Consider the following 70239-nt stretch of genomic DNA (forward strand, 5'->3'; position numbering starts at 1 on the left):
CTGTCCTGTCTGGAACCTAGGGGGAGCATGCAATGATGGTATTCCTGGAAACTAGTATTCTCATACACTGCTAGCAGATGTATTCATTGGTAAAACTTTTTGAAAGACAACTTGACAATATTTATCAAAAGCTTTGACACACATACACTTTTGACTCCAAAATTCAAAATTTCTGAATTTACTTTAATGCAATAATCAGATGAGTGCACAAAGATATACATACACAAATGTTGATTACAGAATTATTTACAATTAGTTATCTAAATTTTCAACATTTTTGGTTATTTAAATTATAGCATATTCATCCAATGAAATTCTATATGGTCATTAAGAACAATTGATATACTTCTCCATTTCTTGACAAGAAAAGGTGTTCATAACATGTTTTGAAATGGAAAAGTAGATTATAGAATGATATGCATTCTATGATTCTTTTTAACTGAAATGTTTGTTCATATGCATTTATATACACAGAAAAAGATCTGGAAATACAAATATCAAAATATTAATGGTAGTGTCTTCTGGGTGGTGGGATTGCAGTAATAACTGGAAGTTGTTATCTTTATCTCCTTCACCTATTTCACTCATCCCCCTCCCCCCAGCCTCACCTCTGGCAACCACTAGCTTCCTCTCTGTATTCATGGGTCTGTTTCTGATTTGTTTGTTTTGTTTGTTTAGATTCCACAAGAGAAATCATATGGTATTTGTCTTTCTCTGCTTGACCTGTTTCACTTAGCAAAATACCCAACATCCATGTGGCTGCAAATGGCAAGATCTCATTCTTCTTTATGTCTGTATATACCACTTCTGTATCCATTCATCTATCAATGGACACTGGGGTTGCTTCCACATCTTGACTATTGTATATAAACATAGCAACAAACATAGCAATGCATACATCTTTTCAAATTAGTGCTTTTATTTTCTTTGGGTAATTACAGTAATGTAGTAGAATTACTGTATCATGTGGTATTTTTAGTTTTTTGAGGAAACTCCATTCTGTTTTCCATAGTGGTTGCACCAATTTACATTCCCACCAATTGTGCACGATGGTTCCCTTTCTCCACATCCTCACCAATACTTGTTATTTCTTGTTTTTATGATACCAGCCATTCTGACTGGTGTGAGGTGATATCTCATTATAGTTTGACTTAATTTCCCTGATGATGAGTGATGTTGAGCATCTTTTCATGTGTCTGTGGGCCATTTGTATATCTGCATAGAATTGCAGTAATTTTTATCCTTTTAATGAATAACATGCTTAATTTTCTTGCAGTCACTATGTATTATCTACATAACTTAGAAATAATGTTTTCAAAATCAAAAGACCCACCAAAATGATAATGGATATTTTAATTTCAGTATAATTAATATACAGTGTTTTGTTAGCTTCAGGTGTACAACACAGTGATTCAACAACTCTATATATTAGTCAGTACTCATCATGACAAGTGCACTCCTTAATCCCCATGGCCAACTTCACCCATCCCCCTACCCACCTCCTCTCTGGTAATTATCAGTTTGTTCTCTAGAGTTAAGAGTATGTTTCTTGGTTTGCCTCTCTCTGATAGGCAGAAATGTTTTTAAAAGATGGGTCTCAGGAAGAAGCAAAAGAAAAGAAGACAAGGTTCTCTTTGACTGCCATTAAGAATTTTTTCTTTGTCTTTCATTTTCACAAGTTCAATTATGATGTGTCAACATGAATTTCTTTGGACTTATCATATTTGGGGTTTGCTCATTTTCTTGAATGTGTAGGTTTATGCATTTTGCCAAATACAGTAGGTTTCATCAGTCCCTCTCTCTTTTCTCCAGCTGGAGTCCAGTGATATATGACACAAACGTTCAATTTTTTGTTATTGTTCCACAGGTCCCTGAGGCTTTGACTTTGATTTTGTGTTTGTGTTTTTGGTTTTGTTTTCAATCTATTATCTCTACATGACTCAGATTGGGTCAATTCTATTGTTCTGCCGTCAAGTTCACATTTTCCTGTTCTCTGTCACCTCCAGTCTACTATTGAGCCCATCCAATGGACTTTTTCAAACTTCCATTATTGTATTTTTCAGATATGACTTTTTTAACTTCTATTTGCTGAGATTTTCTATTTTTTTAATTTGTTTCGAGAGAATTTGTAATTACTTGTAGAAACATTTTTATCACAGCTACTTTTAAAACCCTTGTGAGATAATTCCAACATCTGATTCATCCCTGTGTTGGCATTAATTAATTTTCTTTTCATATTCAAGTTTCAATCTTCCTGGTTCTTGGTATAATGGGTGACTTTCTATCGTTCCTCGATTATAATGTTCGGACGCTGAGTGTATGGTTAAACGTTTATTTTTAGCAGTCAGTTGCTGGTTTAGGGTTAGCATGCAGGCCTACTTTTGTGCTCTGTTTCCAATGAGAATATAATTTTCAGAGCTTATGGCACTCTTTTGGTCCATTTGAGTTCATCTAGTGCTGCTGGGGCTCATGCTGGTCGCTGCTGGGGCTCCCGCTGGTCCCTGCTGGTGCTTAAGGGACAGATGAGATTGGCCCAGGTCCAGCCACCTGATGCCTCTAGGTAGTGGTGGGATTCTCCATCCCACAGGGGTTAAGGAACTCCCTAAACTAGGGCACTGGTGGTAGGGTTCCCTTGCTGCTGCCATTGTTTCTGGGTAGGAGAGGAGACTGTCAGGCCCAGCAGGGACAGAGAGCACTTCCCCCAGCCACTTCTTGTCCTTCTTGTCCGTCAGACCTGCTGACTGACCTTTCTTGCTCACCTGTTTTCAGCATTACCTCCAGGGTGAGGAATGAGCCCAGCAGGCCTCCTTCTGTTGCTAGCTTGGGGGCTGGGGAGCACCAGGCCTGGTCCCTGTCAGGAGGGCTTGTGAGCAGCTCTGCTCCAACAGGCTCGCCTTCCTCTTCCACCCTCCAGAGTCCTCCTTCGCTTGTCTCCTGTGTCATTTCCAAGGTTTGTAGCAATACTCAACAGCGAGGAGCATGGAGACACACATCTCTACCACCCTGTCCAGACCAGAAGCTAAGCCATTGCTTTGTATTTCTCCGTCTGCTCTGACCTGCTGGAGCACCATCGCAACAGACAAAACCTGGTCACTCCCTTCCAATCCAGTGATTGTTAAGCCTTTGTTTTATTTCTTAGTTTTTGGTTGTGAGAAGTTTAGATTCACCCGGTAGAGACGGTAGCATAATGAACATGCACCGGCTCTTCTCTAGCGTCTACAATTAGCAGCCCGTGCCCATCACGCCTCAAGGCGTGCACCCCCTCACCACAGGGCATTTTAAAGCAAGTTCCCTAAGTGCCTCCATTTGCATCTCTGACCAAGAGTGATCCTCAAACCCTCTCCTCGGACACCCTGGTCCCTCTTGCCTGGTTCAAGTAAACATTTGGTTTCAGAATTCAAAATTCTTCAAGAGACCCCTGAGCAAGAGGGCAGGCGAGATTCACAGGCTGCAAGCCAGCTGCCGGATGCTGCTGGGTGTGTTAGTCACTGCCTGGTATGGGAAGGCTGGCCAAGCCTACTGGGCAAGCACAGGCAGAGGCCTTGCTGCAGCCCCCGGTCCCGGCTATCACAGGACTAGCTTGTTCCCAGTGGTCCTCGGGGAGCCACCCTGCCCAGCCCAGATCTCAGTCAGATTCTACACCCCCCCACTTGAGGCATCAGGAGCCTCTAGGCCTCCTGAGCACGTAGCCCATCTTACTTTATCCTGTTGAGGTTTCCCCCTGTTGGCAGAGGCCGCCCTGCATAGCAGACCACACCCAGCGGCTCCAGAGGGAGAGGCCCTTACAGACACCTCTGTATTCAAGAACACACACTTCCATCCTGAAAACGTTAGAAGATGAAAGATTTAGAAAATCCTTGTCTCTCAACAAAGTCTGCCTTTCAAGCCCACTGTCCAAGTGCAAACTCAGAAAGCCTTACTGTGAAATTCTGAAACTGAATATTCACTCTTGCAAGCCCAAACCACCCGAGGCAAATGGATGCCTCCAGCAGAAGAGGGGAGAGTCAGGACCAGGAAATGCAAATGAGAGAGGTATATTAACATATTTCAAGAACTACTGTCCCAATAAAGAAGTAAAGAAGGCTGTGTGAGGGGAGCTAGGGTCTCAGGGGCACAAGCAGGAGGGTCCCAGGTAGGAACACAGAAGTTGCAAACCCTGCCAGGCCAAGGAGAGTCAGGCCAGCCCAGGGAGAACCTGAGAGAACCGGGGTCCTGGGTCCCCAAGGTCTGGACTGCCCAGAAATGAGACAGTGAAGAGAACCTTCAGCCAAGACTCTTGCCAGGCTTGAGACAGAGTACCCTTGGCCAAGCCTCTTATATTTTCTCAGCCTCAGCATCTGTGAAATGGGGGAATGATACCCCCAGGGCAGCTGAGAGAACTGAATAAATCAGTGCACAGAGACCAGCACGGGGCCTGTCCCACAGGGCCATCTGATCAGCTGTTATTTAATACACTGACACTAACACAGTGCTTACCACAGGTCAGCAGGATCTAGCCCTTTACATGAGGCTCACTTATCCTTACAACCCTATAAAATGGGTCCTATTATTATCCTCCTTTTATGGACAAGGAATTCGAGGCTCAGAGAGGTTAAGTAATTTGCCCTGGGTCACATAGCTAGGTAGACAGAGCTGGGATGTGAACACAGTATCCCTTGCTCCTTACACCCACTTGACTTTTTTTATACGGCTAAGGCCAAGTGTCCTCTTTGGGCCCCCAGCTCAGGTGAGCCTCAAGGGACCAGCCTGATGGGAAGAAGGTGTATCCCAATCCCCAGTGACCCAAAAGCCAAAGTCAGGAGCCAAACACCTATAAGGAGGCCATCGCCTAGCCCCAGGGTGGGCCTGGACATGGAAGGCAGGCTTCACAGGCCCTCTCTTCCCCAGCCCTCCTTACCTGCCTGGCAGGCCTCAGCACTGGGGCAGAGGCTTCTGTTCACCTCTTGCCTCCTCTCACAGCTGGTTCTGTGGCCTTGGAGAGTGACTTGGCCTCCCTGAGTCTTGGCGGCCTCATCTGTAAGGAGGGGGTGGCCACAGGACCCCCTCACAGCGCTGCTGTGCACACAAATTGATGAAAGGAGACCCGGCCCGGGAGGCTGTCCGTACAGCACTACCGGCATAGATGGGTCTTGTCACAGACACAGCGTGGGGCTCTGAGCTGACCCCCAGCAGTAGGCAGGTCTGAGCTGTGGTCGCCAGCCTTACTGCCCACAGGGAGTGAGCCCCGCCCCCCTTTTGCTTCTGCCAGAAGCATGCCTCCCGCACACCTGCTCTTTCCAGGACAGCCATGTCAAGGCCTTGTCACTAGCCCAGGCTTTCGGCCAGTGGACATCCTGGTGTACCCTGTGCCACAGCGTGCCCCCCACTCCTGGGGGCAGTGGGACTGAAGCAAAAGCTGTGGCCGTGGGCCAGACTCCCTGTACGCCCACCACCCTCCTGGTGGTGGCCCAGAGGGAGAGGCTCCCTCCTCTCGTTGGCTTCTCAGAGCACCACCAGGGCCTGGCTGGGCCAGTGTCTAATTCCCACAAAAAGCTCCTCTTTAAGGAGGGTGGTAAAAAGAGGGAAAGTGAGAGAAATGAACAGCAAGAACATTCCCATTTGGAGCAAAAAGAAAGGTGGTCACTACAGAGCTGGGAGAAAGTGCCATGGCTAGCCAGGTTCACAGCTGCTGGCACTGGGGGACACAGGGCAGTGCCTTCCAAGGCCTGGTTTCCAGAAGAGATAGCCCCCTTCTCACAGTGCCCTGGAGCAGGCAGGCCACACGAGCAAACTCTCTGAAACCCAGGTGCTCTCCATAAAGCTGCCTGTATCCCCTGCCTCTGTGCCTCTGTGCCTCTGTGCACATACTCAGGGCCCAGACCCCATCAAAGGCCATGTGGCTCTGCCCAGGAAAGCAGCTTCCGTCAGAAAAAGTCAACTGACTTGTCATGTGAACTTGAATCTATCAGGACAGCGAATCATTAATAACAGTCAAAATGAATCGAGTTAAAAAGAGTCAGGCCAGATAAAGGAGGGGGCAGGCTGCTATCTTGCAGCCCAACCGGGAAGAACCCACAGGGTGAGTGTGACAGAAGCAGGTGCTAGGGGCAGGCCTCCTCAGGGAGGGGGTGCCCAGCTGAGCGCAGGAGGCAGAGAAAGAGGCACAAGCTGGTCCCTCGAGTAACACAGAGATGAAGCTTCCTGGAAGGACCAGACGCCCACCCCCCCACGCCACCTCAGCCTTGCAAAGCATCAGGGCCTCTGCACAGATCCTCTCTCACCCCATGTCCCGCCCCATGTGGCTTCAGGGAGCCAGGGTTGGGGGCAGAGACAGCAGGTCCTGGTGGCTTATCTCAGCCTCCACCATTAAGCCCTCAGAAGGGCCCCTACCCCACCCCCCAGGGAATATTCCCAGCAGTGCATCTTTCCAAAGTGCCCCCACCACCCTCTCTGGCAGCCCATCCATCCCAGCTGGGTTGGGCAGCAAATACAATAGCATAAATCAGGGATGAGGTCCCACTGGGAGCTGGATTCTATGCAGACACACCTCTCACTTTTCACCCCACCCCTCCCTGTGACCCAGGCTTTGCCAGGCTGACTTTGCTCTGGAATTTCTAAAGGTGTGTCCCTTTGGGAGAAGTTCCAAGTGTAAGAATGAGGGTGATGGCCTCGGGATAACATTATGCCCATCCACCCGGCCAAGCTGGCAGAACCTGCCACTGCAGGGTTCAGGAACTGCCCTGTCAATAACCCCAATAGCAGGGACATGCTGAGGAGGAAGGGGGGCTTCAGTGCCCTCTCTGTGGTCCGAGTGGGGAGGGAGATGCAGAACAGGGCCCCACTGCTGGACAAGGAGTCCCCACCAGGCAGCAGGCAAGCAGGCCCCCTGCACGACCCACCCACCCCCTATCAGGCCTGGGAGCTAGAAAGGGCAGGGCTGAGTGTGAGTGATCAGACAGTCATCCAGGTCCAGCAGGGCAAGGGCTGTGGAAGGGCCATGCTAGGGCCACAACCGGGTCATAAAGCTCTGCTTTTGGGGGCAGGTAGAAGACCAGGGCTATGTCATTTCCATCTGAATTGCTCAGCTTCTCACTAACCTATTTATACTCTCACCCTCTTTCCAAAAGGGTTTAAGGAGGCCTTAAAATTCAGCAGGGGACAACACCAAGGGAGGAGGAGCTGGAAGGAAGGGACCTGCAGGGTCCTGCTGTCGCTGGCTGTTGTCTGCCCTCCAGCCACTGCCCACTAGCAAGGCAGGCCACCGGGCTCAGGACTGCCAAGAGATGGCTGCTCTAGGGCGCCCCTCCCCAATGCTAGGCTGCCCAGGCACTTCTGAAGGTCAGGCAAACTTGGGGGCAGCGGGCCTGTCCGTTGTCCTGGTGGCCTATTCAAGCCTGAGTCCTTCAACCCACAAGACAGCCACCCTGGAAGACACCGGGCAGACCTGTGTGCAGGGCTGGGGTGGAGGGAACCCGGTACCTCACAGAGCCCAGGGTGCTGGCACTCAGTGGTACTACAGAAGGACAGGCACCTGGTCACAGGGACAGGTCTGCTGTGGGAAGGGGTGGGCTTCCTGGAGGAGGAGGCCTGAAGTGGGTAGGATTCGCAAGGAGACCGGGGCAGAAGGTACAGAGTGGGGGCAAAGGCAGGAGGCACCAAGGGTCAAGTGTGGACACGCCAGGAGAGATGGGCCTCCATAGAGGAGGGTGCCAAGGTTCAACTAAAGTGGTCATGAGTCGCTCCGCTCAGGGCCCTGGCGCCTCCTCCCCAGGTACTCCTTGGCCAGCCACTGGGGTCAGCGCAGGCCGCTCGAGGCCGTGGGCCGGCCCCTCCAGCGGGTCTAACGGCAGGCGACGCTGATTCCGCTGCGATCCAAAGTCCCCTTTAAAAGTTTGTCCCGGAACAAAACCCCTCTCTCCGCTCCGCCGTGAGAATCGGGGCCATCCCCGAGGGAGGCTCTGAGGACAGGAGCGGCTGCCCTCCTCCACCCCTTCGGAAACCACAATGGGCGACCGGACGAAACAGAAGCAGGGAACCAAGCGTGGAAAATCCCCCAGTCTTGCAATGTCAACTGCTGGGCGGCCGGCCGGCCAGCGGCGGCCGTGCTGCCCCCGCGCGCCCTTCCATGGGACTGCACGCCCGGGAAGGAGGAGCGCCGTGGGTTGATCTCCTGGTTCTCAGACTCTGAGGACGCGTGGCGTGTAGGGAAGGAAAGCTTGCGTTTGGGTTCTGAGGCTATTTTAGATTCAAAAGAATTTCCATTTCATTACCGAAGCCCGAAATCGTATCGCGGCTTGCACTTTCCCGGAGCAGAAGTACAATGACTTGCTTTATTTGATCATCGCATCCCACCACTAGCCAGTGTTCTTTTCTTTTTCTTCAACAGTAAGTCAGAGATCATATATTAAAGAATTTATGAAGCGGATATTCAGAGAACAAAGATAGTCACAGAGCGGAAGAGCTGCAATTGCTTTTCCCTGAACTCTGAAAACACTAAGGGCTGGGCGCTGCCTCCAGCAAACAATTAGCCCTCCTTGTAGTCACTGGCAATCTTAGGACTGTGGGGAACGTTGGGTACCCGCAGGTCATCAGTGGGAGAACACAGACAGCAAGTGACAGGACCCACTAAGTGCGAAGGCACTTGGCTGTGCTGGGACTTCACCTGAAATCCACAACTGCCTTTTTTTTTTTTTTTTTTTTAAGTTTATTTCTTTATTTTGAGAGGGGGAGGGGCAGAGGGAGAGAGAGAGAATCCCAAGGAGGCCCCCACTGTTAGCGGGTCTTGATCATGACCTGAGCAGAAATCAAGAGTCGGACCTTAAGTGACTAAGCCACCCGGTGCCCCAACACACAACTGCCTTTCAATGTGTGTGTTTCTGCCAATTTGTCGGGATGAGACTGAGGGTCCAACACACGGAGTCGGTTGATGGAGCACCCAGCTCCCCAGGGTTAGGCAGAGTCGCGTCCACCCTGCTCCCAGATGTCCACTGATTCATTGAAGCAACTTGACTTTTAGGATCAGTGGCTCATCGGATTGACTTGGAGGTATGAGGAAAGCATCTACAGCCTTGGGGGTCTCACAGTGCAAGTGCAGCACTTAAGTCAGAGGGGAAAACTGAGTAAAATCCTGGAGGCAACTTGGATTCTCCTCCTAGGAGAATTCTAGGAATAAAAGGCTTCCTGGGTAAATAGGGGGTTTCCCTGTCAGCTATGCTGGCAAGTAGGAAGCTGAATTACACAGCTTCGGGGGGGGGGGGGGGGGGGGGGGGCTGTTATCCAGGGACCTGGCCGCTCTGGTTCCCATCACAGCTCACAGGAGGGGCACCCACCCACGGGGGACCCTGTGTCAGGCCTTTCTTCTCCTTCTTTCTCTCTAGGCCTCAGTTTCTCCATTCCATCAGGCACAAGATGGAAACCCAGGACAAGCACAGATGGGTTCAGTGGCCTTTCAGTAATGCTCCAGCTCTCTCTTGAACATTCTGCACCCAATTCCCTATCTGGCAACAGAGACTGTCGTTGGGAGCTGAGGAGTGGCCTTTCTAGACCCTCTCACTGCCCCCCCATTCAGCCTTGGCATCTGGCCTGGGGGATCTGAGGTGACTACAGGGATGAATACGGGCTGGACTCTGAGGCCAGACAGCCCAGGATCAGAACCTTGACTTTCTTAAGACTGAGAAAGGGTTGGCCCACCCTGTGGTCTCCATGCCTGGCCCAGATACTCAGGCCTCAAGGGATGAGGGGGCATATCCGGCAGTCTTTTGTTCAGGCTCTAACCATCCTGCTGCTGTGGGTCAGGAAGAGGTTGTACTGGAGAGAGGAGACCACCAGCCAGCCATGTGACCTTGCCCAGGGTCTTCACCCATCTAAACCTCATTTTCCTATTCTGTGAAATGGGTATTATAGTCTGGTCTACAGGCTTGCTAATTAGATTGGAAATGACATACCTATGATGCCTAGTACTCAGTAGTTCTGGATAATAAGCAGGCTTAATCATGATTTACCACTTGGTGGAGGATTGTCATCTGGGTGCCTAGGAGTTTGACCCAGGGAAGCTCTGCCCTCGGTATCTGGGCTGCTGCCTTCAGGCCCATGAAGGGAGACTCCCTAGGCCTCAGCCCAAAACAGCGACCAGTGAGTGCAGGCAGAGGCAGGCAGCTGCAGGCACAGCACAGAGCCAGCCCCCACTCCTGGCAAAAATGAATCATCACTGAGGAAGCCTGGCCCAAATGCCCCTGGCCCCAGGGGGAGGGTCGGTTTTAAAGCAGCTTCAGTTTGGGCAGGGACTTGGGCCCTGGACCCCCCACCCCCACCCTGCCCCCAGCTGCTCTAGCTCACTCTGCATCGTGTTCAGGGTGCTGCATCAGACCGTCTGGAGCTGATGCCCCTCCAGCCCCTTGTGAAAACCGCATGCTTCTCTGTTAGGTGGGTTTTGGAGCATTGGTGGTTGTTTTCCAGTTCTCTGGGTTTGCTTCCAAGAGGGCTTTCTGTTGTGATTTATTTTTTAACAGTTTACTGAGGTATAATCGACACAACCCTCCCATCCCCCCAAATCCACCATGCTTTCAGGAGCTCCAACAGAAGCAAAACAGGGTAGCCCTGGCAGGGGACGATGATGTGCGTGTCCCTACCCACCCCAGCTCTATTCTGACAGGTCATTTCACACCCCAGCTCACCTCCTGCTCCGTGGACGTCAAGGCCAGTGCCCTACCCTAAATGTGGTGGGCCAGGTGGGGGTCGGTCTGATGAGGAACTCCGCACGTGGTGTAAGCCAGGAGGCTTGAGCGGAGAGTGGACCACAGGGCAGGGAGGCCCGAGGCGTCCCTGAGGGCACCACCAAAAACAGGACAGGCCCAGGGCTGCCAGACAGACCGACCTCCCAAAGATGAAAGTTGAAATGTTTTGTGGACTTTCACAATTTTAAATATGGGCTCAACACTTAATAACTTTTTCGTTGGGGTTTTAATAAACATGGAGGGGGAAATGCACACTGTCTGAACCTCCTTTCAAAGAAGAAGGGACTGCATAAAACTGGGCCTTAGGCCTCTGCGGACACCTCAGTATCTCTCCAAGAGGGACCCCGGGTCATTGTCCCAAAACCACGAGGGAGAGGGGGTCCCGATCGCGAGCGCGCGCCCAGAACTCTGCGCCCCCAGCCCTCCCTTCTCTTCCTCTCGCTCTGGCCCCACCGCCCGCAGGTCGCACCAATGGCAGCTCGGCCTCGGCCCTCTCGCACTTGGAACTTTGAAGCGCCCAGCGTGCAAGGTCAGTGGCTTTCCTCCGTAGGAGCGCGGAAGGGTAGTCCACGCGCGGCCGGAAAGTGGAGGGAGGGGGGCCGAAGCGCCAGAGGTGCCGGCCGCTGCGCTCCCCGCTCCTGCCCAGAAGGGCCTCCCGCGCGCCTGCTCCCCGATTCCCCAGTCGCTCCCCCCGGCCTCCCTGACAGCAATCAGTTCCCCGTCTGGCCGCCGCCCGAGACCGGGTCCCGCGCCCAGCACCGGCCTGAGGCCCCGCGAGCACCGGGGGGCGGAGCCGAGAACCGGCGCGGGCGGCGACGGCAAGAGGCGCCGCGGGGGCGGGCCGGGGGCGGGCCGGGGCGGGGCGGCGGCGGACTGCGGAGACGCGGCGGCGCGCGGGGCGGCGCAGAGCGTTCTCGGCGCGGCGCGGCGCGGAGCAGAGCGGCCGGCGGCGGGCCGCAGGGGGCGCGGGCTGGGGCCGGGGCCGGAGCAGAGCCGGAGCCGAGCCCGGGGTCGGGCCCGGGGAGCCGGAGCCGGGGCCGGGCGGAGAGCAGCCATGGCGCCGCGTAGGGCCGGGGCCCGCGCCGCTGCGGGCGGCCTGGGCGCCGAGTAGCCGGGCCGGGCCGGAGCGCGGGCGGCGGCGGCGGAGGAGGCAGCTGCGCCCGCGCCCCCCCGCCCTCCCAGGCCCCGCGCCCCGCGCCCCGCGCCCGGGCCGCCGGCGATGGTGACACATGCGGCGGCGGCGCGCCGGCGGCAGGACCATGGTTGAGCGCGCCAGCAAGTTCGTGCTGGTGGTGGCGGGCTCAGCGTGCTTCATGCTCATCCTGTACCAGTACGCGGGCCCGGGTCTGAGCCTGGGCGCGCCCGGCGGCCGCGCGCCGCCCGACGACCTGGACCTCTTCCCCACGCCCGATCCGCACTACGAGAAGAAGTACTACTTCCCGGTGCGGGAGCTGGAGCGCTCGCTGCGCTTCGACATGAAGGGCGACGACGTGATCGTCTTCCTGCATATCCAGAAGACCGGTGGCACCACCTTCGGCCGCCACCTCGTGCAGAACGTGCGCCTTGAGGTGCCCTGCGACTGCCGGCCCGGCCAGAAGAAGTGCACCTGCTACCGGCCCAACCGCCGCGAGACCTGGCTCTTCTCTCGCTTCTCTACGGGCTGGAGCTGCGGGCTGCACGCCGACTGGACCGAGCTCACCAACTGTGTGCCCGGCGTGCTGGACCGTCGCGACCCCGCCGCGCTGCGCACGCCCAGGTGAGCGCCCCGAGCGGCCGGGTCCCAGCTTGCGGCTGCAGCCCCGGGCCATGCCCCCGCCGGGTTGTCCTGGGCCCGCACTGACCTCGCCGCCCCCCCTCCTGTCCTCCCCGCAGGCCGCTTGTGGACCCCCTCCCGACCTGCTGGGAGCCCAAGGCTCCCAATTGGTCCTCTGCGGCCGGGCCCGTAGTCACCCTGCCCTCTATTCTCACCTTCTCCGTGTCGCCTCTCTACTTTTTTCCTCCACCGCTCCCGCCCCGCCGGCTGCGCAGAGCCTCGGTTTCCCTCGGGTCACTGGCCACTGCCCTGGGGATATCACTTGCCTTGCACCGCGGGCCAGTGTATAATCTGGCTCTCCCCAGCAGCGGGTCCAGGCTGGCCTTGCGTGGGTCGGGTGGGAAAGTGGGTTCCTTGGTGTGTAGCTCACCTGCAGTGTTCGCTTACCATGGCCGCTTGCATACCCAAAGCAGAAGTGAGAGAAGTGAAGTGCCTTTCCACCTGCACCCGTGAGCCCCCCAGCTCCCCAACCTGCCTTGAGAGGGCTGGGGAGGAGCTGCCAGGGAAGGGGGTTGGCTCTGCCTGCCCGTGTGTGCAGGTAGAACAAAGGCCTGAGTGTGACCTGGGGCTGGGGGCGGGGAGGAGGCAGTGCTGCCTGTGCTCACAGTTGGGCCAGAACCAGTTGGCAGCTCCCTCCGAAAGAGGAGTGCAAGGGAACAGCTAGGTTAGGGGAGCTGAGTTGGTCAGGGGGACCTGTACAGCCACATACTTTGCTTGGGAGCCCCCCGTTTCTGTGGAGGTTAGAGGCACAGGGCTGACCTCTGGGGGACAGCTTTCCTGCTGAGTACACTGTAGCCACAACCCTGGAGGCCAGGCTGGGTTTCCAGCGCTTAAAATTTGACTTCTCTTCCTCCAGCTCATATTGGTGCCCTAGGGGCCTTTTCCCCAAGATGTCAGGGCTGGGGAAGGCCGGGAGTGAGGTCTTGTTGCCTGCCTTTTGTTTATCTTCCATATTTGCCTCAGGACTGCACTTACAGACAGGCTGGGGGTAGGATAGCTTCTGTGACCTCTGTAAATCATGTTTGTTGGCATACTTTTGGGTCAGGAGGGTGCAGGGTCCCTGGTGTGTTTGAAGGATAAAGGTTGGGTATCTCGCGAGTCCAGAGCTGAACGTGGTCCATGGCATTGCTCTCCTGTTCAGTTCTTCAGTCCTTTTCATGTGGTCTTTCCTGGACTGTGAGGAAATGAAGGCCCTAGAGCTGAGGGCACAGGTCATCTTACTTTGCCTTGGCTGCCCCACCCCCTGCTCCTAGCAGCTCAGAACCTGAGAGGTGATGTTCCAGGTCTCTTAAGGCCCCAGTGGTTACAAATCTACCATTCCAAAGCCCTTAAATCCTTGCTTCCTGTACAGCACTTGGTGTGCTTTCCTGGTGTGATCCAGCCACTCTGTACTAGACTGAGCCAGGTCTGGGGTTGACACACCAGGGCTGTAGGCTCTAAGAACTAGGCACTGACCAAGCCACATAGGCCTCCTCCTTTTCTGCAGGAGTGAGGATGGGGGTGGGCACTATCCTGTCTGCTAGAGGGAATTAGCTTGGGCGAACCCCAGAGGGGACGGTGTGCAGAACCTGTTCTGGGGGCTGCCTAGAGGCCTGAATCCAGTTTGTACAACCGGATGCCCTTCCTGCAGCCTGTCTCCTGAGGCTGTTTCCCTTCAGGTCACCAGGATGAAGGGCCCCTGACCTCCCTTCTCTGGAGTCTGTCCACCAGAGCAGGAGGCCCAGCCACCCTTCCAGACAAGAGTGGGGGGACCAAGTGGAGCAGATGGGACCCCCCAGGTGCTGCACGAGGGAGGCCCAGCACCGCCCCACTCAGGGTGGGTGTCTGAGCAAGAATAGAAAAAGCCGTGCCTAGTCAGCCGATGCCTCTTGCTGTGGTGGGCTGCCAGCCCCTCTGCCTAGAAGTTGCTGAGCTCAGCAGCATGCTGGCCCGGTGGAGGAGGGGTTTCCGGGGTTCGCAGGAGGCCTCCCTCTGCTGTCCGCTCTGGAGTGGGCTGTGGTGTGAGGCAGGTGACAGAGCATCGTCTTCTGTGCGCTCTCCCCTCCTTCATTTCTGTTCCAGGCGCTAGGTAGATTGCTTTTTTAATGAGCTTCCCTGAGAGGCCAGGGTAATCTTGGCTTTGTGCATTTACAAGCCCATCCAACTGAGGTTCACTTGCTGAGTGTTCCCCTCATCTGGAGCTGGACCAAGGTACTTCTAAGGTCAGCATGCAGTTCTCCCATCTATCCCCCGACCCCCGGCCCAGCACCTCTCTGGATGAATTCGTCAGTGCCCAGATTCTGTGGGATCTCTGGTTTCGGGAGCTCCAGATTTCACCCTCACCCTCCTTCCAGCAGGCTACAGCTTGCCTTCCCCATGGCCCTGAGGGTGCTGGAGTGACCACATGGCTGGTTACCTGGGCGGGGGGGGCCTCCAAGAGCTGCCCTGACAGGTCCCTGGGTGTCTGGGCCTAGGGTGAGGACCCTTCCTTCCTCCCTGGGTTCCAGGGCCAAGCATGTTGCAGGGCTTGGATGAATGCCTCCCTGCCATGAGGTGTGCTTCTAGAAACTCTGCCAAGCCTCTTGCAGCTCCTGGTGCTAGTGTCTGCAGTATTTGGGGGCCTAGAAGAGGCAGGCCTTGTGGCTCAGGGAAGTGGGGGTTTCTACGGCTCCAGAACTGCCCCATCACACGGCGTCAGCCTCGGGGGTTCTAAGCTGGGCAGGTGTTGAGGTGACAGACTTCAAGGTGAGGAAACACACCTTCCCGGAATACAGTTTTCAATTTCTAACAGTGGTTAGTGCTTCCTGAGTTAAAAGAGGAAAAGGCATATGAGCCAAGTGTCTGTAGGTCCCTCTTATGTCCTGTGTCCACTGAGGGGGCTGCCACACCTGACCTGCTAGCATCAGCCAATGTGCTTGAAAGCCCCCCCACCCCCCCGCCCCACTCCAGGAAGCACTAACCTTGGAGCAGCGCAACAGACAGGTATTCAACTGCTGCCAGGGGCCACTTGGATTAGAGTCTCAGCACCCCATGCTCCTGTGTTGCTTCAGAGACTCGCAGAAGTGCTCCTAAGAGCCAGAATGTCTCTCCTACCTCTCCCCATGTGCCTGAAGGGGACAGTCAGGGCCTTGCCTGGATTGCCCCAGAAATGTTCCTGAAATTGTGGAGGCTTCATTTGGAGCCCCCTTGGGCATTTGGGTCCCGAGTATGACTTCCAGGCCGCCTCCCTGGCTCAGCCAGGCCCTCTGTGCAGCAGTCCCCCACCCCCACCCCAGGAGCCCCTGGTGGGCTCCCTGCAATCTGTAATGTTGCCATGTAGAAGCAGCATTGGTAGCCTGTGTCCTCTTAGCCCTGGTCACCCACCCTCCACTCTCCTGAATTCCTGTCTGTGTTCCAGAAATCTGCTGTCAGCTCAGCCTTTGCTACCTTGTGCCCCAGCATGCTGTGCTCTCTGCCCACTGCTGCTGGGTCCTCCTCCCTTCAGTCTCAGCTCTGCTGTCCCTTCCTCCAGGAAGGCTTTGCTGCCAGCACCCTGCTGCCTTAGATGCCACTGGCTGTCCTTCATCTGCTATGCTGGCATGTCCACAGCACATTGGCACTGGCCAGATGACGAGTGGGTACTGCCCACGTGTTGGTACCAACTAGAATGTTCTCTTCCTGGTCCTGCACCCTCTCCAGGAGCTGTGCCCTTCCATGAGTCCTTTAGTGAATCAGGTTCAAGTCAGCCTTGAGTACAGTGCCAGTCCCACAGGGCTTCAGGGGCCCTCAGTGGGCCCAGCCAGCTTGGTCAGACTTAAGATTGGGCGTTTCTGTGACACTTCTTTCTGTGGCACTCCACACCCAACTTGCCTTCACAGTTACTTTCTTACGTGCGATCAAGGGACAAAACCCACATTTGCCTACAGCAGGACAGATGTTAACCAGAGCCCATGACTAGGACCCATTTATAGGGCCTAGCCCCCTAGGGGACCTGGATAGACTGTCATCATGGCCTGAATCACCTGTGGAGGCCTTGCCTGGAGACGAAGGGAATCTGAGGTCAAGTCGTTCAGAATTAGAGGGTGCCCAGGTGGTTCAGTCAGTCAAGTGTCAACTTTTGATTTACTCTTGATCTCAGCTAATGGTCATGATCTCACAGTTCGTGAGTTTGAGCCCCACATTAGACTCTGCCGACAGCATGGAGCCTGCTTAGGATTCTCTCCCTCCCTCCCTCCCTGCCCCTCTCCTGCACGGATGCGCCCCTGCGCTCGCCCTCTCTCCATCTTTCTCTCTCTCAAAATAAATTAATAAACATTAAAAAAGAAAAGATGTTCAGAATTAGATTTTCATTCATATTCAAAACAAAACTTTTTAGGCAAAAGCATGAGAAGGCAAATTTTTAAATAGCTTACTGACGATTATTTTAAATGGTTCTTCAGTTTGTAGAATTCTCTCTGTAACTCGTGTTTTCTTTAAAGCACCTGAGAGTTGCAAGACCAGGGCTTCCTGTCCTTTTAGGCACCTTACTTGTCAAACCTGGGGCTGTGTAGAGTGGGCTGGCCCACTGTACTGTGGCGGGGCCTGCTCTGCTGTGGGGACTGTCGCTCCTGGGTCAGAGAGCCCTGGGGACAGTGGCCCAGCTCCTGCCCCTGGGGCCTGTGAGGCTCCTTGTCTTTTTCTTTCTTTTTCCGTTGGAGGTCTGAGAGGTTTGCTGCTGATCTTGAGGAGTAGCAGGTGATCAGGTCAGGGGGGTTGAGGGGCTTGGTTTTGTCATCCTTAAAGGACCTGGAGTCTTTTTCTTTCACATCTCATGGTTTTGTTGTTGTTGTAATGACTGTGTGATAATTGAGAGGAAAACAATAAAAGAGAGAAGTAAACTCACTATATTCCTCATGCACATCTTTTTTTTACACTGTAATTGAAACCATAATATAAATTTTCTATAAATGTTGTTCTTTGTTATTAAAAATTTACTATTTTAGTAGCTGCAGGTGACATCCCCCCCCCCCCCCCCCCCCCGCCGGGTGTGTTGTTAGTCCTGCTCTGTCATTAAATGTGCAGATTTCCTGTCTCTGGCTCCTATAAGTAATGCTGTAGTGGGTGTCGTTGTGTGCAAATGTTTTGCGTAGCTCTGATTTCCTTTGTAAATTCCTAGGAGTGGAATTTCTGAGTTGAATGATCTGCAGGTTTAAATGCTCTCAGCATAAACATTAGGTTACTTTTCGGAAAGTCTGCCCTTACCATGTTGCCGCATGTGGTATTTGAGTGCCCGCTTGAGCAGCACCTTGGTTGGCATTGGATATCGTTGTGGGTGTGAAAAGAGTTTACTTTTTTAAACCAGCAAAATGTGTCTATCTGTGGTTTTTATCTAAAAGCCCTGCTTGGTGCATGCACTCTTGGGGGCTGGGGAGGGGTCATGTCCAGTCTCCCCAAACACCTGCTCATCTGGCCACAGCTGTTGGCTTCAGCCCCTGCTGGGAGAGCCAGGTGCAGCTCTGACATCTGGGGTCTGAAGGAAAGGCGTGGTGGGCTCTGGGGACCCAAATCCAAGGAAGCCAGAGTCCAGAGAGGGAAGGGTGCAGATAGGCTAGCTCTTGTCCCCCAAGCACTGGGTGGCTTCTTGGAATGGGTCATCTTATGCGGCCCACCACCCCAATAATGCAGGTGTCTGATGATTGTCCCAGTTTTCCACATAAGGAAGTCAAGGCCCAAGAAAGTTGGGGAACTTGCAGAGTCCCTCAGCCTGCAGAGCCAGGAGCTGATGCTGAGATGTCTGTTCCGAAGCCTGTGTGTCCCGCTCCACCCCACCCCCAGGCGGGTAGACTGTCTTTGGGTGAGAACAATAGCCAGCAGTTCAGTCAGACCAGCCAGGTTCAGCACATGCGGCTCCCGAGACCCGGAGCAGACACAGGCAATTTCACAGGCAGACCTGTGTCGTTAGTTTACTGGAAAACATCTGGTGGCCTTCACCAGAGTGGCAGCAAGACAAGAATCAGGCCGCATCCTCTTGGCTCCAGCAAGGGAGAGCCGATGCTGGCGCTGCTGGCAGCATTCGGGGGGGCACCCAGTGCAGCCCGGCCAGTGGGCCCGCCCCCACCCCCACCCAGTGCCCATTGCAGGTTGTTCCCAGGTGGTCGTGAGGGCCCACAGCCAGCAGCCCGCCACCTGGGCCTGCTGGAGAGGTGGTGTGATTCCGGCCAGGATTCAGTTCAGCTGGTCTTTGGAGAGGATGGGAAGCGGGAAGGACGCTCAGGCTCCCTCCCGAGAAGATGGTTTCTGAGTACTTCTCCTCAGCAATTACCAATAACCACGTGGACACTTCTCATTGGCAGCCCTGCTCTCCTCTTCCTTGAGGTCGGCACGTCGACCTCACTTGCCAGCACTCACAGCTGAGGAGATGTGTTTGCAGGAAAGTTATCTCTCCATACTCTCGTTCTTGCCTCTTCCGGAACTCCATTGGCTCCTTCTCTTCCTATTAAGCTTTTGCTCTCTGTTTGGGTTGCCAGGGGTGAGATGCTGTCCCAGCTACAGAAAGACAGACAGGGGCCCAGGCGTTAGGGTCCAGTCTGCCCCTGGATGTAGGCCTCACTTACTGCCTATGGGACTTGTGGTCTCATTTCTCTGTTCCTCCCTAGGTAAAATGCCCCCTCCCTGGTGTGGCTGTGTTCCAAGTCGCTAGCTGGCAGGGCTTGCTATTCTGGAAGTGTGGCATGCACATACCCATCCACCAGAGAGTTACTGTGCTAATCCCAGGCTGCGGGACCTGGGCAGACGTTAGAGGACGTCTGTGTCGGGCAGGCGGGCGGTGGGCATGGGCTGTCCAGCCGCTGATGACCACACACACACACACACGTCCTGCCCCAGCCTGGGCCTAGGGCCTGTTTGCTTTGATGAGGGAACAGAAGTCAGCCAGGCGGCCTTTCTGTCCCACGGCTACAGCTTTCTCTGGCCAGGCTCCGGCCAGCCAGCAGCCCTTCCCTGCAGTGTTGACTGCTTTCCACCACTCTTGAGGCTCCCTCCCGAGTGGCCAGACCGCTCAGAGGCCTCACCCCCACACAGGCTGTTGGTCCATTCATTCACTTAGCCAGCCACGCTGGGGCTGCAGCCTCAGTTCACCAGGGCCACCTGTGGGGACTGATACACCGAGTTCCACATGGCCACTGCAGGACCTTATGGGCCCTCTCTATGTAGATGGGTCTCTGAGGCCGCGGGGGAGGACGGGCACATGTGGGGACACGCTCTTGGATTCCTTTCATGCAGCCCAGGAAGCAGCCAGGGGCCTCCGGAGAGAACCGGAAGAGGAGAGAGGAGTCCCCTGGGCAGCCTCTCTCACCTTGGGTCTGAGCCAGTGGGTCTCGTGGGCACAGCGAAACATCTCTGTGAGATTGTTTCTGCATCTCAAAAACAGGGGTATGGAGTTTGTTGTTTGGTTCTGTAGAAGAACCAGGGACTTGTCATCCGTGACCTCCTGTGGCCACACTGTTCATCCAGCCCCAGATTGTGTTCGTGTCTTGTTGGAGCTGTGGTCACTCTAACCCCTTAGATTCTGTGATCCCAGGTGGGACACAGGCCTCATGGCCCAGGAGTGGGGCCCAGTTCCTCGTCTATAAAGTGGAGTGTCGGTGGCTTGCCACAGCACAGCATGAGGCTGGCTATGGTGGCAGGGCCGTGGTGGTGGGGCTCTGGGGAGAGGCAGCCCCCGACAGCCGTGCATCCAGCCTTTCTGTGAGGGCCACATGTGAGCAGCACAGCTGCCTCCACGTGTTTACACGGGCAACGTTAAAAGACCCACACGGGGGGAGGGGCAGGCATCGCAGCAAATCAATAATTGTCTGGAAAGATAGTAACTCGAGAGATTAAAACTCTGGGGCTAATTGTTTATAAAGCTGTGGAGTCAGAGGAGGTCAATGGCTAGGCAGGAGCTGGGGACCCAGGTGTCTCTGGAGACTGATGAGCCAGGGTGGACACTTGGACACCTGACCTCTCGAGTGACACCAGTCTGGAACCTGCATACACCCAGAACTCTCTGAGCCTCGTTTTCCTTGCCTGCCTGGGCATGGCAAGAGGCCGTGGACGAGCCAGACCCCAGCAGATAGCCAGCTCTGGAAGCTTCTCACCGCCCACCATGGCACATAAGGATGGAGGCTGTCCACAGGCAGCCCAGCAGCAAAGAAGCCAGCTGGGAGGAAACAGCTCAAAGCAGATGGGAGAGCAGTAACAGCAGGCTGCCAGGGTGGACAGCAGAACAAGGGTGGGGGCTCAGGCTTAGAGCCAGACCAGCTGGGTCAAATCCCAGTTCTGCCACTCACAGGCTGTGTGACCTCTGTGCCTCGGTTCCCTCTTCTGTAAAATGGGCATAGTGACAGTACCTGCCTCAGAGGTGGGTACTTGGAACTGTGCCTGGTGCTGGAGATTTTTTTTATAAGAGGCTACGGTGCATCCCCTCTCTCTGGGGTTAGGGAAGGGTCCTTCAGGACCAGCTAGGTTTTCGGCTCCTGTCTGGGTCAGCTTGAGGGCTGGCAGGGGGCTTCCTTACAGCATCTGTGGTCTAGGTAGCTAGGGTCCCAGTATCTGGGACAGCCACCAAGTATCACTGGCCTTCTGATGTGACAACCTGAGATGTGCTGTGCCTCAGCCATGAGGGTCCCCTGCTCACCCCGGGCTGTGGCATTGGGGACCACCCTGTTCCTTCCCATCAAGGGCTTTGCCGAGCTTGCTCCCTGGATGTCCAGAAAGCCCCCGCCCCCGTTCCACAGCCCGGACACAAGTGGCACTGTAATCATGGCCTGTGGGAACAGTGCAGGCTGGCCCTGCTGTCTGCGGCTTGTGTCAGCAGCAGCTCACCTGACTCTTCCTCTGAGAACCCTCGACACGCAGCCTGGAGCTGCTTGCTCAGTGACAAGGGCAGGAATGGGGGTGGGGGGGACTGTGGCCAAGCACAGAGAGGCCTACCTGCCTCCTGGAGAATCCAAGGGATGTGGTAGTTCTTCCCCCTCACTGGACCCCCATCTGTCCTGCACCTGGGCTGTGCTGCTGACCCACAGGCGTTGACGGGTATGATGTGGCAGGCTCATGTTTTGATTTGGTGGTGGCTGTGATCTGTGTCACCGGCACCCCTGTCCTCACTGCAGGCTAAGAGTTGAACACAGGGGCCCCAAGGGAGCCCTGCTGTGGCTCCTGGTTGCCACCCACCCCCATCACCACCGTCTGCATTTCATGCTTTTCAGCACGCTTGCTAATACTTTCACTGCAGATATGTATCCCTTGAACAGCACGTAGGGCTGTTGACGCACTTTCCAGAACCCGCATCAGACTGTACTTGACCTTCTGCAACTTGCTTTCTACTTGATTTCTGAAGAAATCTCATCCTTGTTGTTGAGATTTATCCATGTTGGTCCATGACATGCATATTGAATTCATCGACTGCTGGATTTAACATCAAGTTTGTCTAGACACATCTCTTTTTCTCCTGTGCTTTGTTGCAGACAGGAGTAGCGTCTCACAGGCCAGGTGGCAGTGGCCAGGCCTGGCCACCCTTCCTCACATGTCCCTAGGAGTGGGCTAGAGGGCAGGTGGTCCGCCCTCAGCCCTCTTAGAGATGACTGCTGCTCTCCAGCCTGGCTCCTCAGACCCCCAGCACCATGCCTGAGGTTCCCCACCATGGGGCCTGTAAGACACAGTCGTCTTTGCCAGGCCAGCAGCTGTGAGCTGGACCGCTGTGGTCCTAGTACATGTACCCGTGACTGGTGAGGCGGGTATTCTGTTATGTGGCAGGTTTCCTCCCTGCCATCTACCTATTTGTGTCCCCAGGCTGTTTTCTGCCCTGAGGGATGCTTTGTCTTCTTAGTGTATCCTAGTTTGAAGCCCTGTGCATGGTGTGTTGGCCAGACCTCTCCTTCTAACTGTCCTTCCACACTGCCTGTAGTCCTGGGCATTTGGTTTACTGATGCACAGGTGCGGGCCAGGTGGGCCTCTGTTCTGCAGCCAGTGGCACCAAGTGCACTTGCAGGGGAAGGAGGGAGTGTACCTTGTGACCTCTAAACCCCTCTGGGGCCGCTTGTGGTTGGAGCTCAGCCAGAAGCCCAGAAGACTGAGTAGATAGACAGATGGCCGGCTAACCAGCCATCCTTCCTGTAGCAGGAATACCCCCAGGGCCTTCCTTGGAAGCCCTCAGCAGCACCTCGCCAGTGGTGGTGGGAGCCCAGCCCAGAAGGCCAAACAAGTAGTCAGTCTTCCTGCCTGGCGTCTCACACCCATTGATCCTGGTTTGTTGGTTCCTGTGAGGTTGGATTGGAAAAAGGATCCTGCAGTCAAAAACAGAGCCTGGCGCCCCCTGCTCTGAAATCATGGGAGCCTCCTTCCCACGATGGAAATCTAGGCAGGGCTTTCCCGGGGTGAGGTCTACCTGTGTCACCCCGCAGCCTGGCCGAGGAGCCAGACATCACTGCCTCCAGCCTGATGCCTAGTCCCATCTGCTGTAGCCACACACCAGAGCTACCTCTACATGGTTCTCCTCTGTAGGTGAGCTTCCTGCACCGCCCCCCCTTGTCATCTCAGGGGCCTTGGAATGTTCCCCACGTGGCCCCAGCCCCTTATGTGCAGCATTTGCTTCTGGACCACGTCCCCAGTTGGCCCGGGAGGAGTGGCCCATAAATCATCGTCCATCTGAGAATTCACTCCTGCCACCGCAGGGCTCTTAGGGCCCCAAGAACAAACATGGGCAGAGGGTGAGCATCTCCCCTCTGAGTTATGAGCCTTAAAGCCTTAAGTGTAAATATTTACGTTTCTGGAGCGTCGGTGTTCTTGGGAAAGGAGGAGCAGCAAACTCAAGCTTCACATTTGCGTTACAGCAGCATGAGGCAGGATGGGGTATCATCTTGGAGCAGTAGGCGGGGGGCATTTTCTCTGGTTCACAGTCCCCGTGGGGGGAACTTGGCACCAGCAGCAGGAGGAAGTCCTCCAGCCAGATCGCAGCTAATGGAGCAGGGCTTGGGGAGGGGAAGTTGCTGTGCCGCGTGCAGCCTGCTTACAGGGCATACGCTGTGCTGGGGAGAGCGACGAGCAGGTGTCCTAGCCTGGAGGGCACAGCACAGAGTGACTGCAGCAACCTCCACACTCACTCGTGGCCAGGCCACCCTTGTTTATGCCTCGCTGTCAGGGGCTCCACTCGCAGATGAGGAAACTGGGGCTCAGAGAGCCTAAATAACTTGTCACCCAAGATCACACCTGGCAGAGGTGGCATTCACACGCAGGTCTGTGGCCACAGGGTTTCCTGTTGACCCCTCCCCACGATCCCCTCCCAGGAGGGAGAGCCAGGCGTCACCTGGGCACAGGATTCAAGCCCAACACGCTGCCTACCTATGGGGAAGCATAGTGCCTGCTCTGAGGATCGGCTTTCCCAGGAGTCCAAGATGGTATAGTGGGGATTGAAGGCAGGTAGAACAGGGAGGGCACAGCAGACAATTTCCCAGGGGAGTCTGGAGGTTTCTGATGTCACCTGTGAGGAGAGGCCCTGCCCAGGCAGGCACAAAGCAGGGGTGGAGGTGGGCCACTGCTTGAGTGTGTCTCCTGCCCTGCCTGGACAGCCAAGGCCTCACCTGTCTTGCCTCAAACCCTGGCCACAGCCTCCTTCCCGCCCACCCCACTGAGCCTCCCCAGGGCCCCTCGTCCCAAAGAGGAGCACAGACCCCCCCCTCCCCTTCTGTTCCCTAATGGCAGGCAGACAGGCAAGCAGGTCTGGGCAGTATGTTTTACTGGCACAAGTCCAGACAGAAGACTGCTTGTTGGCCTACCGTCTGAGCCTGTGTAAGTTCAGGGCCTACCAAGTCCAGCTTGAACTCCATTTTACACAAGCAGTCAAGAAGCCCAGTCCTGTGAGCGGAAGTTTGTTCCTTTGCTTTCCTTGAAGCTGGGCTGACAGTGTGCCCAGTAGAAAACACCATTTTTTTTTTTAGTTTATCCATTTTGAGAGAGAGTGCAAGCTAGGGAGGGGCAGAGAGAGAGAGAGAGAGAGAGAGAGAGAATCCCAAGCAGGCTGCTTTCGCACTGTCAGCACAGAGCCCATTGTGGGGCTTGTGAGATCATGACCTGAACAGAAAATTAAGAGTCGGACACTTAACCGACTGAACCACAAAGGCTCCCCGGAAAACACCATTTTTACCGAGGAAAAGGTGGTCAGGTTTCAGCCAAGCGGATAAAAGGAGGGTGATGGGATTGATGAGGGGCTATTCACAGCAGGAGCAGATCCCCATCCTCAAGCAACTGAGGGGAAAGGGGACCCAATGGGCATCAGGGCTTCCCTCAGAGGCACAGAATGCCCATCAGGCCAGTAGAATCCCAGAATGTAAGAGCTTAGGAGGCCCTGCTGGGCTGATGCGTCCTTCTGGCTCATTCCACAGCATGGGCCCTCTCGCCTCGTGGAGCGCTTGATTTGCTCATCAGATGCACAGAAGACTCCAGAAGCAGAGACCAGCAGCCAGGGCCCTGGGCTCCCTCACATGCCACCACATCTGGGGGGGGGGGGGGGGGCACTTTCTATGAGGCCCTGTCTGAGTCCCAGAGCAGTTCTGCATTTGGCAGGGGCTCCCCACAGACCAAAGAACCCCACGTGAGACTTGTTTGGCACAGCAAGGTTGAGCAGGCCCCTGTAATCCCTCTCTCTGCACCCCCCCAACCCTGCATGCTCTCCCAGCCTGAGCCCTGCTGTCTCTGGCCACTGTGTCCATTTGGCTGCCAGGCCAGAGGCAGCCTGACATGGTCCCAGGGCTGCACACAAGGTTGACTCTGGTCCTCACAGTGTGCATAAATGCAGTGGCAGATTTGGGGGTAACATTGTACCTCGGCTCAGCTGGCCTTCTGCAGATTAACGCCCCTATCCATTCAGAACATCATATGAACTGTTACAGGTGATTTCCACAGGAAAGCCTCCCTAGAGGGGTCAGTGGGTTGCCAGAGAGCCTGGGATGATGGCCTGCAGCTACATGTGGCCTTCCCCAGCCTGCTTCAGCTCCCATCCCTGCTTGGGCCACTCAGCCAGCTGGCGTAGGGGCCTCACCCTTGCTGAGATCATAGAAAACCCCAGCCTTGACCAGCATGGACTTTGTGTATAGAGCCTTGTGACTCATTTTAACTTGCTTTGCAAATTTTTACTGAGCCTTCATTCCATGGAGTCTTGAGAGGGGCACCAACATCAGATCGTGGTCCCCTCCTTTCTGTGCCAAGGCTGCCCAGCTGAGTCTGACAGGCAGCCCAGAGGTGGGAGTGCCCAGGAGTCTCGGCAGCTGGCAAGTCCCACGGGTGGTACTGTCGGCTCCCTTGAGTTCATAACAGGGGCACTATGAGGGCCTTGACCCCTGGGGTGGTGTTTCTCCTGTCCATCTGCCAGGCCAGATGCAAGTCTTCTCCAGGTGATATCAAGTTGGGGGCCCTTCATACACATCTGGCTCTGGCTTTGGTCTGGGTGCACCCTGGACCCCCATTCGCTGTGCTGGGAACGTGCCACTGGCCTTCAGGGACCAGTGGGCCTAGGTGTAGGCACTGTCCCAGGTCACTATGAGGTGGCTCAGCTGTCCCATTACAGATGGGAGAGCAGAGGCCTTGAGAGCCCAGATGACTTTCCTTGAAGCCCCATCTGGGCCCTCCCCACACCCCAGGCTATAGCTGCATGGCAGCTGTTGTTCTAGAGCCAGTCCTCAGAGGTGGCAGTGGTCAGGGTAGGCCCCAGTTCTGCCCCCTTGCTGAGGGCAGACAGCCATGGGACGCACCCAGCCTCCTGGGCAGGGTCACATGTCACCCACAGCTCACCTGGTCCATCTCACGTGTGGCAAAGAGGAAGCTCAAGGCTATGGAAAAGTTTGTGCTCGGCCTGGAAGCCACGTTTTAAGTCTTTATTTTCAGGGTTTTTCCTGGAACAGCAGTACACACTGTAGTTTGGGATCTGGCCAGGGAGTCCTGGGCCCAGGACCTGGCACCCTCCCCCTGGCTGTGCCTCTCTGAGTCCCTCTGAAGCAGCAGCGCCTGCTGAGCGTGCAGGGCCTGGCCGGAAGCCTCCACTCTGTGGCCGTGCAGTGTGCAGCAACGGGTCAGGAGGCCTGGCAGCCTTCCGTGTTCCCAGTGCCGACAGGTGTTCCTGAGAGACAGGATTGGCTTTGTGGCTCAGGAGGAATGCTAGTTGATTGAGTGGGACTTGACTTTATCTAGGGAGAAGGCCCAATAGGTACCATGGAAGGCCTGGCTCTCTGCCCTCTCCTGCCCTCAGGCCAAGCTGGGACCTGAGTGGATCTGGCTGGGGAGGCACAGGCCAGCAGCACTGCTCATTGGCTACCAACCATGTGGGCTGGTGGAGAAACAGGCCCTTCAGGCCATCTGAGCCCCGAGAACATTCAGCCATTGCTTCCATAAGTACCAGGGGATCCCAGGAAGGCCAGGCTCCAGGGGGCAGGCCCACTGGCCTTACGCCTGCACGCTTGTGTCCCTGAAGTTGGGACAAGCACTTTCACCTCCATCCCTATGCAAAGATTGTATACACACCTTGCAGCCACTGGTCTGGTGGCCACTGTGTCTCCACTGGGCTCCGGGCCCCCTCCCACCCTCATGCCTGCTGCGCACGTCACCCAGGGTAAGAGGTAACTGGCAACTGCTGCTGGGGGGCTCCAGGCCATGGCTTCCCAGGGCTGACCACATGGCGTGACCCCTTCTCCAGTTTGAAGGCCTTTTTTATGATCTGTGCTGTGTGTCACTGCCAACCACTGGCCATCTTCCGCCTCACAGAGCAGCATCCTCAGGCTAGGGCTGGATTCATGTGGGCCTTGGGGATACTGGACCCCCTCCCCAGGAGGGAGAGAGGCTGGAGGGCTCCCGGGGCTGACCACGGGCTGCACGAGGTACCCACACTCTCACATAGCCACACTCACATGCACTCCCAGCAGTAGCTGGGAGCACAGCTCGAGCTATGGAGCCAGCAGTGACTCAGAAACATCCTGGAACAAGAATTCCTTTTTTCCTTACAAGCAGTGGGCACTTTGGGACGTTTCCTTCCATTTGAAATTCCTTCCTGCTTAGCCCCCTTCAGAGCTAAGCAATTTTCCACCCCATGGCCAGGCACCCCTCCATCCCCATCACCTTAGAACAGGCCAGGACATTAAGGAAGTGTGTTTTCAAGGAAGATTTGCTGTCATTGCAGAGCGGCGGTAGGGGCAGCCTGGAGCCAGCCAGGTGGCCCCTCAGGTCCCCCACCCAAACAGGGGTGGGGGGGCCAGGCTTTGCAGGAGGGTCTGTCGGGGGTTAAAGAGCAGACTCCTCAGTCACCAGCCTTCCCAGGAGAAGGGGCCCTGGCTAATGGCAGCAACAGCCGTCCTTGCTCCTTAGGCAGGTGTGCCAAGCAGGGTACCTTGAGTGCTCTCTGCCATCACCGCTGTCCTCACCACACCTGAGACACAGTGGTCACTCTCCCACAGGCGAGGGCCCCAGGACAGGGTAAGGGACTGTGCAGCTTTGGCGGGCTGAAGCTGGTGCTGTAGCAGCTGCCTGGGGCTCATCCCTGGGGTGGCCTCATGGAGTAACCATGGGAGCATCTGGCACCCAGGGGGTCTGGGAGCATGTGTGTGGCTGCCTGACTGAGGGCTTAGGTGACTGTCGATCATGGAGCATCCCCTGTCCACCTGAATCAGCCTGTCACTCCAGGTGACCCACCCCTCCCCCTTTCCTTCCCCCTCCCCCAGGTGTTTTTCAGGCCTGCTTGAAGAGATTAATACAAACAGGCAGCCAGACAGTTGGGCCTGGAGGCCCAGCTGCCTCTCATTTCCTCGTGGTAGCAAGGGGATAGGGAGTGTCAAGGGACAGGTCTGGGACAGGGGCTGCAGACCTCCAGACACAGGAGCTGCTCAGCTGCTGGGCCAGAAGCCCCAGACACACCCCACACCACCAGCCTCCAGGTACACATATGTCTGCTGCCCCCCAATAGACTCCATGCCACCAGACCCTTGGTAGGCACACCGATGACCCCCATACCAACAGCCCACCCCAGGTAGACACACCCATCACCCCCCACGCCACTCCCCAGGTAGACCAGAGGTACAGGGTCGGGGGGCAGGCATATCCAGGATGCCACATCTCCTGGGCATGGCCCACGGTGATGAGAGGGCCCTACCGTGAGGTCGGTTTGGGGAGGGTGGAGCCCCCCATCTGCTCCAGTGAGCCCCATCCCTGCCAGGTTCCAGCAGGGCTGTGGGCTGTGCCCTGAGCAGCATTCTCTACCTGATAGACCCCAGCATCAGCCCAAGGACCTGAGGGACTTGGGGGGCTGCTGAGGTGGATTGGGGACCAAGTTCGCAGCTTCCTGGCCCAGGAGCCTAACTGTACCATCTTGCCTACTCCAGCCTTGCCCTCAGCGTGTGCCATGTGTGCCTGTGGTTCTGTGCAGACATTCAGGGTTGAAGTCTGGGGGCCATGGAGAAATCCCCCATTGTGCAGAAGGAGGGAGCCAGGTCGACAGAGCAAGCATAGATCACCCATACTGGGGCCCCAGCCTGGGCCTCAAAAAAGTAACCTGACATTCGTTCTGTGTGGGAAGGAAGGGGCCAGTAAGACCCCAGCCCCAAAATGGGGTGCAGCCTTCTGCCTATTGGGGGCTGGTGTTCTTGCTGTCATAGACTTCGTTTCTCTGCCTGGCAGATGGACAGCATTTGCAGGGCTGAGAGTGGATGAGAGGCCCTGAGCTTCTTTCCACCACAGCCCCCACCCTGTTGTCTCTGTCCCACTGACAGCTGGAGCCCCTCAAGACAGGCTGGGCCACTATGATTCACGTATGGGTCTTCACCCATTGCTGAACACCTGGCACAGCGTAGGTTGTGACCTCCAGAGAGCGCAGCTTAAGCCCCACTGTGCTCCTCACCAGAGTGTGACCTTTCTGTGCCTCAGTTTCTTCCTCTGCCAAATGGAGCTAGGGGTGGACGATGCAGCCTGCGGGGGTGCCTGGAGCCCAGGGGAAGGGTCCTGGATGAGAGGGCTATCCATTGCGTTTACCTTAAGATCACAAGTTTGGGATAAGATTGAATTCACAGTTCTTGTGGTTGGTATTGACTTCTTGCAGTTTGTTGTGAGCTGGAGCAGAGGCCTAGTTCCTACTGGTGGTCCTGCAGCTGAGGGCCAGACCAGAGCCTCTTGGAGCCTGTTCACTTGTTCATAGGACGGGGGAGCAGAGCACCACCTCAGGGTTGGGTGGGCTGTTGAGAGCTCCTCAGCAGTGGAGGTAGCATCACCAGTATCACATGTGGTATGAGGTGTGGCACAGGGGCTGAAGAAGAGGCTGTGTGCTCCCTGTGCCCACAGTGGGGGAGGGGTGCTTACTGAGCCTCTGCTTTGTCCAGCTGAAGAACAGACACGGAGTTCTCAGCTCACACTGGAGTCCTGAGCCTGGTATGCCTGCATTTCTGGCCCATCCAAGGCCAGGCTTGGTGCTCTGTATCTTTCCTTTGGTCCTGTCATTCCCCAAGAGAGCCGAGGATGGACCCCACACACACACTCACGCTGGGGATAGGCTTAAGTGGGTGGGCTCCCCTTGTTATGCAGTCACTGAGGGCCCCTGGGGGTGGCTGTGTCCTTAGAAGCCTGCCATGGTTTTGCTCCTGAAGACTTGCCTGGCCTGGGGCTGGCTGCAGATATCCCATCATATGGAGATATGGAAAAGGAGAGCCTTTTTTTTTTTTTTTATTGTGGTCATAACATAAAGTTTACCATTCTTACCATTTTTTAAAAGTGCAATGGCTTTCAAATTATGGTAAGAGCCTAAATGTCCATCAACTGATAAATGGATAAAGAAATTGTGGTTTATATACACAATGGAATACTACGTGGCAATAAGAAAGAATGAAATCTGGCCTTTTGTAGCAATGTGGTTGGAACTGGAGAGTGTTAATGCTAATTGAAATAAGTCGTACAGAGAAAGACAGATACCATATGTTTTCACTCTTATGTAGATCCTGAGAAACTTGACAGAAGACCATGGGAGAGGGGAAGGAGAAAAAAAGAGAGGGAGGGAGCCAAACCGTAAGAGACTCTTAAAGACTGAGAACAAACTGAGGGTTGATGGGGGGGTGGGAGGGAGGGGAAAGTGAGTGATGGGCATTGAGGAGGGCACCTGTTGGGATGAGCACTGAGTGTTGTGTGGAAACCAATTTGACAATAAATTTCATATTAAAAAAATAAGATAAACAGTCAATAAGAAAAAAAAAAGTGCAGTGGCTTTAAGCACAGTCACATTGCTGTGCAGCCATTCCCCACCCCATGCATCTCCAGATCCTCTCTCTCTTCCCACCTGAACTCTACCCATGAAACACTGCCCCCCTGTTGTCCCCAGCCCCTGGCAGCCACCATCTACTGTCTGTTTCTGTGAATTTGATGATTCTATATACCTCACGTAAGCGGAGTCTACAGTATTTGTCTTTTTGTGGCTGGCTTCTTTCACTTAGCATAACATCTTCAAGATTTATCCATGTTGGAGCGTGTCACTACTTCATCCCTTTTTAAGGCTGAACCATGTGCAGGTGTATGCATATACCACATTTCACTTACCTGTTCACCATGGATAGACACTCAGGTTGTTTCCTCTCTTGTCGTGAATAATGCTGCTACGAACATTGGTGCACAGTATCTGTTCAAGCCTCTGCTTCCAGTTCTTTTGGGTGTATACCCAGAAGTGGACTCTCTGGGTTATATGGTAATTTGATGTCTAATTCTTTGAGGATCTACTGACTGTTTTACCTGCCCACCAGGAATGCATCAGGGGTCCATTTTTTCCAGCAGCATTTCTCGTTTTCTGGTTAGTGACTTGTCACGACCTAGGGGAGGACAGTCAGATCTCAGTGCGGCCATACCGAGGTGGGAGTTCCTACTGCAGAGACTCTGGACTTGGGGTCTCGGGAGGAATCTGACAAAGCCAGACTCAGACTCTGGACCCAGAGGCTGGGAAGGCAGAGGTGCCGGACAGCACTTAGTAGAGTTTGGGACCGGTGTCAAGCAGAAGGACTGGGCAGGTTCCCACCCATGAGAGGCATGGAGCTTGGGCCCACTGGCTATAGGGCTGAGCTGAGGAGTGGCCCTGTCACAATTGGCTTATCCCTACAGTGGTCTCAATGAGAACCCCCCCACCTGGTCAAGCCCCCCCCGCTTCCCACCTGAGAAGTCCAACATGACCAGTTGAGCTTCTGCCTGGCTCAGCATGGCCATCCTATGGTCTGAGGCCCACGGTGGGACTCGCTGGGCCTCATCATGGCTGCAGACCCCTGCTCATGTAGCAGTCACCTCTGTGTAACTTCCTGCCTCAGAGGGTTGATCATTAATTCCTCAGCCCCCATGGGCAGCCCTGAAGCAGCCATGTCTGTGCTCAGGTATATAAGGTACCTTCTTTTACCAGTGGCCTGAGGCTGCACATACAAATGGGCTCATGTCCTCTCTGCCTGTCTGTCCCCGTAGGCCCTGTGCAGGCCATGCTGTAGGAGGCTGGGGGTGCATGCCGAGTTCTCACAGCCTCAGAGACCCAGAATTTATGAGGGATGCCTGCACGGGGTCATTTATGACTCTGGAGGTCTTGGGCTATAATGGACTCAGTGCTTCTCTCCTGGATGTGGGGGTTCCGGACGACAGGCAGAGTTTTTATGACCCAGCTGGCGCCGCTTGCCGGCCTGCTGCCTTCACATTCCTGTGTTTCCTGATTCCCACAGAGGTTGGTGTCAGCTTGGGGACAGTGCAGGGGCCTTTGCTCCGAGGCCATTGCTCAGCAGATGAGGCCCTGGGTGCACAGAGGGGACCTTCTCAGCTGGCAGGAAGGGCCCCGGTGCACCTGGAGGGGTGGAGGCCACTGTACTTTGGCTAACCTTCCAACTATTTGGACCACGTTTTTATTTCCCCCTTGTAAGAAGTTTTGGAAGTATGTATGTGTGTGTGTGCCCACTTTTGAGTCCCCCTGGGGCTTGGTGAGGCCACCCCTCCTTGTGGACCCTCACCCCAGAGCCCCAGGCAGGACCAGCCGTGGAGTACAAAAGGTGTGGGCCCTCCAGCATGCACTGACTAATTCCACATATCTCCAGGCCTTCCTCTCCTGGGTCCCCTGGGTGCCATCCATGCCCAGACCCACAAACCCTGAAGCTGTGACCTCAGCAAGCAGAGAACCCACCTCCAGGTCCCTTAGGGCCGCTGCCGCTGCTCCTTCAGCAGAGAGGAGGGGGAGGAGCTGTGGTTTCTGGGAAATCCAGAAGCTGCCCTCCTGACCTCCCTGACTCTGTGCAAGGAGATGGTCCGATAGGTGTGTGATGGCCACCGAGGTAGCCACCACTGCCTGCTTTCTCTCTTGGTTTTATGGAGCAAACAAATGCTCTTTTGTCAGTTTAATTCCAAGATTCAAAGCCTCGGCTTTTGTCTGAGTCACTCTGTCCAGGCCCCAGTCTGGCCCCGGAGACAGTGAGAGACAGACCAGGAGAGGAAGAAACACCGTGTAGTGTGATACACCCATGGCTGAGAGGTGGGCCAGGGCAGGAAGGTCTAAGAGGAAAGGAGGTTCTCTGAAACAGGACTTGGACAAACTGTGCTCTTTGACAGGAGGCCAGGTGTGACAGGGACAGAGGAGAGCTCAGAGAGGGGTTGAGCAGGGCGGCAGCTCCTCCAGGGCCCATGGAGACAGAACCCAATGGAGGGGTCGCCTTGCCCAATGGAGGGGCCTGCAGCCACATAAAGGACCCAAGATATGGGCTGGGGCGAGCACCCAGGGTGACCACTAAGGCTCATTTGCAACAGGAGAGGGAATGCAGTTGGGAAGGACAGGCATGGGAGGGGTGGGGGGGGCAGATGTGGAGAACACAGGGCTAGACAGGAGGGATGTGCCCAAGGGAGGGAGACCAGCCTGGGCTCAGATCCCTAAGGAGCCCCTTCCCCTGGGGGCTGGCATGCAGAGGGAAATCATTGGCCACACCCGATGGTTGCATCCTGACGTGTTCCAAGGTGGTGATGCAGGGCTGAGTAGGTACCTATGGCCCAGGCTGAAACCTTGTTTGTGAAAGGAACATGTGTCTTCAGATAACTCCTGGGACCCCCTGCAGCCCCCCAGAGGCGTTGAGAGGGCCTGCATTCAGCTGCACAGAGTCAGTGGCCATAGATGGCTCTCCCTGGACCCAGCTGGGCTCCGAGCTGGCCAGGTCTACTGGGAACTCTACAGACAGGCCTTGGCCATGAGCTCTGCCCACTCTAAAGCTTGGGGAGACAGACATATCCAGACAGGAACTTTGGTGGGAGGGTGTGGCTGTGGGGAGGGGGCTGTTGGGGCCTGCCCTCTAGTACATGGCGACCCTGTGCTGAAGCCCCTTGGTCTTGCCTGTGGACACCCTGGGGTATGTGACTTTCTGTGGTCAGGGCCCACCCTACACTATCCTGCTCTCTAGGTTCAGGCTGTGGCCCTCCTTCCCCGGCTCCCACATGCTGGCATACATCCTGTCTCTGAGCCAAGGAGGGAGGTCCCCCCCCAGTTCTAACTGCTGCCAGCAGTGGGAAGGCAGGGTGGGCACCCTGTGGGTACTAGGGGCCTGTCATTACCAGGGAGGAGGAGCGCTGGTGAGAGGCCGAAGCCCGGCCACAGCCCCACAGGGAAGTTGCCTCCCTTTCACTGCCTGTTTCAGAATCTCCTGCATCTCAGGCACCCTCCTGTGCGAGTCAAGCCATCTTTTCCAGCTGGAGCCCGTCAGCTGACAGCACCCCATCTGCCCCCTGAGCCCATCCCCCACATGTGCCCATTGAGTCACTGGCCCTTCTCCTTGCACCACATTCCCTGGCCTTCAGCCCTCAGAGCGCTGCAAGTCTTCAGATGCTGCTCCTTCTGTATCAGTGTCCCTAGCCACCTGCTAGCCCCATCCTGCTCAAGACAGCCCAGACCTGGTGCCCGCAGCCAGAACTCTCGCCCTGCCGTGCTACCGCTTCCACTTCCTGCAGGCATCTCCCCCACCCTGGACCCTCCAGCATCCTCCTCTGTCACCCCGCATCACATGCTCCAGAAAGCCTTGCTGATGGACGCCCTCTGTTGCTGCTTGAGGAAGCAAGGTCTCTGAGCTCCTGGACACAGAACATACTTTCCCTTCTGGTTCAAGGTTTGTGTCTGTGTCTGTGTCTAGGTTGGTATGGGCCAGGGCCCACTGCTTCCTTGTCTGCACATGGTATGGGTGACCCTGCTCTGCGGGCTGCCAGGCTGCCTCAGACACCAGGCCAGGAGCCTGTCCTAGCCAGTGTCCTGCTGGGCTTGGATTTCACAGAAGGGTGGGCAGGCCCCTGGGAACAGTCCCTCTCGGGTCCCCTATCCCTCCCCTTTCACCCAGGCTGGTTCCAGTGCTAGTGAGAGGGCTCAGGGTTGGTGTGGCCCTGTCCCTGCTCTCTTCGCCCAGTCTCCTCCCCCCGCTGGCTTCCTCTACCCCAGGAAGCTCTGGTCCCTCCGTCAGGCATGCAGGGGCCATCTCAGGGCTAGACCCTCTCTCCTTGAAGCTGTCCTGGGATCCAGGAGCTTGGCAGAGGCTTAGCCAGGTGGATAGGAGGAGTGTGCATTTGAAGGACCCTGAGCAGTGAGGGAGTTGGACAGACTAAGAACCATTTTCAAGGAGATGAGCCTGTGGGCCCCTTGCTAAATCAGATAAAATTGTGAGCAGGGCCCAGGGCCTCTGTCCATGCTCAGGGCCCTGTGCCAGAGCTGTTAGCACATGTCCTTTCGGGGATGGTTTTCCTCCAGGTCTGTCCAGAGGCCTTTCTCAGGATCCTGCTTGCCGCCTGTTTCCTGAGCACACCCACATCTCCCACAGATAGAGAAGGGAAACAGGGAAACTGAGGCTTGGAGAGGCCCTGACCCCACATCTTGCCTACATGTGGGTCCTCTCAATCCACCTTGTCCAGGAAGGGTGTCAGCCTCCAGAGACCCCAGGCCATGCAGCCAGGGGTTCCCCCTCGGGGCCCAAGGCTGGCCTGCTAAGCTCACTCGGAAGCAGGTGCTCTGGCTGACGCATCTGCTGAGCTCACCTGGTGCCTGGGGCCCTCCCAGCCTGAGACCTGGCCCCCAGGAGGCTGGGAGCAGGGAGGATGCCAGCTGATGAGGCTGCTGCCTCGTGCCACTCTTCCAGTGGTGTGGCTACCCCAAACCTCCAGAACCTGCAGAGCTCTGAGAGCAGCCCAGATCTTTTACTGTCAGACACTCTGGGACTCAGGACAAGGGCACTGGATGTGGGAAGTAGCTATGTCCACCAGCTGGGGTTCTGAAGGTGAAGCCCCCAGACCGGTGCCTGCACGTGGGTGTGTAGCAAAGATGAGGTGGACAGACAGGTCCATCTTGTCATTTTATTGTGTGAGGTGAGAACACCCCCTGCCCTGCTTCCCCAGTGAATGGAGAGTTGCAGGGTGGGATGTGGGCATCTTCAAGGGAATACATCTGACTCTTCCTTTGAGGACCATGTTGCTTCTAGTTTACTTAGGATACTTTATCAGGTTAAGATAATTCTCTTCTAGGGGCACCTGGCTGGCTCAGTCAGTTATGCATCCGACTTCAGCTCAGGTTATGATCTCACAGTTTGTGGGTTCAAGCCCTGTGTTGGGCTCTGTGCTGACAGCTCAGAGCCTGGATGGAGCCTTCTTCAGATTCTGTGTCTCCCTCTCTCTCTGCCCTGCTTGCTTGCTCTGGCTGTCTCAAAAATAAAAATAAACATTAAAAAAGAGAGAAAATTCTTTTCTATTGCTACTTTACTGAGAGTTTTTATAAGAAACAGGTGTTTAATTTTAGCAAATTTTGTTTCTTGAGAGCTTGTTTGGAGGTTCTAGCAGGGGAGCGCAGCTACTCGTATACCCTTGACTGATGAACGGTCCTCCTCCATCAGGGGAGGTCGTCCTCTTCGACTGAACGCGCAGCTTCGGGAGGGATGCACATGGAGCAGTGAGGGAGGAAGGGGACACCCACCTAGCCAGCCAGATCAGCCGAATCAACCCTGGCAATCAATGGGGTGACAGATGTCGCAGCCAGATCACCCTCACATTCTAGCAAATTTTGTTTCTTACACATCTGCCAAGGTCTGTGACCTATGGATACGATGAATCTTGTTTACAAATTTTCTCACATTAGAGGCACCTGGGTGGCTCAGTCGGTTAAGCATCCGACTTCAGCTCAGGTCATGATCTCACGGCTTGTGAGTTCAAGCCCCACGTTGGGCTCTGTGCTGACAGCTCAGAGCCTGGAGCCTGCTTCAGATTCTGTGTCTCCCTTTCTGTCCCTCCCCAATTCATGCTCTTTCTCTCTCTCTCTGTCTCTCTCAGAAATAAATGAACATTAAAAAAAATTTTTAAAGCAATTTTCTCATATTAAACCATCCTTGCATACATGGGGTACCTGGCTGGGGTAACCCGACTTGGTCATAGTGTGGGATCCTCTGTGTGTTCTGCTGGATAGGATTTGGTAAGATTTTTGTGTGGGTTTTTTACATCTGTACTGTGAATGAAAGGGGCTGTACTTTTCTTGTCTTTTCATGTGTTTGACTTTGGTACTAGGGTTATGTTGGCTTCTTAGAATGGATCGGGGTGGGGTGTCCTTCTTTCCTGTTGTCTAAAAGTATTTGCATATAGTTGGATACTCTGTTCTTTAAAAATTTGGTAGAGATAGCCTGGCATTTTCTTTGTAAGAGTTCTCCCCACCTTTTTATTTTGAAAAATGTGGAGCCTACAGAGTAGTAAAGCCTTAGACCTTACACCCAGACACACAGATTGTTACTGTTTTTGCCATCTGGGCACACGTGCTCCCCTGCGCTACGTACCTGTGCATATCTGTGTATGCAGGTACTTGGGTGTATACGTATAGGTGTGTGTGTGTGTGTGTGTGTGTGTGTGTGTGTGTGTTCATTCTTCTTTTCAGGAGAATGATTTGAAAATAAGCTGCAGACACTTCTCAACATTTGACCACTTGTGGGAGGATTTTTAACTACCTCTTTGATTTTGTTGTTGTTGTTAAGGTGATAGGGCTACTTATGCCTTTTATATCTGGCTGATGGCTTCTCTTTCTCTCTCTGTCTCTTGCATGTCCCCCTGGTGCCCCCACCCACGGTTGGCGAGAGCAGGTGAGTTCATCTGTCCGTTTGTTCTCTAGAGCCTTTCTCTCCTTCCCTCATGGCTGGGTTCGAGGGCCCTGGCATGGGCGTCCCTGTGTGAGGCACTGTGCTGTGAGCTCTAGAAGGCATGGTATCCATATTGTGCAGTGAGAAAACACAGTAGAGGCATTCCTTGGGTCCTATCAGGGCCACGCAGCTGCTAAGTGGCAGAGCCCATGACAAGTTGAAAGACCACCCATTGTACCTGTGAGCACCCTGCCCAGCTCCTCTCAGACACCCTGCGTCTGGGGTTGCTCAGCAGGGTGGATGCCCCTGGTAGCTGGGAGACTTTGGCTAAGGAAGCTCTCCTGAACCTCAGTTTACCCATCTGCCAGAGGGAATTGAATAGTGGTGCCCACCCCAGAAGTCGTAAGAATAGAGTGAGTGAGTGCCTGCTAGGCCCTGCTCCTTACAGCAAGCATCAACCTCTCTCCTCCCACCCCCACTGAAGCACTTGGTGGAGGGTCTCTTGGTTCTAGATCCGTCGGTGTCCCCAGTCCCCAGGACCAGGGGTTGCTGCTGAGGTGGTGGCTCTCCCAGCACATCGGCCAGAGGTAGCCGCCCTACCTGGGAGAGCAGAGCTGGGTCAGCAGGGACCACAGGGTGGCAGAAAGTGGGACACTGCAGTTAATTTGGGCATCAGATGGTTCTGTCTAGAGTGTGCCATTGACACTCTGATTTTCTATTTTCTGGGGAAAAATAGTTTACGTTCAGAGAACACGTAAAGCCATCCTTCCCCCAGCATGCTGTGTGCTTGTTCAGGTGATGTGTGCACATGAAAGAGGGGGGATCAGCCCCCTCCTGTCTGTTGAGAGGCTCCGTGGGACTGGACACCAGCTGTGGGGTCAGCGGGTGGAGCCTAAAGGGAGTCCCAGTGGTCCTCAGACCAGCTCCGGCCCTCCTGACCCCCAGAAAAGCAGACAGCTGGTGGCCTCATGGTTTCAGAGACATCCTAGTGGCTCCTGGGAGGCCCAGAGCCTGCCAGGCTTCTGACTCTGCCCCTCCTGTGAGAAAATCCTATTAGATCAGGTACCTAAAGGGCTTTTAGTCTTTGTGTCTTGTTTGTTTTGTGACACATGCCTGGTTGTATAGAATTGGAAGAATATGAGAAAAATTAAAAACAGAAGACAAAGCTACCGAGAGCTCCAGGCCCTGGGACAAGCCCTGTTTGCGTTTGGCCTGTTATATTTCTGTCCCATCTTCATGTTTCTCCAGAATGGCGTCAAATCATGACACGAGCCCTGAAGTGGTGCTTCTCCTCAGCTGGCACATGCTTCTGCTTCTGTGTCATTGCAGAGTCCCCAAAAAGGCTGTGTGTCCAGTTGGCATGGAGTTGCTGGGCACAGGTATCAAGCCGTGTGCCCTGAGCTCGGGTTAAGCCCTGAGCTGTCTGCAGCCTGGCAGGGACAGTGTCCACTGAGCTGCAGCGTGCTGCGTGGGCCTTCCGTGCTCTGTCTTGGCTGTAGGGTGTATCTTGGCGCACAGACCCAGAAGCTGCTATTGCCTGGCAAACGGCAGGAGCGGGCGTTCCTGACACGCATGCTGCACACCCTAGCAGGGCCTGACACCACTTCCCGCCTCACTCACGGGCCCTCACCTCTTCCTCCTTGGGCCCAGGTGGCTGTGGCAGGTCTGCAAGTACAGGCTGTGAGGATTCGGGGAAGGAGCCTCAGCAGAGGCCTGCGAGCCGTCGGCCGGGGTTCAAGCTGGCAACCAGCAGAGGCCAAGGCTCTGGAGGCAGGTCTTGGGCTGAGTCAGTCCGCAAGCACCCGGCCCCACCCAAGAAGGAGCAGACACTCACCTTCCCCTCACCCTGAGGTCTGCATGTGTGGCGGAAGTCTCGCCTTCCGGGGGTCAGAAGCCAGAAGGTGCCAGGCAGGCAGCCGTCGTGCAGCGTGAACAGCCCGATGGCACCTGGAGGCCTGGCTGGGTTCACCTGCAGGTCAGCACCCACTTAGGCAGGGCACTGCCAGGAGCAGCCGGCAGGAGCTGGGTGCAGTCGGAGAAGGATGCCGTTAGTGCTGCTCAGGAGGGAGTCCAGGGCGGGGGCTGACCACAGCCATGGTGGATCTGGGGACAGCGGGCAGTCTCCCAGAATGCTATCAGCCACCCCTTTCTTTTGGAAAGGCCTGCACTTGGTTCGTCGGAGAGCAGCCCCAAGCCTGGCCTCACTGGGAGGCTGTGGCCCCCTCCCTCAGCAGAGCTTCCAGAATGCCAAGCAGTCACAGCCTTTGTGGTCACCTGCCAGGAGGGGCTCTTGTGAGCCTGGCTGGCCCAGCCCTCACTGTGCAGCTCCCTGGGCACCTCAGTGTCAGTGCTATCAGGAAAACAACTCCCCAGCAAGAAGCCTGCTGGGGGCTCGTGCACGTTGGCTGTGCGCGCTGGCACCTGTCCCTGCACATGGCTGGGAAATGCATTTCCAGGGTAAGCAGCCTTACCCAGACTTTCGTGCTAGAGCACGCCCAGCCCCAGGTCCTAGAGGTGTCCTGAGATGCTGTTAGGGTTCACCCCTGGTCAAGAATGGAGAGTGAGCAGGGTACCTGGATGGCTCAGTCGGTTAAAGCATCCAACTCTGGTCTCGGCTCAGGGCATGACCTCAACGGTTCGTGGGTTTGAGTCCCACATTGGGCTCCACACTGGCAATGTGGAGCCTGCTTGGGATTCTTTCTCTCTCCCTCTCTCTGTGCCCCTCCCCTGCTTGCACTGTCTCTCTCAAAAACTAAATAAATAAACTTTAAAAAAAAAAAAAAAGAACCAAGAGTGAGCAGCACAGAGAGGCTGGGCCAGGAGGGCCCCTCATGGCACCCCAGCCCTGGCTTAGCATCTTCTCCCAGTCTGTGCCAGCTTGGGTGTAGTGGGTGTGCCTCCACAGCACCCAATAGAGCACGTTGGCCTGATGATTAAGTCACTTCCTGCCCCATGGGTCTCCCATGGGTGATCAGTGGGATCACCAAAGTCAGGGATCCTGGGAGAAAAAGCTTCAGCTTCCCCCAGGGAAGCTGCCTGGTCAGGGGGGCCCAAAGAGGAAGGTGAGGGTTTCAAGCCCCTAGAATGCACACAAAGTAGCCGCCTGCTGTGGGGTCCAGCCAGGCTGTGCCTCAGTTCTCTGTGCCACAGGGCCAAGAGGCTGAGTAGCCTGTAGTGCTGTCCTGAAGCTTTGCTAGCCTTGTTTGTAGATGGGATGTTGTCATCCACTCACAGAACCGCACATGTTGCCAGGGGAGGTGGAGGGAGGCTATGGAGGTTATTTTCTAAGCCTAAACTAATCAACTTGTTTTTCTTCGTATTTTGTCACCTGGGAATTTTGAAACAAATACAGAAACTTCATTTTCCCCACTGCTTGATAACTGTTCTTTCCTTATTGAAGTCACGAGCTCCCCTGCATTTGGCTGTGCCCTCCCCTGGCCTACCTCCCCTCCTCCCCTGGCGCCCCTCCACTTCCTCCTCTGCGGATTTATTGGAACGCTGCTCCTCCCTGTCCTTCAGATGTCAGGTCACATGTCACACCTCCGAGGCCCCAGTGGACCCAGAGTTGGAATTAGGCACCCCCCTTTCTGCTCCTGGCACTGGCCACGTTCCCCACCCTTCCAGGTGCCATTGGAGGGCAGAGTGGTACGCGTCCTGCATGCAACAGGTGCTCCAGTTAAGGAGAAAAGGGTAAGGCAGACAGAGGGGACCGTGGAGCCCAGGCCAAGGTGCTGAGCCCTGAGGCAGAGAGGGGACAGATCACCAGGCTCACACCTCCTGGACCTGCCTGGGCTCCTCGCATCTGCCTGGGGCTATGGGTCCCTCAGCATCCAGGCTGTAATGCTCTTTTACACACTGCTTTCACCAGGTGTTTATAGGAACATGGGAGGCCCAGGAGATGGGAAGTAAGGCTCATGGGGGTCATCATTCTCCCCAGGCCCCCTGGTAGGGAGAGAGCTGGCAGAGTCTGACACTGGATGGACCCCTCCATAAAGATGCCTCAAATCCAATCCACAGGATGCAGAGAGCTCCCTCATCTCACCCCATTGTCGCCTTTATGTTCCCAGCCTCATGACCAGGAAGGCTTCCTGGGAGCACAGGGGAGGGGTGGGAGCTCCCGGCTCCCAGTACCACTCCCTCTGGTGGGTAGGGCCTCAGCCTGAGCCCACAGCAGGCAGGGATGCCCATGTGGGTAGATGAGCCAGTGCATGAACCTGCAGGCAGGGGATGCCTGGGAAGGTCCCTCTGCTGTCAGGAGCTTGCTGGAAGAACCCACCCTCAGGTTCCAGTGTCCCAAGTCGCACAGTCCCCTCCCCTTGGCCTGCTGGCACTTTCACACAAGACCTCTGCTTGTATGTCCTTTTGTTCTGACAGCCCCTCCCAATAGTGAGGGCCCAACATTAGGCTCAAGTGTGCACACCAGCCCGGGGGGTATAGGAGGTGCACTGCATGCTGGAGCCAGAGCCTTACCACTCCTCCCCTACACACCCTGCTGATCCTGGAGACCTTGGGTCCCAAAGAACCTGGAATTTGGTTGTTTGGGGGGAGATCAGAGATGCCTGTCTGGAGCTGCGGGCCCATGTGGTTCATGTACCCTGGACACACTTAGGCCTCTGACCAGGCCCTCTTCCTCGTTCAGATGGGGGTTATTAGGGGCACGGGCTCCTCCCTGGGAGCTGGACTGTGGGACAGCAGTGGGGAGGGAGTGGGGGCTCATAGCAGCCCTGTTCTCACCCCTGCTGCTCCCTGCCTCTACCCTGTGAGAGTCAGGCTTACCAGCCACGTGTCCTGCAGCCCTGTAGGACAGGTCTCACCCATTGGGCTTCCCAGCAGAGGACAGGAGTGCTGTTAGGTCTCTGCCCCAGCTCTGTGCCTGCAGCAGTGTTGGTGACCATGTGTCATTAGACAGGAGGAGCTGGAGGGCTGTGCATGACCATAGGAGAGACCATCCAGGAGGCCCACTCAGCGTCCCACAGCCAGGAACTGCTTGGGCTGGGCCAAAGTCAGGGCTCCAGCTCTCTGCTCCCCAAGACAGACGCTCCAGGGAAACTGTGTCAGGAGAACAGTCACAGTGGCTGTATAAAGTGTTTTCAGGTCCACATTGTTGCATCCTAGCTGCAGATCTGGATGTGTCTTTTTCTCTACAGAGACCACTCTCAATGAACTCACTGTACTTTAAAGGAAATAGATTGTAAATTATATTCATAGTTTACTTAAATACCACTGCCTCTGGCTGTGGTTTGGTGAGCGGTCAGCAGGTGGCTGGGGGCCAGCCTTGCCAAGCGACATTTAAGTGGTTGCTGGGGGCTGGGACTCCATGGGTTCTCATCAGGCACTTTCAGTCTGGGTCCAGGTGGGCCTGAGCTCCAACTCCAGCACTACCACCAGCCAGTTCTGTGGCTAGGTTTGCTATTGAACCTCTCTGGGCCCAGTTTTCTTTCTCATCTGCAAAATGGTAATATTTCCTTCCGCAGAATGTCTATGAGTGTCCAGGCTGAGCAGGGTAAAGCACTAAGGTTCACCAAATTAATTAATTCAGTCACTACTGAGTCCCTGACACCCCAGGCTGGCCCCACCCCAGGAGCTTATCCTCTGATCATGCCCAGGTCCTTATGCATTGGCCCTGAATAGATGGATTAGTTTCAGAGACTAAAGTAAGCCATTTTTCCTCTCCTTTTGAAAAGGAGCCCACTGTAGGCAGGCCAGGTGGTGCAGCCATAGGAATCACTGAGAACCCAGGTTCTGTTTCTAAGCTCTCCCATCCCCAGAGAGCAGGGCTTTCTGCCTCGTGATCCAAAATAACTGCTGGCACTCTGCAGTCACAGCTACACTCCAGCCAGCCAGAGAACAGAGGGAAGAAGGTGTCTCTCCTCACATCCTAATGGCCAGGCTTAGTTACACAGCCACACGTCACAAAACATTTCCTGGGCTTCTTCCTCCTCAGGGACTTCCATGCTGTTTCCTAAGCCTGAGGAGTCACCTGGGGTCCCGGGTGAATGCTGCTCCCTGCAGCTGAATGCCCTTCCCACTGTAGGAATTTAGCTCACCGGGGCAAGCTGAGGCCCTCCTCACTTTGTTGGAAGTGGGCAGGGCAGGGAGCCCAGTTGTGAGGCCAGCCAGCCCAGCCAGTGCCTTCCCAAGCACAGCTCAGCCTTCAGGACCCAGTCTTGGGCCAGCCATTTGTCTTTCTGCGTAAGGCCCCCCACCCAACCTCTCCAGCCAGCCCAGTCACCTGGACCTCAAATGTCACTGTGTGATCAGTGAGGGGCTTGGTCAGCCTGTGCTCACCTAAGAGCGCCTATTCTGGTGTTTTGCCAAGAACTGTATGAGCTACGGGCTTGGCACTGAGAGTCCCGAGGCGCAAGGGGCTGGGGGGAGGGGTGGGACCTGGCCACGGCTGCGCGTACCCAGCCACTGATCACTGAGGTCATGGGGCCACTCTCTGGACCTAGGTATTTTTAGAAGCAGAATCAGTTGACCACAGCTGCTCTGTGGACATGTTACCGAAGAAGGGTTAGCCTTACACAGACATTTTCTACAGTGCTTTTGGAGAGGGGGCTCCCCAGCCTGCCACTGCCAGCTCAGCACTTGGTGATCTAGGTGTTTCCTGCAGGGGCTTGTCAGGAGTGCCATGCTCTTGGGCCCTGTGGGGCCTGCTCTTGCAGCACTGGGTATGGTGTGGGGACGGAAATCATGGCCAGAGCCAGTGGAGAATCCATTCACTCGCAGGTTCCCGGTAACTCTTGTCCTGCCTGGAACTGGCTCATCTCCCCCAGCCATCCTCCTACTGCCCATGCCAGCACTTGCCTCTCCCTCCCTCTCACTCTGCCACCTCTCCCTTCAGTCTGCACTGCTCACCCAGCCAGGCCCTGTTAATGATGCACATGAGAATCCTGGTTCAGAGAGGAGAGATTACCCAGCTGACAGCCAGCCAGGCGCCCACCCGGGGGAGCTGCACCTGCAGGCCTCTTCCTGTCACAGGAAGGAGGAGGAGGCAGCCAGCCCCACATAGGGCAATCATGGAGAATCAGAGCTAAAATCTGACTTGCATTTTGTAAGGCAATCAATCCTCCATCTGGATTCGGTGCTGGGTCATCTTACTGTGTGAGCTGCATTCCCCAGAGCTGCCCTCCTGCACATGCAGCCCTTTCCAAGGCCAGCAGGCCAACGGGAACAGCAGGACCAGACTGCAGGAGCCACCAGGCCATGCACCCTGGGGTTACCAGCACCTGGCTTAGTGTCGGCAGAGAGCAGTTCTGATGGGGTTAGCTCAGTGAGCTAATCACAGCAGGTCAGGCCACAGCTCCTGGCTCTGGCCACCCCTGAACCCATAACATGGACCCAGGCCCCAGTGAGGGAGCCAGCCATAGGCCCTGGGGTGAGACCGTAAGCAGAGCAAGCAGGGCTCCCGGCATACCAGCCCCAGCCAGCCCACAAGCTAAGTCTGGAGTGCTGCAGTCAGCTCCCACCTACCTGGGCAGGTTCTTTGGAGTCCTCCCTCTGAATTCCCAGGTACCTCTTAGTGTGGTTGTGAAGCACTAATCCTCCAGATCCTGACCTCACCATGTGGCCTCTGTCCTCATGAAGGGGGATTCCTGGGCCCTGGGAGGGCTAATGTGACAGGGCAGCAGGGGGTGTGAGTACCCCTCATGGAGCTTCCCTGGCCACTCTGGGACCCCCTGAGTCAACCAAGGTGGGAGAAAGTGGCCGGTCCTCCAGAGCATTAGTCTTCTCCCTTGACTATGTATCCAGAAGTAATACAGCAGGTCTTTTTTTTTTTTTTTTTAAATACTTTGTAATTCTGACGGTAAATAACAGTGCCCTCACCCACATAAGGGAGCTACAGTTCTGTTGGCACTGGCTAGAAAAATCTGCCTTTATTTCATGGTCTGGGTTTAGAGACTGGTGGGTTGGGCCCTCGTTCACAAAAGCCCTGCCGTGGGAGCCAGCAGCTCAGGAAGGAGGTGAGCGTGCCACTCCGAGACATCAGCCAGCTGGCATTTTGTCATAGAGGACGAACAGCACAAACCTGACCCTTTGCAACGGCACCCCATTCCAGAGAGCAGAGTTGTTACTTTATTTCAGTTATTTAAATAACAGTGCATTCATTGCTGACAACACAGAAATGTGTAAAGACAGTGTTAAAGGAACCTACTTGGACATGTGGGTGTTGCCTAGACTTCCAACATTGTTGTAAGTTTGAAAATTTTACACTGAAATGTTAGAGTCCATAATCTCACCATCCTCAGGCAGCCACCTAATCGTGCTCTTCTTCCCTGCCGAGTGGTGATCACAGAGTGCTGTTTTGGGAGGGCACGGGCTCGTCCACACATCCTCGGCTATAGACATCTGTGCTGTGTGTCTACCGTCCCCTCCCTGCCTGGCTTCCATGCCTCCTGCGGGAGCTAATACTCTATCAGCTTTCTGCAGCGACTTTGCTGCCCCGCCCCCCAGCCCTTCTCATTAGGGCAGACTCCTGCAAGCTGATGCCCACTTGGCCCTTCCCCCAGCCACAGAATCCTGTACATCCCCTCCACCCTCCCCACCCCACCCCCGCCCTGGGCTGCCAGAGGAGAGTCAGGAGTGGTTGTGTTCAGATCAGACCCACACTCTCGGGGCAGAGAAGGGAAAATGAAGCATCCTCTGGCCACTGGTGTGAGGGGCAGGAGGTGGGTGCTTCTGGGACAGCAATGTCCAGTTACACAGTACAGGTGTGGGCTCTGGCCTTGGACCTGTCACCTCGCCTCATGAACCCAGGTTTCACATAAGTGATAAAGTTTGAGCTATACCGAGTCAGGGTTGTGGACTACTTGCCTGATGCCCACAGGCAGGTGGCAGGAGGGAGAGGGCCTCCTGAGGACAGAGCGAGAGGGTGCCACCTCCCTGATCCCAGCGCAGGGGCAGAGCAGGAGCCTCCTGTTAGCTGCCCACCCACCTGCCCCCCACCCCCTCCTCCAGGAAGGAACTCAAAGCTCATTTGCTGCATTTTGCAGAACTTTCCCAGAGTGTCTGTGTGTTGTCAACAAAGCAGGGTTCCAGGGCTACAGTTGTCCCATAAAAACTCACACTTAAGACTCTGGAGCTGACCACTGCCTGACAGCAGTGTTAGGACCCAAGAACAAGGCACATTCCTTGCCCTCTAGGATCTTGCGTGACTGTGGGGCGTGCTAAACCAGTGCACACAAAAATGTCAGAGCAGCTAGGTTCACAGAAAGCATTACAACTAACGTAATGAACTCAAGAATGCATGATACAGGCGATAAGCCCTGCAGGGTGTCAGGAGTGATCGCAGGCGTGCGGACTAGAATTATTTCACAGCACAAAATGTCTTTGAAGTCCCATGACTTATTTTTGAAATCCATGTGGATGCTGCACTGTGTGCCCTTTCCCTTTGGAACTCATTCTCTTGTGGAATGAACAAGACCCTTCTTGGTCTGGCCCTGCCTGCCCCTTGAGCCTCCATTGCCCTTCCCTCTGGTTGGGACAGGCTGTGCCCCCACCCTCTCTGAGAAGCCTCCCTGCCCCTCCCACTGCCCTTGTTGACCCCACCCCACCCAGCCCAGAGCGCTAGAACACTGAATAGCTGCGAGCCTGGGACTCTTCCTCTGTGAAAGGCGAGAAGCGCCTGCCCCCAGGCTGTGCCTGGCATGCTGTGAGCCTGTAACCTTGGCTGCTGTCGCTGCTGGGAGGGACCTGGGGGCGTTGCCAGTTTGTGTCCTTTGCCAAGCCAGGGCACTGACCAGATGAGTGGTGCTGAGCACCCGCTGGTGGCGAGGGGAGATGTAGCAGGGCCTGGTCACCACCCCTCCGGTCCCTGTGTGCTCCCTGTTCAGGAGTAATGGTGCTGTCAGCCCTGCTCTGTAGCCACAGGCAAGACAGTCTGGTTGGGACGTGCTCTGGGTGATCCTGGGCCTGTCCTAGGGCACAGCAGAGACCTGTTTTAGAGGTCAGGTCCCATGGCCACCCACTTTAGCTAGGATATAGTGTAGGGCTCTGCTCAGAGAAGGTACCAGAAGCTTGCCACCCCAACAGAGCCTAACTTGCCAGCCAAGTCACTAGAGTCTTCACATTGGGATTGATCCCACTGAAGAGCCCCAGGAGTGGTGCTGACCCTGTTTGCACCTCAAGACCCCCCTGGATGGGAAGCCAGACACCAACTGGATGTTCCAGCTTGGTAGAAGTGGTGGTTCCCTCCTAGAGGTCATGGAGCAGCTAGCTCATTAATGCGTGCTTAGTTCACAAGCCAAAAGCAGCCCCTGCTAGCCTGGAAAACTAGCCACCATCACCATCCCCAGAGGTGATGTCCACAGGGGATCCTCCACAGACCTCTCCCTACTCACTGTAGGAGTGTTAGCAAGTAGGAAGGGGAAGTGAGAGGGGCACGAAGGAAGGGCGAAGGGCAGTAAACCCCTAGAGTTGGAGGCACTGGCGGTGGGAGGGGGGGATGTTGCAGGCAGAGGGAGCATGGGGGCAAGATGGAAGGGACTGGCGTACTTTGGGGAACCAAGACTCCCGGTTTGGCAAGAATGTCAGTTTACCTGCAAGGCCTGCTGGCACGAATCTTGGTTTTGTTTGTAAAACTTTTTTAAACTTATCACAAAGTGTTTTCTAAACTTACAAAAGAATTTGCATAACGTACATAAGAAATAAAACATAAACACCTACACCCCCATCGCCTGCCTTAAGAGTGAGGGCGCCATCCACATGACAGAAGCCACCATGAACTGGTACCACCCCAGCGACCCTCCTGCCCCAGTACACACCACTGCTGACTTCTGCCTTGAATTTTCATGTGTGTCCCCTCATTGCCTTTTTTCTTTTTTTAACTGACATTGATATCTACATATGTATCAGTCAATAGTATTTTCTTTGGTTGTGTTTGTATTTGGAAACTCTAAACAGTATCATCATACTTTATTACATTTTCTTTATTTGCTTTTTCTCTGCAACATCTTATTTCTCAAATTCACCCGAGTTGTTGTAACTATAGTCTGTTCTGTTCATTTATTACTGAGCCGCACTCTGTTGGAAGAATATCGCAGTTTATGTTCACATGCCACTGCAGCAGACGTGTGAGGCTGTCAGCAACGGTGCGGCCGTGGGTGGTCTTGTCCATGTCTTTAGTGCACTTGAACAGGGTTTCCCTGGGTTGTACGCCTGTGAGAGGAGTCTTGGGTCACAGCTTTCCAGTGAAGACACTCCGGAACAACTGTCCCCGACTCACGTCCCATGAGCAGTTGGAAGTTGGCATTGCCCCACCTCTGTGTTGCCTGTCTAAGTCACATTGTAGCTCACTGTGTCATTTCCTCCGTGACTAAGGAAGGAGAGCATCCTTCCATATGCTTCTTTGGCCAGTTTCCTCATTGTTGTATTTTTCATGTTTTTGGTTAAAACAGTTTATATACACACTTCAAGACAAATAGTTCCAAGAGGCTTATAGTAAAAACCAACAGATCTGCTTTTCCTTTCCAACCTCCCCAAATTACCACTTATGGCTCTTTTCAGTGTTCTTCATGTATTTACTTCTGTATTTCTAAATAATTTACAGTGTTATTTCTTGATTTATTGATTTAAACGTTGTGTATTTGCTTTCTGTTTGGGTAGATGAAGATTAAATGTTCTTAAGCCCTTGCACATCCTCCAAGTAGAGTAAAAATCTCAAGTTTTTATTAAATCAGTAGTCAGTATTTACATTATAATGTCTCTAAAAGCACTATTTACTTCTGATTTTAGTAGAATACTTTCTTTTTCATATTACTTCCTGCTTTTCCTGGAATTAATAATTGCCCAATCTTTTTTTTTTTTTTTTACTTGCATTGTTTTCTGTGTTCATAGACGTAATTTTTTCCAAGTGATTCCAAAGATCTGCTGTGTACCTACCATTCGTTTTTTCCCACAAATGCTCTGTTGCATCAGGTAATCTGTTCAGGCCCCGTTTTTCCTGGAACCCCTTCTCCTCTGCTCCTGGAGGCCCAGCGGGATGTGCGGTTGACACCCTCCACCTCTCTCCTGGTTTGGAGCTCCTGTCTCCCATGCTTTTGTTGTTGTTGTTGTTGTTGTTGTTTACTAAATGAGATTCATAGTCCAATATCTTCCTAAAACAAGATTCATGGAAAATAAATGTCCTGAGTCTTTGCATGTCTACATTGTCTCCACTCTGCCCTCACATCTGCTGGATAGTTTGGTGGGATCTGACATGTCGCTGGTCATTTTCTCGCAGCATCTAGAAGCCAGTGCTCCATTGATTTTTAGCATATGATGTTGCTGTGGAGAAGTTGGGTCTCCCGACAGCCAGTCCTCTGCAGGTATTCTGTTCTTCTGTCCAGGTGCTGCATGGGCCATCTCTGTAATCCTGGGTCTGGTCCCCACATTCACTTGCTGGGCACTTGGCCATTTCAGGCTAAATGAACCATATACTGCAGTTCTCATTATTTCCTCCTCTCCTCTGCTTCCTCATTCCCCTTTTTTTTTTGGAAACCTTGTTGGTTGGCACTTGGGCCATCTGAATGGATGAGCTCCATTCAGTTCATCTGAATGGATGAGCTCCTGCTGGAGAGTGATAAGCAGAAAGCCCCCTGTTTTATGGGGGACCCCAGATGTCCGTGCAGGAAGAACTTTGGGACAGAGACCCTCCAGTTCCCCATGAGGTGGGGCTAGGGCAAGGATTAGGTTAGCCTGGTGGCAGCTGTCTGGGAACGGAAGGGCAGGTGCTGGGGACACCACTGAGGGTGCAGACTGTGTTGTTTGGCCCCTGCCTAGTTCCTCATATCCCTGAGCCGTGAGCCCCTCGGCACCTTCACAGAGTGTACATCAGGTCACATCTTGTGGGGTGTGGTCGGTGATCAGGGGGTTCTTCTACCCCCACACCACACCCTACCTTCTGTTCACTTCTTGTCAATGCCTTCATACCTTCTTTTCATCGGACAGTAAACCAGAACATAAACAGCCAGTGTGTCTGGTAGTGTGTGTAATGGACAGACAGGGCAGAGTAGGGGAGTTGGGAGCAGGCCAGGATACAGGCCTATGGGCAGGGCTGTCTGCAGTGTCATGGTAGCAGCCAGGGTGAGGGCCAGGGTGGGCAAGGTGGAGGTGGGCGTCAGGCTCATGAGTTCCTGAGGAGGCTGACAGGCCCCGGGTGTGTGTATCTGCTGCAGCGGCTCCCACACTGTCCAGACAAGAGCTGGGTAGTAGCCAGCCCCTCGAACAGGCTCCAGAATCTGCCTGAGCCCTTTTTCTCCACCACAGGCTATGCCTGGGGGACAGAAATGGGGGCCGGGGGTGCCCAGGCCATGGCAATGTCCTGCACAGAGAAGACACCACATGTTCCATCCTGATACCCTTCCCAGTCACCCTAGCATGGGTGAGCCCCACTTGTACCAGCTGGGCCAGGAGAGAAGCCATTCCTCTTAGCACCCATGTGGAACACAGGGCTGTGAGATCAGCATCAGCTCAAGGGGCCCAGGGGAGTCAGCTTCTCAGGCCTCACCACAGAGCATGAACAGGAAGCTCTAAGGACCAGAAGACTCGTCTGCATCTCCTGGAGCCTGCCAGATACACCAGCAGTGACTGTACCCTTAGAGACCCCTCAGCGATCCCAACACCCAGGCCTCTCTGACAGACAGAACGAGCGCAGCTGTCTAACCAGGCCCAGGCAGCTCACACCACGGGCTCTGAGGAGGCAGCCTGGACTCGTCCTGCCTCAAGACCTGCTATGTGACCCTGGGCAAGCCCTACACCCTCTTGGGCTGTGAGCAGAGGGACTGGACAGGTGGGCGGGCAGGCCTCCCATCAGCCTTGGCTGTCCAGATGGCAGCTATAGGTCACTGAGTGAACGTTACCTCTCTGGCTAACATGTCAGAGAAATTAATGGCCAAGGATTTCAGGGGTATCCATACCCGGCCTCCCCAGGACCTGCAGGCACCAGCTGTGACAGGGCTGAGAGTCCTGGTCCCATCACAGGGACCAGTGAGGGTCTGGGAGCAGCTGGGGCTCCCCCAAGCCCACCCCCGTGGTGGGATGGAGGGCAGTGCTGACACAGGACCCCAGGCTGAAGGCTGAGGGCACACTCGGGGAAGGGTACTGGTGCTCTGTGTGCACAGTGTGTTCTTGCCCTCAGAGGTCATCTTTGGGGCCCCCAGCTGGCCTTGGCTGGGGCCAAGTGGGCATGCCTCTGTGTCAGTGGACACCTCAAACTCTGCTTTTCTGTGTCCAGGAGGAACTACCACACTGGCCCATTTCCATATGAGGAGTCAGGGTCCCACAGAATGGGAGGAGGTCCAAGTAGCCCTCAGCCTCCCAAAGAGGCCTAAGGACACCTGTGAGACCCCTCTGGGACACCTGTGAGAGCAGTGGATGCATTTCTTTATATGCATGTTTCTGGGTGTGTCCCTGTGTTTATTGCTTTGTGTCTGCTTGTCTGTCTTGTCCTCTTCAGAAGCACTTCTCATGGTCAGGCTTTATAAATGTCTTATACTTCATTCCTACAAAGTTGACACCTGAATGAACTGACCTTTCTTGTCCGGCCACTCACCCCACCCTACTGCCAAAGCCATTGGGGACCTCCAGGCAACTGCTTAACCTCCCGGGCTTGGTTTCATCCACTAGGGGCTGAAGGTGCTACGTGAGGTGACCTCCTTGAGGCACATTCTGTCTTCAATCCTTGGATCCATCTCGGTCTCAACCCTGGGGAGCCAGCTTAGCACACACACAGGAGCCAGCTTCCTTCCTGCCCACTCCCGCCCCTGAGGGAGGCTCTGGTCAAATGAGCTGAGAGGTCAGTGTTAAGTTCCTGCTGTGACAGAGGCCCAAGGGGGAGCCCTGTCTACCTCATGGCTTCCCTGGGAGGTGGCACTGTCTGAGGTCTGTAGGATGAGCCAGAGTCAGCTGATGAAGCAGAGAGGGAAGAGGACACAGCTTAAGGCCCTGCAATTTCTCCCCAGGAGCCAGCAGGAGGGTTGGAAGGAGGTGCAGTGGTCACAGAGGGTGCAGGTGGCCCTTTGTTCATCTTTCAAGGGCAGCAAGAATCACTACGGTGTGTTCCACAGGAGCTGGGGTCCAGTGTGGGGGTGCAGGGCTCCCCCCTGCAGGTGCTGGAACATAAGCTGCCTGCAGAGGCTGGAAGCCTAGGCTGGGGCACAGTATTGAGGGGGGTGGGGGGGGAAGGGGCGGAGGGTGCTTCCAGATCAAACGAGGACCTGAGCAGAGACCACAGACTAGAACCCAGGCTTCAGGGAGCAGGTGGGAGTCAGGATGCCCTTCCTGCTCTCCACTCCCTGCTGAGAAAGGGGTCCCTGATTCCCTCTGCCCAGGTGCTCTCTCTGCTGTCTGCCTTAGCCACCACCCCACTCCCGGTGGCACAGTCCCTGCCCTGCTCCTCTCAGCAGTCTGCTTTGCAGGACCAGTCTTTGTCTGGCCCCCGCCCCCCAGCCACTGGCTAACTATCCCCCTGCCCAGGCTCTGCTTGGGGGTCCCAAGTTCCCTAATGAAGATGCCACCCTGCAGTTTTCTAGATGTCCCTCCCTCCATCTGAGGGGACATGTGGAGGTACCCCACTGCCTTCGCTTTTGCCAGTCGCCCTGCCAACCCCATGGCCCCCTGGGAGATGTGCAGTCAGATCAGCATGCTGCCAGCAGACCCCCCGAGGTGCTCTATGCAGCTCCCCAAGGGGTTAGCGAGGGGGATGGTGGGTTAGTCGGGTGCCCCTGTTGGGCCTCAGTAAGGAGGGGTTCGTGTGCATGTGCTTCCGTGCTGCTGTCTGGAGGGGGGTAGGGGTGGGCATTCCTGGAGCTTCTCCCCCTGGAGTGGTGTGTGGGGCCCAGGGGGCTCCTGCTGCCTGCCCCAGCCCTGGTTTGCCTTGGCCTGGGACGTCCCACCAGGCACAGGCTGCCAGTTCTGCCAGCCCTGGAGGAGACATTTCCAGGAAGAACCTCTGGGGCTGACCACCACACACCACACCTGTCACAGGAACATCTGGAAGCCCCCCTGCCCGCTATGTCTTGGTGACATCAGGCCAGTCATCATGCTAGACAGGGATGTGCCTGTTACACAGGGAGTCACTTCTCCAATGGTATGGATGCCCCTTGCATATAGCACAAGGAGGTGGCATCTTGAGGGATGCCTGACTTCCTGGGGTGGAGACAGTTCCTGGGAGACAAGATAATTATGAATTATGGGTCACCTGGGAGTCCCGGGTTGAGTGGTCTACTGGTGCCCGCCCTCCACGGGAGCAGGTGTGCAGTGGGCCTGTGGGAGGCCCTGAGCAGGCCCACACATGCAGCCTGCTGCTGTGAGCACTTCCTTACGCCTCTGGTCCCCGGGAGCACAGGCTCCTGCAGGTCTGCCCCAGTGCAGGGCAAAGACAGGCTGTCCTTCCTAAGGAGGGAGCACACAGGAGGGTGGCCTTGGGGTCCAGGGGAAGCCCCTGGGCCAGGATTCAGGAGGCACTGAGGCCAGGCACTGCAGGACCCTGCGATAGTCACACCTGGCAGACGTGACGGTGACCGTGGTGCCCTTTGCAGGTTGTGTCACATCTCAGCTCCCGGGCTTCCCATTCAGAAATCGCCATTTGGAGAACTAAACGTAACGATTGGTATCAGAGGTGCCTGAGGTCCCACGATATGGACCCAAAGCAGTCAGATTTGGAGCTCCAGCCTCCTCCCTCCACCCCCAAATGGCCCCCAGATACTGCCCCCCGCCCCCCGCACTTGCGCCCTCATCTTACCCCCTGTCCCTATCTCATTACAGGAAGTTCTACTACATCACCCTGCTGCGAGACCCCGTGTCCCGCTACCTGAGCGAGTGGCGGCACGTGCAGCGGGGGGCCACCTGGAAGACGTCGCTGCACATGTGCGATGGGCGCACGCCCACGCCCGAAGAGCTGCCACCCTGCTATGAGGGCACGGACTGGTCGGGCTGCACGCTGCAGGAGTTCATGGACTGCCCCTACAACCTGGCCAACAACCGCCAGGTGCGCATGCTGGCCGACCTGAGCCTGGTGGGCTGCTACAACCTGTCCTTCATCCCCGAGGGCAAGCGGGCCCAGCTGCTGCTGGAGAGCGCCAAGAAGAATCTGCGGGGCATGGCCTTCTTCGGCCTGACAGAGTTCCAGCGCAAGACGCAGTACCTGTTCGAGCGGACGTTCAACCTCAAGTTCATCCGGCCCTTCATGCAGTACAACAGCACGCGGGCGGGCGGTGTGGAGGTGGACGAGGACACCATCCGGCGCATCGAGGAGCTTAATGACCTGGACGTGCAGCTCTACGACTATGCCAAGGACCTCTTCCAGCAGCGCTACCAGTACAAGCGGCAGCTGGAGCGCAGGGAGCAGCGCCTCAAGAGCCGGGAGGAGCGCCTGCTGCACCGCGCCAAGGAGGCGCTGCCGCGGGAGGACGCCGAGGAGCCGGGCCGCGTGCCCACCGAGGACTACATGAGCCACATCATCGAGAAGTGGTAGTGGTGGCCGGTCGTGGGGGGTGGCCCCGCGGGGGGTGAGGTCAGACACACGGACTGACCCACCGGAACTCTGGTAGGAAGAGGGTCCCAGATGTGCTCACCAGAAGGTAGATGTGCTGAATGAGGGTCAGGGAGTGGGGACATGGCGGCCTGGCGGGGTCTGAGGAATCTGCCAGTGCAAACCACCGCCCCCACCCCCTGGCCAGAGGAAAGCGTGCCTGAGGGATGCTGCAGGCAGGCCTGCGCAGGCCAGGACTGTCCCTCCTCTCCTGGCCCCAGCTCACACACGGCGGCCAGCCGAAGGTCTAAAAACAAGAAACAGCAGAGAGTGCAGTTCGGACTTGGGCCAGGAGCGCGTCCCACACCCACTGTGCACACCTGCTGGCTTTCTGCTCTGCAGGCCAGCAGGGGCCCAACACCAGCTCCAGGCACCTTTCCGGGATCAGGCCACCCAGGCAGCCCCTTGGCCTCCAGTGGCCCCAGTGCCCCTGGGCCTGAGTGAAGCCCCTTCTCTGGGCACAAAGGCAGCCCCTTGAGGTGTCCTCAGGAATGGAGCTCCTAGCTCACCCATCTTCATGGTCAGGGCCCACCCTGCCTGAAGCCGAGAAGACTCTGGCCTGCCCCTGGGAAGCCCACTCTCTCTCTGGCCCAAGGTCAAAACACACAGTCTGGCTTCTTGCTTTGGGTCAGGAGATCAAAGCATACCTCCTGGGGCCCTTCCCCCCCATTTTCCACAGTCCTCAGCCTAAGAAGGGCTGCAAGGAGATGGGCCCACATGCACTGTTCCCCTCTGTGGACAGAGAATAAGAAAAGAGTGGGAAGGCTGTGTCCAAGGATGCTACCACCTGTGTCTATGTACCTCCCCACCCAAGCTGGCCTTTGGGCCACCAAGCCAGACCAGCTCAGGCAGAAAGTTTCCCCTGCTCCATTTACCATTCTGACCCTCTGAGATTTGGTAAGACTATCCCTGGCCCCAGGGTCATCACTTAGACATTTATTCGGGGCTCATGCCCCACTGTTCCCACAACCACATGTGCAGAAGTACAATCAAGCCTCCATTGGCTAGAACACAGCCAACTGTACCTGCTGCCCATGAATCATATCTTGGGGCCACAGTGGTTTGCTATGGCCAGGGAAGGGGACTCAGGCTTTCAGATTATCAGAGTTGGAAGAAATGGCTCTCAGTGGCTCCCTAGTACCCAGATACACAGCCCTTCCCACCCTGGCCTCTCCCTGCATTTCCCTTGGCCCAACCCCTGACCACAAGCAGGTCAGGCCCTGTTCTTGGCAGCCCTGCAGATTGGAGAAGCCATGTTCCATATCCATTGTAGACACTTCCCCCATGCCCTACCTGTCTTGTGCTCCAGGAGGCCAGGCCACTGTCTTCTCTGGGGGTGCTCTCCCCACATGAGGCCCTGGGTTCTGGGATCAAAATGTGTGTCCCACACCCAAGGTGGACGAGTGCCCTCTCTCTCCAGGTGAGGACCCACACGTGCCTGGGGGCTACAAGCCTCCCTCACGAGGGCAGTGAGGGCCACGGCCAGTCTGCTGAGGACAGCAGCCTCGAGGGCAGATTCTACCAGGAGCCCTCCTCTCTGCCCCAGGTTCTCCTCAGCCACCCCAGAGGTGTGGAAGCAAGGAACCTTCAATAGCACAGGAAACACTACAGTGTTGTCAAATGAGAGGTACCCAGGAAGAAGTAGCTTTTAGTCTTTGCCTGCCTGGCAAAGGTTATGGTGCCCATACCTCCTGCTTCCTACACCAACCACTTCATCTTCTAGTCCAAGGGCAGTGGTTAGCAGGCTGGGATGGGCACCACACCTACCCAGGATCACCCCGCAGAGTGGGTGTGTCACGCTGAGCAGGCCAGTGCCCAAGTGGTATAGTGGTTCTTTCAAGGGGTGGTGAAGGTCAGCATGGGGGGGATCTGTTCTGACACTCATCCTTTGGGGCAGTCATGCTCCAGGGAGGAGGGTGGGACGTGTTCATGAGACCTCTGGGGTCTTGGACAAGCATGTGGGGTGCTCGGGGCTTGCTGTGGTTTTCATCAGGAGGTGGTCAATTCCACCTCCTGGTGGAAAGCTCAGTCCCGTTCTGCCTGAACCCCTGGGCACCCGGCCCTCCTGAAGTCGGCTTCCTGTGTGTGCCCCCTTGAGTGTAGGATCTGTTTTGTACATATTGGAATGTTTTAACTTATGATCCGTTGTCCCAATTCACACGGAAACACGGGTCTCTCCTTGGTTTCTTTGCTGCATCTGGAAAGCGGTCCTGTGGGGGGCCAGCACCCAGGCCAAGGCGCCCAGAGACAGCACCAGGTGCCAATGCCCCTCGGCCCCTCACGCCTCCAGTCCGGCACTTCTGCTCAGGCCACCTGCATTGAGGTGAAAGCTCCTCATGCCTGTAGCGCCTCCTCCGACACCACCACCTTCCGGGGCTCCACTGAAGGGGTGCCCCACCCAGTGGCTCTGCACAGGGCTGAGGAAACAGAGGCAACACGCGGTGAGCAGACAACCCACTCCTCACACAGACCTGCAACATCTCCTCCTGGAGGAGGAAACAGGGACGGCAAAATTGTCCGAGCAATGAGTCTGTGACCTTTTTGGGAACTGGAAGTGTTTCACTTGAACCCAGGAGCGTTTAAAGCTTTATTTATTTATAGCTTCTTATTAAAAAAAAAGAAAAAAGTGTTGAGAAGAAATCTTTTGGTTATTCATACAAGAAAAACGAGTTGATGATGGAAAAGCAAGTCATAATCATCTAATTGTTTTTGTCTAGGTCAAGAATGAATGTTAGCAGATGAAATAAACCCTTGACAAGGAGCCTCAGGTGTGCTGTGGTCTGTGGTAACAGCCGTCCGCCCGGCGTGGCGTGGCCAGACCTTCTGGGTTTGATTTTCAAAATGAGCATCCGAGTACAGGGATGGACGCGGGAGCGGGGGCTCCCTCAGGTGCAGGCAGCCAGGAAGAAAGGAGTTCACGCACTTTCTCCCTGAGGCAGCCCTTTGCAAAAGGAAGAGGTCGACCTGTCATCGCCACGAAGCAGGGGTTAGTGGTCCTTAATTGCAACACTTGAGAACAGGAGCCCAGCTTAAAGTGAGGCTGAGAAACGCAGACACCGTGTGCTTCTCAGTGACCTCTTCCTCCTTCACTTTTAACTTGGAAAGATTTGCAGATGACAAGGCAAAAGAACAGTTCATGGACACCCGTAAACACTTAGCCTAGATTTACCTAGGTCAACGTTTTGTCGCGTCTTCCTGTCCTGCACTCACACTTGCTCTCTCTGTACGCAAACACGTGCACACGAGTACACACAGATATGTGTGTATGCACTCACACATACACTCCGACACACACACGTTTTTCTGAAATATTTGAAAATAAGTTGCAGTCTTCAGAATACTCAGGCATGTACATCCTAAGAATGACATTCTGCTATGAAACTCAACCCTTTATCATCTCCTCAAATTTAACATAAACACAGTAATCCGAGCTAACATACATTCCCTGTCTAAATTTCCTACTTGTGCCCACGATGTCCTCAGGTCTTATTTGTGAGCCGAGGACTGTGCGGTGCTCAGCTGTCCTGCTTCTCCCATCTCCTTTCACCAAGCAGAGACCCAGCCTGCACCGCCCACCTGTTCCCTTTCTTAGCACTGACATTTTAACATAGGCCACTTGTCCCTTAAAATGTCTGCATCAGTCTGATGGTTCTCTCATGATCAGATTCAGCGGCACCTGAGTGGCTCAGTCGGTTGAGTGGCCCACTCTTGATTTCTGCTTAGGGTCCCAGGGTTGTGGGATCAAGCCCTGCATTGGGATCCACACTGAGCATGGAGTCTGCTTGGGATTCTCTCTCTCTCTCTCTCTCTCTCTCTCTCTCTCTCTCTTTCCCTCTGCCCCTCCCCCTTGCTCTCTCATGAGTTCTCTCTTTCTCTCTAAAATAAAAACTAAAAAGATAAACATTTGGGCACAAATGCCACACAGGTGAGGTGGTTTTGGCCACCAGCCCTGATGGATTTTAGTTCTCTGATGAGACAGGGAGGGAGGGCCCTTGCCCAAGGTCTCAGTGTGACCACAGGGCTGATAAAAGGAGTCAGCTCATTGCCTTGCCTTCAGGAAAATGATCTGTTGTGGGGGCCAGCTGTTGCTGGATGGTGTTACAGCTGGGGGCCCTAGTGCACCGACCTTGCGTTTCCACAAGGGTCCTGGGGAGAGCCGGTAGCCTGTCAGTTCCCAGTGACTGTCACATGGAAAACCCTAGAAAGTGTACCTTGGAGCTAGTGGGCCTAAGGGGGTCTCCTTTTCCTCCCCTGCCAGAATTTGTATCTGGACACTCCTACCTCGCCCTGTCCACATCGTCGTCGTCGGGGAAGGACTGGGGGAGGGGCGGGGAGGGGAGGCTGAGGCCTCCTCCCCCACAGCTGCCTGTAGAGAGGAGCCCCTGAACAACTGAGAGGTGGGACAGAAACCCAGGAGATGGGGGCACCACTAGTTCCCAGGGGGCAAAGTGGCTGCCACCTGCTTGCCAGAGCTTTCCCACGTGGGGGAGAGAGTGAGGGACAGACACGGCTAACCCTTAAAACCCCAACCTTCAGATCCAAACCCCAACCTTGCTGACCATCTGAATCCATGAGGGAGTGTCTCTTTGGTAACAGGGTCCCTGCTAGGGAAGCATTCTACACGGAACCCCAGTGTGGAAAGACCTGTGCAGCAAGCCACACCCCTTCCCCCCCACACAGCTTGGAATTGGCCCTCCCTAAACATTTCATCTGGAGTCTGCAGGCTGGCTCCCCATCCGGGAATACAGGATGGACATGTCCACTGTGCAATGCGGGGCCAGGGTCCTCATCAGACAAAGTCAGTCGTGAAAATACCTCCCCGCAAGGATGAGAGTTTTCATCTTTCTGTTTAAAGTTGGAGGCCCCCTTTCAAGCCTTCCTGAGCCTGAGGCTAGGGAGGCTCCTGGGCCCTGCCCTGCTCACCCCGTCCCTGCACTAGGCTGTAGCCCTGCCACTCCCACAAGTCCCACCAGGTCCTACCGGGCTCCTTCAGTCTCTGGGTTCCTGGGTTCAGAGCAGCCCCCCACCCCCTTGTGGCCAGCTACCACCCAACCCCATCCAGCCCATCGCTGCCTCCTCTGCTGTCCCCTTTTCACACACCCGCCATGACCAACAGCAGCCACTTCCTGGGGTGGGCCTGCTACTCACGTGCTTTACCTGGATTCTCACCCCAAAACCTGGATTCTCACCCCAAAACCTTCTGGCTAGAGCTCATCCTGCCCCAGGGCCTGCGTGCTTCCTCTTCTCTCTTCCTGGAGGAAAGTCATCCCTACTCACTCCGCCTGGTCATGGTCCCCTTTTCAGTGGCACAGGGAGAAGCCCATGTGCTCCCAGCCCCAAGTACACGGGCTCCCTGAGGGCTAAATCCAACCTAAGGGGATGGCAGCCCACAGCCCCCACCCAGGAGCATGGACCTCGAGACTAGGAGGCCGTCAGAGGGAGCTGTATCCATTCGTGTCACGGGGACCCTTCCCTTTCTGGCTGATCAGCCCCCTCCCCATGAAATCCTCCTGCCTTAGTGCACCAGGGTGTGCACCCAGCCCCCTCAACATGGCCTAGCTTGAAGGGCTTCACCACCCCCGTGCCAGGAACCCCCCTGCTACAAGGAGCTGGCGCTGGGTCCCGTCCCCGCTGCTGCACCAGAGAACCTCTCAGGAACACTGCGTGTTGTCAGATCAGAGTTGGGACTCCACCTGGCCCACTGACCTGCTGTCAGCCCTTCTCTGTGAAATGGCCCAGGCCAGGACACATCGCACACTAGGCCGTCATCCCCAGCTCCAGCTCTGACCTCAGACAAGGGGAGGGTGCACAGAGACCTGACCCTTCCCGCCACCAGCTCGGTCACACCCACCACGCTGCCCACCAAAGAGCAAAGCCACAAGGGCTATAGCCTCTACTGTGGCCTGCTCTCTCCTTTCCCTTTCTTTCCCTAAAGGACCGTGACAATATTCCAGGTCCCTGCCCACCAGCCCCATCCATCCCCACCTGGTCAGCGCCGTCTTGTTTCCTGCTCCTAGAAGTTGGGTGAGTCACCCACCCTGCCTTCTCTACTACAAATACAAAGACCCTCCTGGTCCCATCCCTGCTGGACCCCTCACTTCCCTCCCTCCCCAGCACAGCCCACCCAGTCCTGGGGCCTTCTTGGCTGTGGCCCTAGGCTCTAAGTGGGACCAGGCTCCTGGGCAGGCCCAGAGGAGGAATTTGAATTTACACAGCACTGCCCACACCTTTCCCAAAACATGCTTTTTATAAAGAAATTGCTCACATCCTGACTTCAAGTCTCCATTCCCTCTGACATGGGTTTAATTTTTCTTAATTTGTCCATTCAAGCTAACAGTGTCTCTTGGTTAGAACCAGCATGTTATGGCTCTCCCTGTCCCCCCTCTGCTTCCCCTCCTCTCTGGGTGCCCAGAGGACACTCCTATCCCCAAGTGATGAGTGACAGGGTGCTCACACAGGCTCCCCCTCCACTGTCCCCCAGCTACCTTGTCAAGAGGGCCAGCAGGCCCTGGTCAGGACCAGCCAGCCTCTTTCCTCGCCAGCTCCACTGCAGGGTGGCCAGGGTGGTCAGGACACAGGATCTAGCCTCATGTCTTAGGTGAGGCACAGAGACCCCTCCCGAGAGCCAGTGTGTCCCCTCTGGTGATCTGCTGATGAACCCCCCTCAGTTCTCCCAGCACTGTCACCCCACTCTCCAGCCCCCACCTGTGCTGCAGGGACCCCCATCCCCACAGCAGGCAGGAGTTCTTAACCACCATCCCCACCCCCACCAGACAGGTTACCCTCCCAGCAGCCACAGGAAGCCTGCTTCTCTGTCTAAATTTGCCACACAGCCATTTCTACTCCCCTGCAGCAGCCCCCTCTTGCAAATGCATGGCTCTGAGGTCCCAAGCAGGCTGGCCATGGTCCCCCTTTCTGCTTCGCTCTCAGCCCATCCACTATGTTTCCAGTGCCTGACCCAGCAAAGCCCATGAACACAGAGCGCTGCGACCTAGGGTGCCTTCCCCCTCCTCTCTTCCTGAGGCGCCTCACCCCAGTGCCCCCAGCAGCTTTCCACCCTCCCTTCTAATGGGCTTGTCCTCACCAGCCCTGTCTTCCCACCCCCTTCTATAGCTCATCAAAACCCTAGAGACTTCTCAGTGAAAGGAAGCCTAGGGAAAGAAGCCACTTTTCTTTCTCAAACATAAAGCCAAGCATTCAGAACGCAGCCTCTCTAAGACTCGAGGGAGCCGGCCTGGAGCCTTGCGGCTGGGACTCAGCAGTCTGCTTTGTTCTGGGTGGTGCCCGCCTTCCCCAGGAGCCAGGAGGCAGGATTCAGCCCGGAGCTCCAGACAACATGGTTTGTGAGGAGCCCAACACATGAGCCCAAGAGATCCACAGTGGCACTGTCTCCAGGGAGAGGCCTGGAGAGGCCTAGCTATCTCCAGGGAGCGGCCCGCTGTGTGACAAAGCCACACTCACAAGGGCTGTTCTAAGTGGCTCTGGCAAGAAGGGCTTCCAGGGGACTAAGGTGTCCAGACCTGCCCGGATCACTCTCACGTTGTTCCCTAGCATGCTGAGAGGTGCCCTCAGGAAGTGGCCTGGAGGTCCTGCTGGTTTTCAGCTGGCACTCCATGCGGGAAGTGATTTGTTCACTTCAAATGATTTTGGGGACCCCTGGTTGGCTCAGTCTAAGTGTCTCACTCTTGGTTTCGGCTTAGGTCATGATGCCAAATTCGCGGGTTCGAGCCCCACATCAGGCTCTGTGCTGGCAGCACAGCTCCTCCCCTACTCATGCTACCTCTGTCTCAAAATAAAGAAAAAACAATCTTAAACTCCGGCATCGCAGGAGAGCCTGCCAGCTGTCCCTCGATATCTGTCTTCCCCTCCTTCCTTAGCAACAGAACCTCCACGTATCAGTGGGACCACAGCCAGCTGGGATCAAGACCATGCTCCCAGCCCCCTCACAATGACATGTGGCCACACTACTAAACTCTGGCCAATGGTATGCAAGAGATGACGCTTGCAGCTTTGGGACACAATCTTGAAAGAGAAGTAGTGGACATTTCTTCTTCCCTGACTCTTACCTAATGGTTAGAATGAGGATGTGATGGCTGGAGGTCAAGCAGCCACTTTGGCCCATGAAGTAGACGCCTCGTGTTGAGGATGGTCAAGCAACAGGATAGGTTCCTGGTGATTATGGAACCACCCTACCAGCTTTGGGCTGCCTACCTCAAGATGTGTAAGAGAAAAATAAACATGTCCCTTGCTTAAGTTCTTAGCTGCTTGGGGTTTCTGTCACTCTCACCTGAACCTAATCTAACAACGGGCTACATGGCACAGCCACTACAGGTGGTATTTCTGCAAAGGCAACCCAGCTGGAGTCTGCAGCCCAAGTGGCAGCACCTCCGTTCCAGACACTCCTGGGGATGCACTGCTTCAAGACTGCCCCCTGCTGTTCTTGACTCAAACGCATGCGGAGGGCGGGGGCTCTTTCCTGTGTACCCTTTTGTACCTTTTGAATTTTGAAGCATGAACAAATTACCTGTTCAAAACACAGCTGGCTGAAACTAAACCCAAAAGCAAAATGGAAGATAAGAGGTACGTTCATGACAGTGATTTTCTCAGAGTTCAGGGAACACAGGGAGGGTGGGACTCAGCTTGGAGGAATCCAGGAACTTCAGCTTTCTAACAGTTTACGTGTTCATACAGACGGACCTCAGGCACAGTCATTGGGAAAGTTGGGGTGAGGACAGAGCCCTCACTGCCTCCCTCTGCCAACAAACACCAACTCAGCACAGCCCGGCAAGCACCACTGGGGCCACCCAGCCTCTGGCCCCGGCCCTCCTGACGCCCTGTGCCTGACCCCCCTGCCAGAGGGAGGACTGATGACACCCTCGCCAAGCCAGCACCATCTGACCGAGTGCCTGGGCGAGAAGCCAGACAGCCACCATCCTTTCCCTCAGTCCTTTCTACAGCTCCTTTAAGGGACCTGTTCCTTGGAAGGCCACGGTGTGAGCTGTACTTGGCCAGCTTCTCCTGCAGGGGCTTGGTCTCCCTTCAGGGCTGGGCAACCCCGGGGCCTCATTCAGACAGGATGGAGTGACAGGAGGGCACCGAGTCAGGCTCCTGCCACAGCCCCGCCTCTGCTCCCTCCCTGGCGGATCAGGAAGGAAGGGGCTCTGCGTGTGTCCCCTCAGGCAGTTCTGCGCACCCCCCTTTTACCCTCACCCATGGCCATCACTGGGTCTTGAGCTTCCCAGCCTAGTAACCAGTGTGGAAAAGCGATCTCCAGCTCCTCCACTTAGCGGTTTCAAGGCAAACTCTTCATCAAGCATGTGTTTTCCCGCTGTAAAAGGAAGGCTGGATTCCTTTTCAGAGGCAAGCAGCCAACAGCTGCTGGACTCCCCGGGGGCACACGGTGTCTGGAGCTGGAGAAGGAAGGGATGCAGGTCCCGGGGTCCCAGAGGCTGTGACCCCTACGTGCCCTCCTGCTGGGATCACGACCTGGGTATGCTGCTTGCGCTTGAATCCCTGACCCAGGGCTGCTTCTGGGGACACGAACCTGAAGAAGACCCTGACCCGGGGCAGCCACCAGACGCCCACCTCCCGTGTTGCTTCTCCCCCACCGTGGGGCCCCCTGGAGGCTGTTGAGAGGAAAGCCAGCCCGCCTCACATACTCACCCTGGGAGCAGGCCTGCAAGGCGGCCAGAGGTGTGGAGATGCCAGCAGCGGCCACCTTGTGTGGCTCCCAGACTAGTGCAGAAGGAGCCTCTGGGGCCGCTGGGGCAGTAGTCGCGTTACAAAAGGTCCCTCTCTACCCCCGCTTATTCAGGCCTCTTCTCAGGAAGGAAAGAAAGGGTAGAGGGGGAGGGGAAGGGAAAACCAAGCCTGGTTACGCCCGCTAACAAAGCTGCTCCCACTTTAGGCCAGCCCATCCAAGGCAGACGTCCCTCATGGAAGGGCAAACCATAGCCGTGGGCTTATGCTGTGCACATTACATGCTGTATCTGTTCCACGTGTTTCATGCTGTCTATGTCACTTGCTGTGCCTATTTTGTGCCACATATGTCACATGCTATACGTGTTAGACGCAATGTACGTTATGTGCTATGAGTGTGTACGTGTTTGTGTGGTGTGTATGTCGCATGCTATGTGCATGTTATATACTGTGTGTAGCATATAGCATTACTCTATTACGTGTCACATGTGATACATGCCATATGCTATGTGTGTTACATGCTGCAATATTATTCACTGTGTTACATGCTATACATGTGCACATGCTATAAATTATTTGCTATGCACAGTTTATACTATATGTGTGTTATGTGTTACGTGTTATGTGTGTCACATGCAAGTCCTTGCAGACACTGGCTGGGTGAGTCCAGTCCCAGGAGGAGGTGGGGCTGGCTGCAGCGGACCGAGCCCTTTCGAGCTCTGAGCTCCCTCAACTCAGGGAGTACGCCCACCAAGTGCTGCTAGAGGATCACAGGCCAGGCCCAGAGTCTTGAGCTGCGCAGAAAGCTGGGCCTGATGAGAGCATGGCCCACAGCAGTGGACCTTTGTTCTTTTAATGTCTCTGACCTGTGACTGTTCCATAATCTGCTCATCCATTTTCCTCTTGTTGGACACTGGGCTGTTTCAAACTCTTAGCTATTTATAAAAACACTTGCTATTAAATTGTTTATGTTTTCGTTTCTCTTGTGTAAATAGCAAAAAGTGGAATTTCTGGGCCATTTAAAAGTACATCGTAACTTTATAACAAACTTGCACTTTTTGAAAGTGTTTGAACTCATTCACCGTCATAAGCAGAGGATGTCTATTTCCATTGCTACCCATCCCTGCCAACCTTCGTTCAATTTTAGTCATTCTACCAGTTAAATAACAGCATCTCAGATGGTTTTTAATTTGTATTACCTAGATAGTTAATGATGTTAAGTATTTTTTCAGATGCCTATGAGCAATCGAGATATCTTCTTTTGCGAAATGTATCTCTTACTCATTTTTTGAAATTGTGTTGTCTTTTTCTTATTAATTTGTAAGAACTCTTTACATCTTCTTTTCTTAAGTTTACTTATTTATTTATTTTAAGAGTGGGGAAGGGGCAGAGAGAAAGGGACAGGTAAAGAGAGAATCCCAAGCAGGCTCAGCGCTGACAGCCAGCCATGAGATCATGACTTGGGCCGAAATCAAAAGTCATACACTTAACTGACTGAGCCACCCAGGTGCTCCTCTTTATACTTTCTTGATAGATATTCTTTGTCAGATGTATGTGTTCTGAATGTCTTCTCCCAGTCTTTAGCTTGGCTGTTTATTCTCTTGATGAATACTTTTGATGAAGAGAAGTTCTCAATTTTAATAAAATCTAAATTATTAATTTTTATTTATTTTTTGGTTAGTATTTTGGGGTCTTTTCAGCCAAATAAATGTAAGCATAAATGTTATATAATACTTCCAGGAAGCTTCCTTAAAAGGGATAGGGTAGGTTCCTCACCTTTCTTTCTCCTATCCTGCTGCCTGGAGCTCATATGTGATGGTTGGTGCATTAGCACCCATCTTAGACAATGAGGTGATCCTGGGAAGGGAAGCCATGTGATAAAAGGAGCCTGAGACATCATGAGGACACCATACTAACCCTAAATATATATAAATATATGAAACATAAAGATCAATTCGCAAACACACTAATTATTCTTCTGTTTTCACTTTATTTTCAAAACTTCTCTGCAGTTCTTTTTTTTTTTTAATTTTAATGTTTATTTATTTTTGAGAGAGACAGAGTGAGAGTGAGCAGGAGAGGGGCAGAGAGAGAGGGAGACATAGAATCCGAAGCAGGCTCCAGGCTCTGAGCTGACAGCACAGAGCCTGATGTGGGGCTTGAACTCATGAACTGTGAGATCTTGACTTGAGCTGAAGTCGGATGCGCAACCAACTGAGCCACTAAGATTCCCCTAAATCATCAGTTCTTAATTCTTATCATCTATTTGAGTCACATAGTAAGCTTATAAAAGTAGGGATGCCTGTGATTCAGGTTGAGCCTGAGTGGGAGGCCCAGGCACCCAGGTTTTCAAATAGGATGTAGTCTCCTCTCTCTATGGACTGTCAAGGTTGAGAATTGGTGCTTGAAATCAGTGCTCTGTTCTTGGCTTGAAAGTGTGAGCATTATGATCCAGATGGTGAGCTTTTGGCCTCTGGTGAGAAATGGACTAATACTTCATAAGTTACATGAAGTAGAGTTGGACTCATAAGTTCCAAATGTGCCTTGAAATATAGACAAAACCTGCCGGCCAGCCAAACAAACTAGCTTATTTAAAGAGTATATGCATGGGCACCTGGGGGGCTCAGTTGGTTAAGCATCTAACTCTTGATTTCAGCTCAGGTCATGATCTCATGGTTCATGAGATTGAGCCCCACAGCAGGCTCTGTGCTCACAGTGCAGAGCCTGCTTGGGATTCTCTCTCTCTCTCTCTCTCTCTCTCTCAAAATAAATAAACTAAAAAAAATAGATTATATGCAGTGGGGAGCAGTGGGGAGCAGTGGAGCCCCTGGATCAGGAGCCAGGTCTTGGTTCCCAGAGGAATGACTTTGGGCAAATTATAACCTTAGTTTCCTCCTCTGAAATCTGCGTCTGTTAGAAAAGGCACCTGCCTGGTACCCAGATTGTTGGGAGGACAAAATAAGATGGAAGGTGGACTTCAAGGGTCCTTGCATGTGACGAGTGGGCATGTTCCTGATGTCCCTGTACCGCAAACAAGGAGACAGTATCTTCAGCCACACGGCATGCTGAAGGGTCCTGTGCAGAGCCGTGCTCCCTTCAGAGCTTTATGTTGGGTCACCAGATCTAGGCCCAGGCCGCCTGCCACCAAGAATAATGGCCAATGTTGTCTTTTGGACCCGATGCCTCAGAGAATGAAGTGAAAGCTGTTGGTTTTCGCCCTGGAAAATGGAAAAGACACAGACACACATCCCCACAAAATATGCACAAAATATCCCCACTGCCCAGCATGAGCCTAAAGTGAGAACACATGTTCTACAGGGTCACCTCCACTCCAGACAGAGACAGACAGTGGCCACTGCAGGCAAGGAGTGGGACAACCTGTGAACAGGGGTGTGGCAGAGAATAAACCAGTGAGTGGTTAGTCCTCCAAAGGTGAGTTGCTTGTGGATGCGTTGGGGCTGTTGTTCCCTCCCTCTAGAAGGAAGCAGCTGTCTGCCCTTGGTACCTGTTATAGACTGAATTATGTGCCCCCCAAGTTCATAGGTTGAAACCCTAATCTCCCAAGTGACCGTATTTGGAAATAGGGCCTTTCCAGAGGTTATAAGGATGGGGCCCTAATCCAGAAGGTCTGGTGTCCCTGTAAGAAGTTGGGGGGGGGGGGGGGGGGAGAGACACTGGGATGCGTGCCCACTGAGAAAAGGCCAAAGGAGAACCCAGGCAGGAGGTGGCCATCTGCAAGCCACGGGGGGAGGCCTTAGGGGAAACCACCCTGCCAGCACCTTGATGTTGGATGTCTAGCCTCCAGAACTGGGAGAAATACATTTCTGTTGTTTAAGCCCCTTGGTCTGTGATATTTGTTACAGCGTCTGAGCAGACAGATGGTGCCCACATAGCCTGGGGTTTGTTCTGGACAGTCAGGATGGGGCTGGAGAGCAGCAAGTAAAATGTCCGCAGAGCACAGCCTCCCCAGCCCAGCTCTATACCCTTGCAGCCAGGCCTGGCAGAGTAGGGGCCCTCCAGCACTGCCAGCCCCAAAGCATGCACCTTTCCCCACCCCCCACTCCACTCACAACATCTGCTTATCTTCCAAGCCTCTGGGTCCAATATGGGGACCACAATTTCTTCTCTGGTTTTACAAGGTTGATTCACTTCATAGCTTTCACTCCGAAGAGCATTATAATCCTGTTGTGGAAATAAACAAAGACCACCCAAATGAGAACAGGCAAAGGTGATTTACTCAGAGTTTGCCATTCAAGGGGGCCAGCCACCATCAAGTGAGTTTTGGCAGAGACTCAAAGGCAGACAGAGAAGGAAGTGAGGAAGATTTATAGCAGAGAAAACGACAGGCTTCAGGTGTGCCACCGCTGGCGCGAAAACTGAGTGTTGAATCTACATAATGGGTGTATGGGTGTCAGTTTTCAACCTTTCTCACTTTATGCACCTTAGAAAATTTCAGAAGTTGGAGGGAGATGCTGGATCTGTAGTTTCACTTAAACATAACACTGACCAGCAGCTACAGAACATGAGTCACTAGCTTGAATCGAAAATCCCACATTTTTATTTGCATGTGTACATATTTGTTTTTACAGAGAAGTACCAAATGTCAGGGATCACCATTTGAGGCAGAGGGCCACCGATGGGCAGTCCCTGCAGGAGTGGCCTCCCTGCTCCCTGGACCCCACAAATTTCCACACACTCTGCTGAATGCCACAGGCAGCTTCCTGGGAGGCCAGCCCTCTGCCCTCAGGCTTCCTGGCCCTGGGCCCCCTCCACACACAAATACGTGGCCTCCGTCTCAGGTAGAATTGGCATGCACTCCTATGAAAGGCGGTCCTCTATCTCCAGCCTCAGCTACCCCATCACACTCAAGAGTGGCCAACTCGACTTTTACCCCCCACCCCCACCCCCACCATGGAGCTCCTTGGCCCCAGGCTCATGATGGTCACACAGGTCTGAGGGCTAATGAGGTATCTTGATTTTTGTTTCTCTCTCAGTGAGTCAATCAACCAGTCAATCAATCTGCATCTAGCTTCAAAGTCCCAACACCAGCACCTTGGTCCCACAGGTCATGACACAGGCCTCCTCCCTGGGTCCTGGCTTCCCTCTAGACCCTCCATGTGTCATCCACACATGGCTGCTCTGAGCCATGCCAAGTTACTTCTCTGCTCAAGACCCTCCAGTGGCTCTGAGGAAAAGCCAGAGTATTAAGCATGGACCTCAAGGCTGTATGTTGGCAAACTATAGCCCACGGGCCAAATCTGGCCCACAGCCCATTTTTGTCAATGCACCTTATTGGAACATGGCCACACACATTCTCTCACTATTATCTGTGGCTACTTTCTGGCTACAACAGTTCTCTCTCCCTCTGGCCCTAGAAGTCGCCATGAAGAAAGATACTCAAGCAGTGCCATAGATAGGCCCACTTAGAAAGCAACC

At 54.7% G+C, this 70239-nt stretch overlaps 1 protein-coding gene across 1 annotated transcript; it reads left to right on the forward strand.

Moving 5' to 3' along the window:
- Positions 1–11933: 11933 nt before the first annotated feature.
- Positions 11934–57859, forward strand: HS6ST1 (heparan sulfate 6-O-sulfotransferase 1). The gene is made up of 2 exons (XM_042954056.1): positions 11934–12468; positions 54339–57859. The coding sequence occupies exons 1-2, from the start codon at positions 11942–11944 to the stop codon at positions 55045–55047; spliced, it is 1236 nt and encodes a 411-aa protein (XP_042809990.1). The 5' UTR covers positions 11934–11941; the 3' UTR covers positions 55048–57859.
- The last annotated feature ends 12380 nt before the right edge of the window (positions 57860–70239 follow it).

The sequence above is a fragment of the Panthera leo genome, chromosome C1 (genome assembly GCF_018350215.1).
Source record: "Panthera leo isolate Ple1 chromosome C1, P.leo_Ple1_pat1.1, whole genome shotgun sequence".
Classification (NCBI taxonomy): Eukaryota; Metazoa; Chordata; class Mammalia; order Carnivora; family Felidae; genus Panthera; species Panthera leo.

Bases quoted from the DNA above. Each gene is read 5' to 3' on its own strand.
- HS6ST1 (XM_042954056.1), top strand. From the start codon at position 11,942: ATGCGGCGGCGGCGCGCCGGCGGCAGGACCATGGTTGAGCGCGCCAGC. The intron at 12,469-54,338 runs GTGAGCGCCCCG...ATCTCATTACAG, and splicing joins GCCGCGCTGCGCACGCCCAG to GAAGTTCTACTACATCACCC.